The 72,089-nt window shown below is 43.2% G+C and overlaps 1 protein-coding gene across 1 annotated transcript; it reads right to left on the reverse strand.

Annotated features, from left to right (window-relative positions):
* Positions 1–25,587: 25,587 nt before the first annotated feature.
* On the reverse strand, positions 25,588–54,022 carry LOC134381087 (NUT family member 2D-like). The gene is made up of 7 exons (XM_063101150.1): positions 53,601–54,022; positions 52,761–53,003; positions 27,617–27,756; positions 27,166–27,232; positions 26,887–27,100; positions 26,506–26,622; positions 25,588–26,046 (listed from the first exon to the last, which is right to left on the reverse strand). Exons 1-7 carry the CDS (start codon positions 54,020–54,022, stop codon positions 25,588–25,590), a joined length of 1,662 nt encoding a protein of 553 aa, XP_062957220.1.
* Positions 54,023–72,089: the final 18,067 nt, after the last annotated feature.

The following is a 72,089-nucleotide window of genomic DNA, read 5'->3' on the forward strand; positions in this document are numbered from 1 at the left end:
CATAGGACATAAATTATTTTCTGACCATTTCTAGTCATCCACTTCCTTTTGAATATCTGGCATCTTATCTTTACTGCCATTTAGCCACCATCATTTTTATATTCTATACTGAAGAATCTCCAGTGAGTCAATGCCTAAGCTAAGAGATGGGGGCATGGTTTCCATCCTCAGCACAGCCTCTGGACAGACTATTTTCCTGGAGAGGCAAGGTGGATCAGAGGAGAGCCTCAGCCATATAAAGGTACTAATCCATTGGGGTTTCTCTCCTTTTATTTTCTGAATCTAAGCAATTTATCCTTTTTTTTTTTTAATGAAGGTTCAGATCTACTGGGATTTACCCATGTCTCTTCAACACTTTAAATTGTTTTATAATTATAAGTGGAGAAATCACACTTAAATTGAGTTGGAAAAACATGGATTACAATAGTCCTTAAATTTACATTAGCCTTTACAAACAGCAGTGCTCACGAAAACCCAGCCACCATGAAAGAGATTGTCACTCGCCTATGGTCATAGGCAGTTTCCTTCTTCTTAGCAGCCTCTCCCTATTGCACAAGCTTGTTATGGATGTAGATATAATGAAAATGATGGGGTATTTTCCAAGTCAAATTTTTCTCAGTTTTTGAACATAGCATAGCAATATTTTTCCCCCAGAATTTGAGAGAAGTGAAAGTCTTCCAGCAGATCTCCATCTCCAAGTGTGTATAACATAAAAAGTAAGTTAAATTGCCTGAAGTGAAAGTCTTCCAGCAGATCTCCATCTCCAAATGTGTATAACATAAAAAGAGTTAAATTGCCTGAATAGAAATCCAAACTTTTCCAGTTGTTAATTGTGTGAATTGGGTCAAGTTTCTTAACCTCACTGTTCTTCAGCATTATTCTTTGTAAAATGGGTATAATATGATACCTACTTCAGAGGCTCATTGTGAGAATTAAATGACAATATATGTAAAGAACTCTGAGTGTATTTACTGTAGCCAATGCTTGCAAATGCTGCCAATGTTTATTATTAATATTTTACATCCTTAAAAGGTAGAACATTCTCTTGAATGATCCGGAGTCCTTCCAGTTGTAGATAAATATAGGTATAAACAGGTATCAGGTATCAGGTATCCTCAACAAGAAGTGAGTTAAAGTGCACTGAGAGAAGCTTAGACAAGTTTGTGAATTCTAAGGTGAGAAGGCAGAGGGAATGCCTCTCATGCATCCTGACAGTGCATGTGTGTGACAACCGCCAGGAGCAGACCCATGTTTATTGTGGAGTATACTATAAAGCAAACATATTTCACAGGGCCTAGTTTCTTGTAGTTTCAGGTTTAGCCTAACTTCTTAAAAGTACATATAGAAATGTTAACCTTGCAAAAGACAGGAAACTTTCCCCAGGCTAGTCTCTGTTGTAAGATAAAGAGTTGTAACACGGCAAGGTTGCTGACTCAAGGACAGACAAGTTGCTGAATGATATGCAAAGAACAAGGGAAGCTGATATAGGGAGAGAGAATGTTTGCTAAGATCAAGCTTTTGTTGGTGGATCAACTCAACCCCTTGCAAACTGCATTATGGAATGTCACTTTGCTTGTTTTACTGAATGTTACCAGCCTCTATTGTTAAACTTGTTAAACTATACTTAGCAAAAAACCCACCTATGTTCTTTTCCTGTAACTTCCTGGTCTGGAGAATAAGTGTAGGGTGAGAATCCGAGCTCGTGGTTCATTTCCCAAAAGGAAAGAATGCCTCTCTCTTGAGGGTTCTGGGAGATTAACCCCTTTGGGGCTTCTCACTGCTCAGAAGAGATGGGCTTTGAGTAATCTTTTACGGCTCCATCACCCAGGGGAAGAGGGGTGACAAATCCGTGGGAGGCAAAGCAACAGTTTATGTGTAAGTTCCGGCTGCTTTTCAAGACCTGAGAAACATTCTACATTTACTGTGAGAAGTAGCTTTACCTTATTGAATGTACCTGTTACTCACCTCAGATTAAAATTCAAGGTCTGTATCAAGCTTCTTGTAATAGCTTTAGAGGTCAAAAGCCCCAGGGAAAACAATACAAGGAAAAACATTTTTGTGCTACCCACATACTACTTCAGTTCACATTGTCCTAGAATTCTAACACATCTAACAAGACAAGAAAATACAATTTTTAAAAACAATAAAAAATGGAAAATAAGAAGTAAAACTGGCATTATTCACAGGAGATATCATTGTTTACATGAAAAAATCCTAAAGTATTTACAATACTAGAAGTAAGAAATGAATATAGCAGAATTGCAGATTTCTGTGCAAAATCCAATTGTTTCTAAATACAAAGAATATAGGTAAAAAATCTCTACAATAAAAACCACAAAATACTGATGAAAGAAACTGAAGACAAAAAAATGGAAAGACATTCCATGGTCATGGATTGGAAGAATTAATATCGTCAAAATGACCATGCTACCCAAAGCGATCTACAGATTCAATGCAATCCATATCAAAATACCAATGACATTCTTCACAGAAACAGAAAAAACAACACCGACATTTATATGGAACCACAAAAGACCTCTAATAGCCAACGCAATTACAAGCAAAAAGAATAAAGCTAGAGGCATTATATCACCTTATGTGAAAATACACTAGAGGTATAGTAACCCAAACAGCATAGTACTGGCATAAAAACAGACACATGGACCAACGGAACAGAAGAGAGAACCCAGAAATAAATCAACATATTTACAGCCCACTGATCTTTGACAAAGGCACCAAGGAACACACATTGAGGAAAGGGCAGCCTCTTCAATAAATGGTGCTGGGAAAACTGAATAACCCATTTGTAGAAGAATGAAACTAGACCCTTATTTCTCATCATGATCAAAATCAACTAAAAGTGGGTTAAAAACTTAAATTTGAGAACCCAAACTATAAAACTTCTAGAAGAAAACACAAGGGAAACACTCGAAGATGTAGGGAAGAGCAAATATTTTATGTATGGACGTAGGCCTTGATTCAGGAAGCCCCCCTGGCTGCTGTCTGCCCTGCAGGTGTAGGTGAGCTAGAGTATCCCTGCAACTGTGTTTCTGCCCTGGGAGCTGCTTCCCTGAGATGGGTGCAGCCCACCCGAAGCACTTCCTCCCCCATCCCTGGCCAGGCCTCCCTCTCAGCATGGCTATGGCTCTCCGTCTCCCTGCCAGGTTCATGGAGTTTGAGGCTGAGGAGGAGACGCAGCTCCAGAAGCTGCAGTGCATGAAGGGGCCCCAGGGCCTGCCTCCTCCAGCCCCGCTGAAGCTTGGTCCTCCAGGGCCACCAGCCCCCAACACTGTGCCACAGCCAGGTACGGCAACCATATTCCCACAGGAGCCTATGGCAAAGGCATAGGGGGGTCGGGGGAGGCTTATTCCCTCACCCTGTCCTTTTCCGACAATGGAGGGAACTTGCTCTTTCAGAGAGTGCAGCCAGCGAGAGCCTGGGGCTCCACTGTCCTGAGTCAAGAACTAGGTATTGGGCTGGTCCAGCAGTTTCATAGCTGGTCTTTGCCTCAGATGTCTAGGACCCAACATACAGTCTTTCCAGGAAGTGGGGGTGGGTGGGGAGAGGACCCAGAATCTCAGTGGCTCCAAAGTCTTCCCAGGTAACTCGGTCTCAGATGACCCACCTCCTGTAGCGTATCCTCCCACGGGGCCTGAGGTCCAGCCTGGACCCATTTCATGTCCCCCAGTCCTGCCCTTCCCCAGTGTGGCTGGAAGTGGCCGCTGCGGCCCAGCCATGCACCTGGCCTCCCTCCTGTACTAGGGTGTGCTCCTAGGAAGGCTGACCACAGGGCACCATACACTCACCTGCCACCATTCAGACCCCAGCAGCCACCCCAGGCCAAGGCGCCCAAGGAGATCCTGCCGGAAGCTGACCAGGAGTATGTGGACATCATGGAGGCACTGCTGGGGCCCGATGCAAATCAGGAGGAGAGCGATCTGGGGCAGCAGCAGGAGGAGGACGGGCTTTACCCAGACCCAGGTCTCCTGAGCTACACTGACAAGCTGTGCTCCCAGGAAGACTTCACCACCAAGGTGGGCTGGCCTGGAGCCCTGGTGTGTGGAGGGTTCTGGGGAATGGCAGTCACAGCCCCTTGGAATTCAGCTCTATTCATTCCTCAGCTACTGAGCAGTGTGTGTGTGTATGTGTGTGTGTAGCCGCTGGTGGCCACGAGTTAAAACAACCCTGCTGTGTGGACAGGAAAGAGACAGCCATTGCCTTCTGCTTCTCCTTCAGGTCCCCCTGGCTGCAGTTCACTCCCTGCCAAAGACACTCATGCGCCTTTCCTCCTGCTCCAGGTGGAGGCCACCATCCACGCCCGATTCCTGGCAGATTTGCTTTCCCCAGACCCCAAATTGGATCCCTTGTCTCTAACAGAGGAGCTGGAGCAGGAAGAAGGACTAACCCTAGCACAGGTACTACAAGAGAGTCAAGGACACCCAGGAAAGGGAAGGACACCAGGTCACCTGGGGAGGGAAGGACACCAAATCACCCACGGGAGAAAGGGACACCAGATCACCCAGGATAGGGAAGGACACCAGGTAGACCAGAGAAAAACGTGACCCCTGCCCTTGAAGCCCATGTGATTTTGTCTACTGTCACCCTGCTGGGGGTGCGTGGCCTCCTGAGGGGAGCTGCCCTGGGTGGGAGGAGCAGGTGCAGAAGAGCAGGAAGGAGAGGACAGAGCCAGGGAGAGAGGGCAGGGGGCGAAGCTGGAAGGAGGCCCAGCAGGGCACGGCACAGCCACAGTCCCTGCCTCTGATACCAAGCCAAGTGTCCTCTCACCTTCCCACCTCCTGCCCAAATTCAGAGTCTCCACCACCCTGCCTGCCCCACCCCACACCTGGGGCAGAGCCAGTGAGTGTCTCTCCCAGTCGGTGGAGAAGCGCCTCCTGGCCCTGAATGATGCAGGAGGTGTGCGGCCGCCACAGGTCATGGCGCACCCCGACTGGACTCAAGTCCTAAGACTACGGCTTAGCAAACAGCAGAAAGAGATGACCATGGCCCAAGCAGGGGTCAGTGTAGAAAGCTGCCCAGCACAGCTGGCTTCCCATGACCCTCCATGGTGCAGCAGAGCCAATGCCAACCTGCCCAGGCCGAAGGAGCGTAACCGGACCCACCGCAGCCCGGCCCGCAGGGGGCGATGAGCGAGCGCCGCTCGCCGGACAGTGCGCCGCCGGGCCCGCGCCGCCGCGCTCATCTGAGCCCCTGGCCGCACCAGCGCCTCCGGCTGCCCGCCCCCCTCACAGCCCACGCCCGCCCCGCATGGGCCTCACCTGCCGGCCACCGAGGCCGCCGCCCGCAGATCCCCGAGCGCGCCGCGGTCGCTCCCTCGCGCTCCCGCCGGCCCGACCGGAGCCAGAAGGCGCCTACCTGAGTCCGCTCCGTCGTCGCAGTCGTCGTCGTGGCCGCCACCGCCTCCTGCCCCCAGGCCTTCACGCTACACTCACTGCTACCAACGAACTGCAACTGCTGAGCCGCCCAGGCGCGCACTGCCGCACTGCGTAGGCGCCACGGGGCGGGGCCTGGCGCAGCTCACCTGGAGGGCAGAAAACTGACAGCAGGTCTGGACAGCCACGCCCCCTGTCATGTTACAGCCAATGAACAGGCTCACACGCTTCTCATGGAGGAAGGAGAGAGAGAAGGAGCCAGGATGACTCTTGCCCTGTTCTTCCCAGTAAGGGCATTGGTTAATGAAAGAGATAAAAAGATGCCAAATATACACATAGAAGTAAATGTTTGCACAGATGAGATCAGAAAGCCAGCTTAAAAAGCATTCTAAATCAAATTGAAGTTCATGCACCCATGAATTTACAAATTCAATTTTTGTAACATACACATTTAGAGTTGAATAGCTTATGACTTTTACAGATATTAGGGAGAATTCAAGGATTTCACAACCAAGTCAATTACACATCACATCTACATGTTGTCAGGGGTTGGTTGAGGGGTTATATTTGGAAAAGTTTCTCAAGGAAAAACAAAACAAAACTTTTAAGGTATACCCCTCAGAAATGGGACTTTCTTTTTTTGGGGGGGGGGCGACTAGCTGGATGATATGGGGATCTGAATGCTTGACCTTGGTGTTATGACACCACACTCTAACCAACTGCCCTAACTGGCTAGCCACGAAATGGGACTTTCTAGCCCCAAATAGGGGTTTGCCATTTCAGCCTGACCCAGGTGGTGAAGGTGATGAAGCAGTTGGTGGAAAGGGCTTGTGAGAAGCTGGGCTCAGAAGAGCCCATGGCAGCCCCTCATTCTGAGGCATCCAGGAGGGGCCACCCCCAATGGATGTGCCATCACAGCTGTGTCACCTCCCCCCATCATGTGGAGACTAGGGCGGCAAGAAGAGAGGGTTTCAGAGGCAGAACACGTGGGATTTGAGGGTGAGCGGCAGGCAGACTCCTCACTGGGGTGGGCCCTCTAGTTGGTTCTTACCAAACTGCTTCACATGTGCATTAAAGCAACACACCTGGAACATGTGCTGGAAGAAAGAGTCTCATTTAGCATGGGAACACAGAGAAGAAAGACCTCAGGGTACACCTGGAAATGTACAGGAGTACCTGAAAAAAAGTTCAAATGAATAGAGGGACAGACAGGGACCTTGAGCAGATGGAGAGACATTTATTGTAGTGCCCAGAGACAGAAAAACTCAATATTACAAGAATGTTCCTCTCCCTAAATTAACCTACACATTTAAGGTCAGGCCAAGGAAAATAGGACATCGATACTGGGATATGAAAAAAAAATTTTTTTTAATGTTTGTCCCCAGTGCCTGGCAACAGCTCCTAAAATCCTTGGAATCTCTACCTCTAGGGAGAGGAGAGGGGCTGGAGATTGATGAATCGGGAATAGCCAGTGATTTAATCAATCATGTCTTTGTAATGAAGCCTTCATAAACCCCTTTAACGACAGGGTTGGGAGAGCTTTCAGGCTGATGAACACATGGAGGTGCCCGGAGAGAGCGTGGGAGGTTCACACCCCTCCGCACACCTGACCCTGTGTGTCTCTTCCCTCTGTCTGTTCCTGAATTGTATCCTTTGTAACAAACCAGTAGATATACATAACAAATGTTCTGTGAGTAGTTCTGGCAAATTACCAAACTTAAGGAGGGGTGGTGGGGGCTAACTGCAGGTCGACAGTGTCAGAATTGAATAGAGCGCTAGTGTGCACCGCTGGTGTCAGGGCTGGAGAACTGGTGTGGAAAAGACACCTCGCGTTTGGTGTCAGAAGTGCGAAGAAAGCCCCCGCTTGGGTCCCCACAGCTTTCTTCAGCCTGTGAGTGGACAGGTGGAGTGCTCCTGAGAGTATTCTGAGCACAGGTGGGACCTATACGACCTCTAGATGTTTCTGGGCTGCTGATACTCCTGTCACAACCTCCAGCCTCCCCTTCCTCCCTGGGTCTCCCACTCACTCCACCCCACCATGTCTGCCGTGCAGCCCAGTGCTCCTCAAACTAATGTGGACACAAATCACCTGGGGATCTTGTTGGAATGAAGGTCTTGATCTGATAGATTGGGATGGGGATTGAAACTCTGCATTTCTCACAAGCTCCCAGGAGATCCACTTAAGTGATGAGGTCTTGTCCCTCAGTCCCTAATTTATGCAGAGCATTTTTAGCTAATGCCCTTCTGTCATATTCCAGTGACAAAATTATGCCATGCGTGAAAACCATGCACTAGAACTTTTTATCAGTGAGAACACACGGCACTACTGCAGCTGAGTGGACTGTGCTCGTGTGCACAAAGTCATGCTAAGCAACAAACAGGACTTTGGTGGCATTGTTGAGTGGAGATGGAGGCACTGCAAAGGTGATGGACTGAGAGTGGGGCCAGGGTGTCTGAGGACTTCAGATGTGTCCCCCCAACATGTGCTAAATCACAGTTGCTCTTGGCTGAGCCAAAGATGAGGAGCTCTGCAGGGCCGGTTGCCCATGTGTGGCCTGAACTCTGCCACTCAAGCCTCTGCAGGCCTGGGGTTCTCATCGGTCAAAGGCAGCCACTGATACTGCCTGGCAGTTTTAGGAGGGCACCTGAGTGCAGCCAAGGTCATCATCGAGAATGCTGAAAACATCAATGCCAGGGTACAAGTCCAGAGGGAGTTGCAGCCCTGGGCTGCAGAGGGACTTGGGGAGAAGGTGGTGTCAGCAGTGACATGAGCACTTCCCAGAGCTACATGCTGGAGCAGTGATGACAGTAGACAGAGGGATGGCAAATTGCCTTTCCTGGTCCCCAAATGACTAACAATTGGAGAAGTTTTCCTAGAGATGGTCTCAAGGATTGGGACATCTTCAAGGAAAACCAAGATTCAGTCCTGGTAGGAGTTGGGAAGAGTTTTATTCATTGATAAATCAAAGGGGAGAATTGGGAAGAGTCCACCCCCAACAGTGAGAGTTATTTATTCATTAATTAATCAAAGGAGTGAATAAAAGGGGAGGAGAGATGGGAGATGAGGGCACAGGAAAGGGAATGGTAGACATGCAGTCATTTAGTGGGGTTGAGTTGTGCCGGGAACCAAACCCTCTTCACTTAGAAATTTGTCTCCACCATGATCAAAGTCCCTGTCTGAGGCCAAACCAAAGTTCAGTGGGTCTCTATAGAGAGGTATGAGGAAATCCGTACTTATAGATATTTGAATAAACTATCTTGGGAAATCAGAGCAGCTCAATTATACTGCATGAGCAAGTGCAAATTATTGCCAATTTAGTTTGTCTGTTGAAATTAGCAGCTCCCATCTGTATAGGGCAATTTGCAAAGTGAATCTTTGAGGGCCTCATCCCCAAAGTGACTCTGGGAAGTACAACGGGAAATACTATGGGAATTACTATGGGCGTTATTATTTTTATTGCCACCACCAGTTCCCAAATGAGAAGGGATGTGGGCATTAAAGGATATACTCAAGGTCACACTGCTAGTGAGGGGCCAGGCTGGGACTGCCACCAGCCCTTCCTGTTGGCTCCTGGCCATGGTCTTGCCTCTACACCAGGCATTCTCAGTGAGGGAGAAGAGTGTCTTCCTCAGGGGGATGAAATTTGTTGGTGGTGGAACAAAAACACCTTACTCTTTATAAACATAAAGCAGAGATACACATACATTACACAGACAGACATGTACTCTGTGGTTAAAACTTCAGGGGGAGGGTGATTACGGGAAAAAAAAGTGTAAAAAGCTCTGGGGGTGGTGGTGGTGATAATGAAAAAAAGATTCAGAAATGCTGTTTGCCACCACAGTGGGCCCTGACAGGGCTGGGTCCATGTCACCTGTTACTAAGACATTTCTTTTGTAAAGTTTTCTCACTGGGGTCCATTTAAACAAATGCCTGCTGGAAAAAACCAAGTTAGCAAAGTCACTCTAGGAGTGTCAGGGACACACCTTGATTGCTGTCCGACAAAAAGTGGCGCATTCCGTGAAAAAAGGGAACACTACCTTATATGAATAGCCTGAAAGCACACGCACATATGAAACCATTTGCTACCTATTCAACAAGAAACATGAAAGGGAAAAAGAAATCTATTCATACAACACATTGGCTTCTAGCAGAGGTTCGATTGCCTTCGTGACGAACCCGAAGACATTTGTGAAACATGAGAAGCCTTTAGAATAAATACTTGTTAATGGCCTGGACAGCAGGAAAAAGGGACAACCTCATCGCATGACATTAGGACTCTTTAAAAGACTTCTTCTCTACTTAAATATTCATTTTTCAATTAAAATGTGCACCTACATTGTTAGCCACAGCAGCCCTGGTTCAGATCAGTAACAGCAGCACTGGAGGGGATTCTAATGAGGATGCACAATGCCGCCGTGTCCTCCCCGCTTCCCTGGGCTCTGGCACACAAAGCTTCTTTCACAGCTTGCTCCAAGATATTTTAGTCACCTGCTTTATGCAAATGTGGAGATTCGTGTTCATATGTGGTGAGAGTTGCAGATCACCTTTCATTCCCTAGGCCAGCTCGGCTAACCAACAGAACGCTGTCTGCACTGCCATGAAGTGGGGCTGGCCTAGGAAGGGGACTCCTGAATATATAATTGTCCCTGGAAAAGCATGCATGGCAAGTCAGTAAGCTGTAAGCAGTTTGAATAGTGAACATGTTTCCCTTTTTTATTTATGTGTTTGCTGCCTTGAAAGCTTTTAAACACCACCCCTTTTCTATGCCACACCATAATCCACTGGATGTGACTAGCAGATGGTTATTTCCTATGGACAATCTTTCAGGGAATTTCTCAGGATGTCTCCTTCTGTCCCGCACTTCCCTTCTTTTTAATTGATGTTTTCTCCTATTGACTCAGATGAAGCTCATAGTCTGGCCAGGGCAGCTGTGACTTTGTTTAATGGGCCTGGGTTCTCCCGTGTGCAGTCTCTTCTGTTTTATTTCTCCTCTGCACCTGAGATTCTAACCTCTATCATGTGTGTTTGGCTTATTATGCTGCTGGATCAACTTTCAATATAGTACTTCTGCTCTGAAGTGACTACATTTTTCAAATCATTAGTTTCTTCCATTTTGGTAATTTGAAGCCATCTGATCTTGGTTTATAATGTTCATTTTGATAGTGTCTAATGTACCACCAATGCTATGAACAAATATTTTGATGGTATCTATAAAGGCACAGCCATCACTGGAGAGGTCTGGGCTACTAGGTAATTGCTGCAGAGGCCTTAATTCTCTCCAGCCACCAAGCACAGGAGAATCATGAGACATGCTGATTTCTAAGCTGCTGCCTGTGACATGTCACACGGGAAACTAGGGTACCCAACAGTGTTGTGTGGAGGAAGACACTGCCAAAATCCATGACATTTTCACCTTAAAGCCTGTTTTTGCCAAAGTTAAGTGGGTTTTTAATTCAGTTCAAAACTTAATGGGTTCATAGACAGCTTCATCTTTCCTTGTCGTTTTTTAATATAATGGCCAAGAAATGTCTTTTTTTGAAAAGGGCAATCTACTCATTTTTCATAGAATTTACTTTATTAAAAAGAACTGTTTACAACTGCATATGACATTTTATCTCCTAAAAGCAGTTTTACATTTATTACTTCAACTTAATATCCCACCACCAGAAGAGAAGACGATGGTATGTTTCCCCACCCCCCATCGAGGGCAGAAGAGGCCTCGCTCTGTGCTGCCTGAAGCACCCTGCAGCCAGTACCTAGCACACAGTGAGCACTCCATAAAGACTGGGTGAAAGACTCACTATATGTTGCCTGGTGATGGGGGGATACAGAGTCATGTGCCTTGTGCTGGGGGAATCTTGCTGTGCTGCCAGCCCCAGTTGTGAGTTTTGTTAAGAGTCCTGGTTAAGAGCTTTAGAGATGCAGATGTCTTTGGAAACCCTGTCACTGTTTCATTTTGTTTTATTTTTTCTCTCTCTCATTAGCAAAAGAGCAAAACAAAACCTGAGAGAGTGGCCTCCTGCCCATGGAAATCCGGGCAGTGGAGAGGGGAGCACACTGGACCAGGCCAAGAGACCTGGATCATAGCACGGATGTGCCACCACCAGCATGCGTGTTGTGGCTGAGGCTTCTATGCTCTTGGTGGTCCAGTCCTGACTTATCTGAAGCCTCATGGATCATCCCTGCCCCCTCTGCTCTGGAAGGTTGCTGGCAATGACCGGGTCACCACATAGGCATGATGAAAACGGTTTGGAGAGTTAACTATGTTTTGGCAATTGGGCTGTCACTGTTATTGCTACTGCTCATTAAACCACATGCACATTTGTGTTAACTGAGGTCACTGTCATGTTGGAAAGAATACACGATGGGATGTTGGAATCTCAGGTTTAAATTTCGATATGGCTACTAACTCGTTGTGTGACCCTGGACATCTCCTTGCCCCTGTGTCAACCCAGAGGTTGTGCTAGGTAATCCATCTCAGCCCTTGGGATCTAAAGATTGATGACTAGGAACAGAAATTAATGTCTGTGAGGAGACACTAATGGATTTGAAACTTGGCAGATTCGCTCCAGCTCTAGATACTTTGAAGAGTGACAATCTGTTGACAATGAATTAGTTGGCTCCTTTAGGCCAGACTCTCAGTGTTTCACCTTGGAGGTGCCTGGGTGGGTGGGTGTTGAGCCAGGGGCCACTTGGTCCATTGCTACAGCCCATGTGCACGACAACTTGTGGCGTTGCAAGCACCTAATTGAGAGGAAAATCATTTTCCTTCAACAAAAATCTGACAGCTTCAGGGAATGTGGAGCCCTAGCCTGGGGTTTTCCAGGCCCTGCAAGATTTCCGACTCTTACCCAGAGTCTTTCTGCACCACAGACGCAGCAGCGGAAACCTGATTCACCCACCCCTGTGCTCCACAGATCTTGATGGTGAGTCCCCTCCCCAGCCTCCAAGCTAAGCTGGAGCTCGACCCCTTCGCCCTCTTCACTGCTGTTTTGCCCCTCAGTAGTCCTAGGACACATCCAACCCCATAAGGAATCACAGACAATCAGGAGTCACAGACCTGCTGTGTAGAAGAATCTAGAGAAACTCGATTCAATTGCTCTTCCCGTCTTTTTAATAGTTTTGCTGAAAGAAAAAGATACCACGCAAAGTGGTATGTGTAATAAAGTCTTATTCACTCGAAAAACTAGCCCAGTGTGGCTGTCTTGAAAGACACGAACGCTGAAAATACAAAGTGGGTACGGCCAGCAGGGGGGCTGGGGGGGCGTGTCGGGGAAGAGCAGCTCAGCGGGGGCGGGGAATGAAACGTTACAGACACTTGCAGGGACCCGCCCACAGCTCACGCGCAGCCCCAGTCCAGCCGGCCGCGGGCAGAAGCCCAGGTGCCTGCGAGGGTCCAGGCAGGACAGGGGCGCAGAGCAGCGGACAGAGGAGGCCTGCGCGGGACGCGGCGCGGCGGGCCAGGTAAGGCCCGCGGGAGGGGCTGCGGCTCCCGAGCGAGGCAGGGAAAGCGAGGGTGTCGGCCGAGAGACGAGGGAGGCGCGGGGGGCCTCGGGAGGGTCCCCGGAGCCCCGAGTGGGGGAGGGGCGTGGCGTCGGAGGCGGGCGGGGCGTCATGCAGACGGCGGCGGGGTGCGGCGCTGGCAGAGCCGTGACATCGAGGCGCCGTCCTCCCCCGCTCAGGAGGAGCCCGGCGCTGCCCGCCATCGTCCCCGCTGCGGGCCGGGCTCGCCTCGTCCCCGGGCTGTTGCGGGAGCGGCCGGCCGGCGGTTCTGGGCCCAGGCCGGATGAGGGGGTGCGGCGGGACAGGCTGCAAGTGTGCAAGTGTGCGAGTGTGCAAAGTGCAAGTGCAGGGCGGGGGAGACGCGTCCGTGAGGGGCTGGGCCGGGAGGTTTTCTCACGACGGCTGCGGTCTTCCTGTGTTCTCTAGTTGTTTCTGCACTTCCTGGACCAGGGCGTTCTATCCCTTCAGCTGCGCTTTTGTTCCATGGTAGCAACCTCTTTCAGGTGGAAGAGCTCTCTTGAGACTCTCTCAAGAGTGGTCTGGTGTTGAGGAGTTCTCTCCGCTTTTTTGTTCGTCTGGGAAAGCATTTGATCTCCCCGTGCTTGAGGGCTACTTTTGCGGGCTACAGTCTCTTGGTTTGAACATCTGTCGTTTTCTTCACGTTCTGTACCTTGACTACAACAGCCCATTCTTTCCTGGACTGTGGGGGTTTCTGTGAAAATTTTGCTGAAAGCCCTATTTGGACCTTGTTGAGAGAGAGAGAGAGAGAGAGAGAGAGAAAGAGAGAGAGAGCGCTTCTCCCTGCTTTCAGTATTCTTTCTTGGTGATTTGTGTGGTTTTGACTCTGACCAGTGTAAGTGACGCTGATGTGAGCATTCACGTACAGACTTTTGTGGGGACATGTGTGTTCAGTTCTCATGGGTGTGTATCCAGCAGTAGAATTGCTGGGCCATGTAGTCACTGGACATTTCGCAGCTTGAATAACTGCCCAACGGGTTTCCTCAGAGTCTGTACCGTACTCCAGTGCGGCCAGCAACATGTGAGGGCTCCGATATCTCCATATCCTGGTCAGTGCTTTGTATGGACTGTCCTTTTGATTGCAGCCCTTCTGATGCCTGCAAAGTATCACGTCACTGTGGTCTGGATGCACATTTCCTCAATGGTGGTGATGAATATCTTTTGAAGTGCTTGTGGGCCTTTTGTATATGTCGCTTAGAGAAATGTTCATTGGAATATTTGAATTACATGGGCAGTATTTTGGTTTGGTTTAGTTTGGGGGGGCGGCTGGCCGCCTGTGCGGGGATCGTGACCCTTGACCTCAGTGTGCTGGCACCACGCTGTAACCACCTGAGCTAACCGGCCAGCTCTTCTTCTGACCAATGTTTTCATCGGGCTAATTGTCTTTCCGATTGTTCAGTTGGAAGAGCTCTTTCTGTCTTTTCATGCATTCTCTAGATGAAACTTGAAAGTATTGTTTTCCTTTACCCCATGTTGTCTTTGCATTTTCGTGGTGGTGTCCTTTAAAGCACAGCACTTTTTACTTTTGATGCCGTCCAATTTACTACTTCCGGCGTGGTTTCTTGTGTTTTTGGCGTCTTAACTAAGAGGCCATCATGAAATCCAGCATCCCAAGGATTTATTCCTGTGCCTTAAAGAGGGCTGTAGTTTTAATTGTAACATTGAGGTCTGTGATCCATTTGGAGTGAATTGTGTATGGTGTGAGAAAGGGGCTCACATTCATTGTATTGCATGTGGCCGTTCAGTTGTCCCAGCAGTCTTTGTGGAAGAAATAGGTTTTCCCCATTGAGTGGTCATAAAACACTTGTGAGAATCCATTTGTCCTAGATGAATGAGTTCTGTTTTGGACTCTCCATTCTATTCCGCTGACCTCTCTGTGCATACTTAGGCCAGTAACGGCACTGTCTTTTCTCAAATTTTATTTTCAATTTCGATTTTATTTTTTTATCAACAGCTTGCCACTGTATATGTTCATGGCATCAGACGTGATGATTCCATACAGGTATACATGGTGGCATGAGCACATCAGGCAAATGAACATTTTCATGCCACCACATACTTCTTTGTGGTAAGAACACTCAACGTCCACTCTTCTAGTCATTTTGAGATGCACAATGCTATGAACTACAGTCATCTTGCTGTGCAATAGATGGCCATCCCTTGTTTCTTCCCTCTAAGTGAAACTTTGTACACATTCGTCAGTGTTCCCTTTTTCTTCGTTCCATGCCCTCAGCCCTATTCCCTTTCTCTTCGTTCCCTCCACCCCCACCCCCAGACTTTGGTAACCAACACTGTCCTCTCTACTTCCACGAGTCTGATGTTTTTAGAATCCACGCGGAAGTGAGATCATGCAGCATTTGTCTTTCTGTGCCTGGCTCACGTCACTTACCGTAGTGACTTGTAGATGCATCCCCGTTGTCGTGAGTGACAGAATTTTGTCTTTTTCTAAGGCGGCGTGGTATTGTGGATGTTTACCGCATTTTTGACCACCACTCGTTGATGGGCATGGAAGGCAATGTCCCTATCTTGGCTATTGGTAATATTGGTGCGGTCAACATGGGAGTGAAGACATCTACTTGACGTGCTAATTTTAAATCCTTTGGCTCTGTGTCTAGAAGGAAGATCGCTGGAGCGTACGGTCATTGTAGTTTTAGTATTTCGAAGGATCTCCATACTATATTCCCTAATGGCTGTACTTTTCGTCCATAATTACTCTTCACAAGCTTTAAAATAACCGTCTACAATGTAAGGTTCACCTAAAATACATATAGCCTTTAAATAAGTACCTTATATTGTTAGTGGGATGATAGTTTGATAGAACATTTTTTGAAGGTGTCTTCACTATATTTAAACAGAATTTAAAATGTACATACTTTGCTTACCCAGCAGTTCCTAGGCTAGGAATTTATTGTATGGGTGAATTGCACAGGTGTGTGTGCGTAAGGTTTTATAGAAACAATTGTCCAGTAACAGGTTAAGGTAAAATAAATGATTGTCATAGCTATGGTCTGCAATGTTCCGCCAGTGTTAAAAATAAGTGGTTAACAGGGATAGTTTTATTATACTGCATGGAGTGCATAACATTTACTAAGAGAAACAAGTTGTAGAACTGTGTGTTCTTAGTGTGTGTTAAGGTGTTTTTATATCTGTATTATGCTTTAAGTGTTTGCATAAAAATATGTTTCTAGATTCATAGCAATTTTTTAACCTTGATGACCTCTTGGGGGTGGGACTGATGGAGCACGTGGAGAGGAGGGCATTGTGGAAAAAGGTAACAATGCGGTGTTTGCTTTGCTCCAAATAACATAAACTTTGCCTGAATAGTTGCAAATTCCCGTTTGGTTTGAGCACTGTTGACTTCTCAGTATTGCCTTTCCTTTAAAAATATTTTTCTTATTGTGAGTCCACTGTCAATACAGAGTAGTTGCAGATTTGTGGTTTTTCCAGACCCTAACTGTGTAACTACCATTCATTTCTTCATGAATTTTATCCATGGGGTTATGTGTAGTTCTAGTTTGTTACTTATTTATTATGACATGCTGTTCATTTTCCTGCTGATGAATAGAGTCATTTGCACATCCAGACTGTGTGAGTTCAAGTCCCCTAAGGACAAGAAGACCACAAGTTGAGATTAGATTTAATGTTTAGTTCCTATTTACATTTCCCGAATTGTCTTCAATGTCTTTTGTAGCAATTTTTACCCCCAAAACCATCTATTCGGGGTTTACTCATTGTGTTTAATTGTTGAGTCCCTTTAGTTTCTTTTAATCTACAGCAGTATGTCTGCCTTTTTTCTTTTCTTTTCTTTCTTTTTTTTTTTTTTTTCATGACATTGGCTCTTTGTAACATGATAGATGGGCCACAATCTTCAAGCTTCACCTTTCTGAATTTGTTTCCTCATGATGTCTGACTTGCTCCTGCATCACCTGTATTTCCTATAAACTGGAAATTAGCTGTAAAGGCTTGAGTGGATGCAGGTAAACATTTCTTGACAAGGACACTTTATAAGTGATGTGCTGTGATTTGTATCATGTCACATCCAGAAGTGGAGAAAGTGAGTTTGACTCACCTAGTGAGGTTAAGTTGTTTGATCCGCTGAGGTGGTAATAAAGTGCCAGATTTTGCCTTGTAAAGCGGCATTTCTCTCTTTGTAGTTAGCAGGTGTCTGTGGTACCATTCACATTTTGTTCTCCAACTACCTTTCACCTGATGGTTTTAGCATCTGTTGATGGGTCCCTGTGAATACAGAACTGTCTTTTTTGGGGGGCTTGTAATTAAGCCCCTTTGATATTTTCCACAGTCTTTGGAAAAAATCTTTATAACTTCTGCTATCCTAGAAATGAGATTAAGCTTTCTTATGTATTAAATTAACTTAAGGTAAAGATGGTGTGTCTTTCAAAAACTCAAGCAAGATTTCTTTTAGGAAAAGTTCTAATTCCTCTGAATTTTCAAAGCATTATATGGCAACCATTGAAACAAAAGCAGGGTTTGATTAGTTATCACTCTTTAGTGTTTTCTTTTTGACCTGGCCCTGTATTCCTTTCCAGTTTTAAGAGGAATTGGGAATTCCAACATTATGAGGGGGTGCGGGAGCTGCTTCCAGGGCGGCCTGGGTGCTGGGCCAGGAGCAGGCGGGAGAAAAAGCAGAGCAGTGCGGCGGGTTCTGGGTCACGTTGGGCCCCAGCACTGCAGATGCTGTGGAGACAGAGAGGGGCGAATGAGCAAGATACACGGCCACCAGGAGGGAGTCTCTCCCTTCCCCAAGAGTCACTGGGAATAAGAGCGAGGCATCCCAGCAGGGAAGGGCCGTAAGGACAGGGAATCGTGCAGCTTGTCCCCAAGTGAATTTAACGCTCTTCCTCAGGTTGAGAATTATTTTACTGGAGACCTTGCTCCCCTTTCACCGAGACCCTCTGACCCCTGTCAGCCAAGGAGCAACACCTAAGCTTCCCCTGCCTCTGAGAGCCTCCCCAGGGTGTCCCTGGCACATGACCCGCCAGCCTCCTGGGCTGTGTTCTTTATTTTCTGGATGTGTTCTCCATTTTCAGTCTTGTTTTTGTTTCCCTTTTGATGGTTTCCATTGCTATGTCTTCAAGTTCATGTCTTCTACGTGTGTAATATGCTGTTAATCCCATTCTGTGTATTTTATCATTCTAGACCTTGTAATCTTATCTCTAGAAATTCACTTTGGGACTTTTGTATATTTTAGAGATAAAATAAAATAAATAAATGAAATAAAATAAAATGTTTAATCTTTCCTCTACCTAGTTGAATACATGGAATAGTTATAATAACTATTTTAATGTCCTTGTCTACTAATTCTATCATATGTGTAATCCCTCAGTTGTTTTCAATTGATTTATATTTCTCTTCATTTTGGTTCCTATTTTCCTGATTATCTGAATGCCGATAATCCTTTATTAGATGCGAGACCTTTTGAATTTTAGCCTGTTTGATGGTGGATAGTTTTGTATTAGCATGAATGCTCTTTATCTTTTTTCTGGGATGTGATTGTAGACACTTTGATCTTTTCGAGGCTTGCTTTTAACTAGACCAGACATTAACGTAGTGTAAGTGTTGGCAGACTATAGCCTGTGAGCCAAGTGTAGCTAGCTACCTGTTTTTACTTTGCTTTGTTTTTGCAGCCTGCAAGTGAATGATAGTTTTTATATAGTACATTCTTAATGGTTCTGTAAATACCTGCATATTAATCTTGTGTGTTACTCATGATGCTTATTGATTTTTTTAGGTTGAAGCCATTCATCGGTTTTGAAAACCTCTTATCCATTACTTTTTTGAATGTCTCTTCCCCATTTTTTGTCTGTTTTCCTCTGAAAGCCGTTTGAGACTCTTCCACATTCCTCTGAAGGTCTCTCCTGTTCTTCCTCGCGTCTTCTCATTCTGTACTTCAGCGTGGGTATTTTGCCTTTTCTTATTTTGCAATTTATTAACCCTGTGGCCTATGTGTCCAAAGTGCTGTTACACCAACCCATTGATTTCTTAGTCTGAATATTTTTATAACTTGTTTTATAACTGGAATATCTATTTTGTTATTTCAGTACAATTCAATTCACTGTTCAAATTCTCTGTCCTTTCAAATATTTTGTCCACCTTTTTCTATCTTTTATTCAACATATGGATCATAGTTAAAGTGCTTAACTTGTGACTCCAGTATATTGATTGTTTGTGTGTCTGCTTGTCTCGCCTGTTTTTCTTGTATTACCTGTTTTTTGTCATGAGGAATATTGTCTTGCCTTATCATCTTCCTAGTACTGTTTTCTCTTATGTTGGATGGCATGTATCAAAACATGTCTAGATAGATATAGGTACAGGTAGATATTCTTGATGTTATCTTCCACCATGATATCTTCTATCATGGGAGATATCTCATTTCATTTGCTATATATTTTTGAGTGGAACTGGATTGCAGTAAATAAGACCTAATCCTTCTTTAGTTGATCCCCTTTTCTTGGGGATTATTCTCTTAGGCTTTGTTTGAGAACATGGCCTTCTTCCCATCATCAATCACCTTGAAAGACTGTGAGATCTAGCCCTTCTGAGAGTGAAGGCTGCTTTTCAGCTTCCTGCCCCATAGTTAAAAATGTCACATGGGAGAGACTCAACACTGTGTTTGAAGTAGGTCCCTTTTACCGTTGAGTCTTTATTTCCAAAGAACATAGAGACTAGAGATTTCACTCTGCTTTTTACAAGCTTTCGGCCTAGCTGTCCAGCCCAGAACTAGGATGTGGTACTGGAATGTGTCAGCTGTCATGTGAGATATCCAGCTGTTATGCAGTGAATTGTATCTCTCCCAGATTCATATGTTGAAGCCGTTACTCTAGTACTTTAGAACGTGATGTATTTTGAGATAGGGTCTTTAAAGGTGTGATTAATTTAAAATGAAGCTGTTAGGGTGGGCCTGGATCCAGTCTGACTGGTGTCCTTATATGAAGAAGAAATTTGGACATGCAGTGAAAGAGACACCAAGGATGTGCACACACAGAGGAGAGGCCATGTGAGGGCACAAGGAGAAGACGGCCATCTATAAGCAAAAGAGATAGGCCTTAGAAGAAACCAGACCTACTTCACCCTCATCTTGGACTTCTATCCTCCAAAACTGTGAGAAAATAAATTTCTAGTCTTTGAGCAACCCAGTCTGTGGTATTTTGTTGCAGTAGCCTGAGCTGTTTGATACCCCAGCCAAGCCTGTTATTTGGATAACAAATTATCAGCTTGTTATCAAGGCTCACCTGAGCACTAAGTGTTTTATTGGCTTTAGTGGAAGTGGCTTTTTGATGGTGTTTAGCTGATGTGCAGAGGTGTCAAACACTCCAGGAAGTTAAAATGGCCAGTGATGGACAGTCCACCTGAAAATTCTTTAGCCTCTCTGGAATTTTAGTTTACTGAGTCCTCATTGCTTTCATAGCTCCCTGATCCCATTAAAAACATGATCTTCGTTATATGCACACTTTTTCGTTTTTTCTTGGCGGCTGGCCAAAAATATGGGGATCTGAACCCACTCATCTTTTTCAAGTTGTCACAGCTAGAGTGTTGGCCTGGTTGAACATACTATATGAGTATGTTTTCTGAAGCAAAAGGTTCACACTTTACTATGTCTGAACAGTTTTTTTCCTCTTTTTTCTATGGCTCCATAGTCTTGTTTGAAGTTAATTCAACGGGGCTATACTAGCGTCAGCTGGAGAAACAGCTGCTTTCAACTGTCTTTTTCTTCCAGTAAATGCTTCAACAGAGAGACACACAGGCTTTGATAAATTACCCCTTCGTTTGGTTCTCTTGGGGCCATTTCCATAGCAGGGAGATGTCATATTCAAGATCTTATGATGTGGAAGACTCCACTCAAGACAGAACCGCAGGGTGGTCCTTCTCGCAGGAATGCAATTCCGGGGTCATATGCTAAGTATACTTAGTTTATTTAAAAAAAAAAAAAAAAAGCCAAGCTGTTTTCCAGAGTGGTGTATTATTTTACAATCCCACCAGCAATATATAAGAAATCTAGTGTCTTGGCATCCTCACCAGCATTTGGTAGTGTCACTAATTTTTAATTTAGCTGTTGTAATTGGCATGTGGTAATTTTCATAATGTTCTTAATGTGCATTTCATTAATGACTAGTGGTGTTGAACATCTTTTCATGGCTTATTTGCCAAACATGTTCTGTTTGGTAGAATATCTCTTAATTCTTTTTGCCCATTTTCTAATTGGATTGTTTCATGTGTACACACACACACACACACACACACACACATATACATAAAACAATCTGGTTATCTATACGTAGGTAAATCTACCTATTTATCTGTCTTTATCTATATGTCTGTGTGTGTGTGTGTCTGTATATTTGCTGGCTGGCACAGGGATAGAAACCTGGACCTTGGTCTTTCCAACACCACACTCTAGCCGACTGAGCTAACCAGCCAGTTTAAATTGTTTCTGTTTTGGCTGTTGAGTTTTGAGAGTTCTTTATATATTCTGGATAGAAGACAGAGTTCTTTATATATTCTAGATACAAAACGTTGTCAGTAGGTGGCTTGCAAATAGTTTCTCTAAGCCCGTAGGTTCTTTTTATTCTTTGCACAGAGTCTTTGAAAGTATTATTGAAATTGCCTAAACTTAGTTGAACCTGGTTTATTTTCCCTATTGCAAGTTGTTTTATGAGCTGTCATGCAGGTTGTAAGCCAAGCATAGATGAAGAGGACCTTGCTCTCCAGATGACCTTGAGCACATACGACCCCCAAATCTTCCCTCTGCCGAACTCAAATGCCGGAGGTTGAAATACCAGAGCCTTTTTGGAAGTGAGAGGTCCTTCAGCAAGGAAGATCCAGCATCTAGATGTTTCATCATCTTAGATGGCCTGACTCAGAGCTAGCCAATCCACTTGTACCGCATCCCATGGCCTGATTCAGAGCCAGCTAATCAGTTTTGCCTAATACCCCTTGAAGGCCTGGATGGTGAAAAAAATCGGAGGTGCCTTCCCCCTGTCTGCATGCCAGTCAAACTCATGAAATAAAGCCTTCTTCTTTTCTCAAAAACTGGTGCTGTCATATTGGCTTCTGTGCAGATTGGGCAGTGAGCCCTTGCTTGGTAACATAATTAACGTTTGTGTGTTGCTCTTGTATCCTTAGTCTTTGATAATGTAATATATTGTCATTTATCAGGAGTTTTTTTGTAGATTCCTTGGATTTTCTTTGTAGACAATCATGTCATCTGTGAAGACAGACAATAATATTTCTTCTTTTCTGATCTGTAAATCTTTCTTTCCTTTTCTACTGTCTGGGCCATCACCTGGGGAGTCACTGGATAGTACCGATAGCATTAAATTGAGAAGGAGTGACAGGAGAGGACATTCTGGTCTTGGTTTTGAACTTAGGAGAAAAGCATTCATTCTTCCATCATTATGTATAGTGTTAGCTGTAAAATTTTTTGTAGATGTTGTTTATTAAGTCAAGGTAGTGCCCTTCTATTCCTAGTTTACTGAGGATTTTGAACATGAATACATGTTGAATTTTGTCAGATGCTTTTTCTGCCTTAACTCTTGACCATTCATGTTTTCTTCTTTAGATTAATATGGTAGATTACATTAATGATTTTTGAATATTGAACCAGGCTTTTGTTTCTGGAATAAATTCCTCTTGGCCATAGTATATTAATATTTATTTCCTTCCTTCTGAAAGGTTTTTTTTTTTTCTTTTTGCACTTGTTTTTGGTTTCCTTAATGAAAGCATGGGTAATTGATTTCAGACCTATCTTTTTTTCAAACATAAACATTCAGCATGATTTGTTTTCCTCTTAGTAATGCTTTATCTGGATGTTAGCATATTTTATATGTTGTTTTTATTTTCATTCACTTTTATGTATTTTTAAATTTTCCTTGAGACTTCCTCTTTAATCATGAATTGTTCCGAAGTGTGCATTTTAATTTCCAAGTGTTTCCTCATTTTCACTTTTGTGTAAGTTAAAGCTTATGCTATTGACACATTAGAGTAAAATGCAATTATGTTTTCTTTGTTACTTTTTTTACCTCCTTAGTTCCTCTTTATAGGTTCTTCAGGTATAATTGAAGTAAACTTTTTGAATACCAATTTCATGTTTCAGTTCTCAGTCTTTTGCACTTGTAGAGTAAGCAGTAGGGACGCCCTGAAAATATGACCCTATGGCTGCGGGAGACATGATTATGAGGAGAAGCTCACAGAGACAGGAGCAGGGGGAAAGTTGTGGGTCCCGCTGCTCGCTGCTGTCTGGGCCAGCATGTCTTCTCTCCTGAGAGAAGGACCACCCTGCGGTTCTGTCTTGAGTGGAGTCCTCCACATCATAAGATCTTGAATATGACACCTCCCTGCTATGGAAATGGCCCTGAGAGAACCAAACGAAGGGGTAATTTATCAAAGCCTGTGTCTCTCTGTTGAAGCATTTACTGGAAGAAAAAGACAGTTGAAAGCAGCTGTTTCTCCAGCTGATGCTAGTATAGCCCCGTTGAAGTAACTTCAACCAAGACTATGGAGCCATAGAAAAAAGAGGAAAAAAACTGTTCAGACATAGTAAAGTGTGAACCTTTTGCTTCAGAAAACATACTCATATAGTATGTTCAACCAGGCCAACGCTCTAGCTGTGACAACTTGAAAAACATGAGTGGGTTCAGATCCCCATATTTTTGGCCAGCGGTCCAACAAAGCCAGGATCAGTGTCCAGGAAGGGCACAGGGATAGGAGGATAGGGAATGTCCTGGTATCACCCAGCCAGTTCTGATGACTCCCACAGGGTCCCAATTTTGTAAGTTGGCTTGTGCCATTGACATTTCTGAGGCTGTCCTTCTGCACTTTAATGAGGAGAAGAATCTGTGTTTGCACAGTTTTATATAAGCAGATGGCAAGAGGCAGGAGAAATTTACTATGACCAATCCCTCTATTTGTGTTTTTAGGAACATTAGGATCCTGTATTCACCTTGGGTATTTCTCTGTTGTTTGTGTTTGTTGCCAAGGAACATCTTTTAAATCACCATACACATTTACAAGTTCCCCCGATGCAACTCCCTGAAACTTTGGAATGAACTAAGATGTTTTAAAGGAAGGATTATGGTATGAGAGAGGGAACCGGCTCTTCAAAGAGCCAAGATGAGTGTGGGAAATGAACCATCAGCAGTACAGCCTTAATCACAATACACCTGACTAAAATGAACTCAAAGAGCGCAGATTTGCACATAAAGCATTCTCGATGACATCAGAACTCAGAATTTAGTAAACGGCTCATTAAGTACCTAACAGCAGATATGCTAAGGCAGTGGGGACTCTTGAGAGTCTGTGTAGGGTGAGGGTCCTGACAGGTCATGGGAGCTCCCAAGTGGGAACTTCCCAAGCTCTTTTGTTGACAGCCCAGAATCTCCACATGAGTACTTTGGGAGGTTTCAGAAAGCTTTAGTGTGCCGCAGTGTCTTGATGTCACCCCTCTCCCAGTGTCCCCTGTGCTATGAGCCTCCTGTGAGACCTGTGCCCAGGCTGGCCAGTGATTGACTGATGAGCAGATGCAGAAGGCTGGAGACAAAGGCTCCAGTCTTTGCTCCCCACGTTTTCCTCAGGGCCTGATGTGTGTGCTGAGCTGGACAGCAGGGACAATCGTGGGTGCACATGAGGATGGCACCAGTGAGGACCTGCATGGCATGATCTGGAAGGTTCTGGGCTTGCGGACCATGGTGTGCTGCTTCACACCACACCATCTTAATCTAGCAAAGCTCTGAGCCCTTCTCTAATGTGGAGACCCACCTGGGAATAGGAGGGGAAGAGCCAGGTGACCCACTGGCAAGAGTTAACTTCCTTCACCCTTCACAGAGGCCCAGGGGCAGGTGGGACGTGGATGTTGCCCACATGGTACAGGGGAGGAAAGGTGCAGAGGAGCATCTGGGGGCTGACCAGTGAGCTTGGATAGGCAGGAGACACCCAGACATGGCCCCTACCTTCCACAGCAGAGAGCCAGGCCACCGTGGTGCTGAACGGCTTTGCCCACCTGCCACTGTTGCTGGGCCATCCCACCCCATGACCACAGCTGTGCATGTGGGGGCTGACATCCTGTTAGTCAGGGACCTCACACGGGTCCTGGGGCAGGAGTCAGATCTTAGAACCTAGAGAAGAAGGGGTTGGTCAAGCACCGGTGGGTCCTTGGAGCTTGGCTCCTCCCGGATCCTTCTTTCCTCTCAGGCCTGTCTCCACTTAGCGGCACAGACGTGAGAACAGAGGCAGCAGTCCCAGGACACTTCCCAACAGTACCACCTTTATTCACACTTACATACAACTCCCTTTACATGCAATGCCCCCAACATGCTGCCTCCCCACCTAGGCCCCTCCAGTCCCCCACCCTACCCCCCATGCAGGCCCCACTCCTCCCCAACTGCCGCCACACTCTCCCCACCCTAACCTACCATCCTGCCTCCCCCCGCTACCCATGGCTGAGCACCAGCTGGGTCAGTACTGGGTAGGGGGGCTTGGGCTCCCTCAGGCTACAGGATGCAGTGAGGGTCAAATCCAGTCCAGACGGGCTGGCACTTGAGAGGCTGGCCTATGGCCCCTACTGGCTGCAGTGCTGCTGCTTCTTACTCCCAGAGACCAGTGGGTCCCCCCTCCTCTTTTGAGGATGTGAGGATTGAGCCAGCCCCAGAGCCGGGACAGGGCTCAGGGACAGCCCCCAGGGCAGCAGGCTGTGCTGCAGGTCAGGAGGAAGCCCAGGCTGGGGAGGTCCTCCTCCTCCTCTTCACTGGAGCCGACTGCTGGGCCCCACTCAGGCATGGCAGGGCAGGATCCTCTGAGACCAGGCGAGGAGAGTCTGTGGCTCTGGGGAGGGGAGCTGGGCCGGGCGGCCCTCAGCATGGGCGACGACTGAAAGCCCGGCCAGAGGTTACGCTCCTTGGGCCTGGGCAGGTTGGCATGGGCTCTGCTGTACCATGGAGGGTCATGGGAAGCCAGCTGTGCTGGGCAGCTTTCTACACTGACCCCTGCTTGGGCCATGGTCATCTCTTTCTGCTGTTTGCTAAGCCGTAGTCTTAGGACTTGAGTCCAGTCGGGGTGCGCCATGACCTGTGGCGGCCGCACACCTCCTGCATCATTCAGGGCCAGGAGGCGCTTCTCCACCGACTGGGAGAGACACTCACTGGCTCTGCCCCAGGTGTGGGGTGGGGCAGGCAGGGTGGTGGAGACTCTGAATTTGGGCAGGAGGTGGGAAGGTGAGAGGACACTTGGCTTGGTATCAGAGGCAGGGACTGTGGCTGTGCCGTGCCCTGCTGGGCCTCCTTCCAGCTTCGCCCCCTGCCCTCTCTCCCTGGCTCTGTCCTCTCCTTCCTGCTCTTCTGCACCTGCTCCTCCCACCCAGGGCAGCTCCCCTCAGGAGGCCACGCACCCCCAGCAGGGTGACAGTAGACAAAATCACATGGGCTTCAAGGGCAGGGGTCACGTTTTTCTCTGGTCTACCTGGTGTCCTTCCCTATCCTGGGTGATCTGGTGTCCCTTTCTCCCGTGGGTGATTTGGTGTCCTTCCCTCCCCAGGTGACCTGGTGTCCTTCCCTTTCCTGGGTGTCCTTGACTCTCTTGTAGTACCTGTGCTAGGGTTAGTCCTTCTTCCTGCTCCAGCTCCTCTGTTAGAGACAAGGGATCCAATTTGGGGTCTGGGGAAAGCAAATCTGCCAGGAATCGGGCGTGGATGGTGGCCTCCACCTGGAGCAGGAGGAAAGGCGCATGAGTGTCTTTGGCAGGGAGTGAACTGCAGCCAGGGGGACCTGAAGGAGAAGCAGAAGGCAATGGCTGTCTCTTTCCTGTCCACACAGCAGGGTTGTTTTAACTCGTGGCCACCAGCGGCTACACACACACATACACACACACACTGCTCAGTAGCTGAGGAATGAATAGAGCTGAATTCCAAGGGGCTGTGACTGCCATTCCCCAGAACCCTCCACACACCAGGGCTCCAGGCCAGCCCACCTTGGTGGTGAAGTCTTCCTGGGAGCACAGCTTGTCAGTGTAGCTCAGGAGACCTGGGTCTGGGTAAAGCCCGTCCTCCTCCTGCTGCTGCCCCAGATCGCTCTCCTCCTGATTTGCATCGGGCCCCAGCAGTGCCTCCATGATGTCCACATACTCCTGGTCAGCTTCCGGCAGGATCTCCTTGGGCGCCTTGGCCTGGGGTGGCTGCTGGGGTCTGAATGGTGGCAGGTGAGTGTATGGTGCCCTGTGGTCAGCCTTCCTAGGAGCACACCCTAGTACAGGAGGGAGGCCAGGTGCATGGCTGGGCCGCAGCGGCCACTTCCAGCCACACTGGGGAAGGGCAGGACTGGGGGACATGAAATGGGTCCAGGCTGGACCTCAGGCCCCGTGGGAGGATACGCTACAGGAGGTGGGTCATCTGAGACCGAGTTACCTGGGAAGACTTTGGAGCCACTGAGATTCTGGGTCCTCTCCCCACCCACCCCCACTTCCTGGAAAGACTGTATGTTGGGTCCTAGACATCTGAGGCAAAGACCAGCTATGAAACTGCTGGACCAGCCCAATACCTAGTTCTTGACTCAGGACAGTGGAGCCCCAGGCTCTCGCTGGCTGCACTCTCTGAAAGAGCAAGTTCCCTCCATTGTCGGAAAAGGACAGGGTGAGGGAATAAGCCTCCCCCGACCCCCCTATGCCTTTGCCATAGGCTCCTGTGGGAATATGGTTGCCGTACCTGGCTGTGGCACAGTGTTGGGGGCTGGTGGCCCTGGAGGACCAAGCTTCAGCGGGGCTGGAGGAGGCAGGCCCTGGGGCCCCTTCATGCACTGCAGCTTCTGGAGCTGCGTCTCCTCCTCAGCCTCAAACTCCATGAACCTGGCAGGGAGACGGAGAGCCATAGCCATGCTGAGAGGGAGGCCTGGCCAGGGATGGGGGAGGAAGTGCTTCGGGTGGGCTGCACCCATCTCAGGGAAGCAGCTCCCAGGGCAGAAACACAGTTGCAGGGATACTCTAGCTCACCTACACCTGCAGGGCAGACAGCAGCCAGGGGGGCTTCCTGAATCAAGGCCTACGTCCATACATAAAATATTTGCTCTTCCCTACATCTTCGAGTGTTTCCCTTGTGTTTTCTTCTAGAAGTTTTATAGTTTGGGTTCTCAAATTTAAGTTTTTAACCCACTTTTAGTTGATTTTGATCATGATGAGAAATAAGGGTCTAGTTTCATTCTTCTACAAATGGGTTATTCAGTTTTCCCAGCACCATTTATTGAAGAGGCTGCCCTTTCCTCAATGTGTGTTCCTTGGTGCCTTTGTCAAAGATCAGTGGGCTGTAAATATGTTGATTTATTTCTGGGTTCTCTCTTCTGTTCCGTTGGTCCATGTGTCTGTTTTTATGCCAGTACTATGCTGTTTGGGTTACTATACCTCTAGTGTATTTTCACATAAGGTGATATAATGCCTCTAGCTTTATTCTTTTTGCTTGTAATTGCGTTGGCTATTAGAGGTCTTTTGTGGTTCCATATAAATGTCGGTGTTGTTTTTTCTGTTTCTGTGAAGAATGTCATTGGTATTTTGATATGGATTGCATTGAATCTGTAGATCGCTTTGGGTAGCATGGTCATTTTGACGATATTAATTCTTCCAATCCATGACCATGGAATGTCTTTCCATTTTTTTGTCTTCAGTTTCTTTCATCAGTATTTTGTGGTTTTTATTGTAGAGATTTTTTACCTATATTCTTTGTATTTAGAAACAATTGGATTTTGCACAGAAATCTGCAATTCTGCTATATTCATTTCTTACTTCTAGTATTGTAAATACTTTAGGATTTTTTCATGTAAACAATGATATCTCCTGTGAATAATGCCAGTTTTACTTCTTATTTTCCATTTTTTATTGTTTTTAAAAATTGTATTTTCTTGTCTTGTTAGATGTGTTAGAATTCTAGGACAATGTGAACTGAAGTAGTATGTGGGTAGCACAAAAATGTTTTTCCTTGTATTGTTTTCCCTGGGGCTTTTGACCTCTAAAGCTATTACAAGAAGCTTGATACAGACCTTGAATTTTAATCTGAGGTGAGTAACAGGTACATTCAATAAGGTAAAGCTACTTCTCACAGTAAATGTAGAATGTTTCTCAGGTCTTGAAAAGCAGCCGGAACTTACACATAAACTGTTGCTTTGCCTCCCACGGATTTGTCACCCCTCTTCCCCTGGGTGATGGAGCCGTAAAAGATTACTCAAAGCCCATCTCTTCTGAGCAGTGAGAAGCCCCAAAGGGGTTAATCTCCCAGAACCCTCAAGAGAGAGGCATTCTTTCCTTTTGGGAAATGAACCACGAGCTCGGATTCTCACCCTACACTTATTCTCCAGACCAGGAAGTTACAGGAAAAGAACATAGGTGGGTTTTTTGCTAAGTATAGTTTAACAAGTTTAACAATAGAGGCTGGTAACATTCAGTAAAACAAGCAAAGTGACATTCCATAATGCAGTTTGCAAGGGGTTGAGTTGATCCACCAACAAAAGCTTGATCTTAGCAAACATTCTCTCTCCCTATATCAGCTTCCCTTGTTCTTTGCATATCATTCAGCAACTTGTCTGTCCTTGAGTCAGCAACCTTGCCATGTTACAACTCTTTATCTTACAACAGAGACTAGCCTGGGGAAAGTTTCCTGTCTTTTGCAAGGTTAACATTTCTATATGTACTTTTAAGAAGTTAGGCTAAACCTGAAACTACAAGAAACTAGGCCCTGTGAAATATGTTTGCTTTATAGTATACTCCACAATAAACATGGGTCTGCTCCTGGCGGTTGTCACACACATGCACTGTCAGGATGCATGAGAGGCATTCCCTCTGCCTTCTCACCTTAGAATTCACAAACTTGTCTAAGCTTCTCTCAGTGCACTTTAACTCACTTCTTGTTGAGGATACCTGATACCTGATACCTGTTTATACCTATATTTATCTACAACTGGAAGGACTCCGGATCATTCAAGAGAATGTTCTACCTTTTAAGGATGTAAAATATTAATAATAAACATTGGCAGCATTTGCAAGCATTGGCTACAGTAAATACACTCAGAGTTCTTTACATATATTGTCATTTAATTCTCACAATGAGCCTCTGAAGTAGGTATCATATTATACCCATTTTACAAAGAATAATGCTGAAGAACAGTGAGGTTAAGAAACTTGACCCAATTCACACAATTAACAACTGGAAAAGTTTGGATTTCTATTCAGGCAATTTAACTCTTTTTATGTTATACACATTTGGAGATGGAGATCTGCTGGAAGACTTTCACTTCAGGCAATTTAACTTACTTTTTATGTTATACACACTTGGAGATGGAGATCTGCTGGAAGACTTTCACTTCTCTCAAATTCTGGGGGAAAAATATTGCTATGCTATGTTCAAAAACTGAGAAAAATTTGACTTGGAAAATACCCCATCATTTTCATTATATCTACATCCATAACAAGCTTGTGCAATAGGGAGAGGCTGCTAAGAAGAAGGAAACTGCCTATGACCATAGGCGAGTGACAATCTCTTTCATGGTGGCTGGGTTTTCGTGAGCACTGCTGTTTGTAAAGGCTAATGTAAATTTAAGGACTATTGTAATCCATGTTTTTCCAACTCAATTTAAGTGTGATTTCTCCACTTATAATTATAAAACAATTTAAAGTGTTGAAGAGACATGGGTAAATCCCAGTAGATCTGAACCTTCATTAAAAAAAAAAAAGGATAAATTGCTTAGATTCAGAAAATAAAAGGAGAGAAACCCCAATGGATTAGTACCTTTATATGGCTGAGGCTCTCCTCTGATCCACCTTGCCTCTCCAGGAAAATAGTCTGTCCAGAGGCTGTGCTGAGGATGGAAACCATGCCCCCATCTCTTAGCTTAGGCATTGACTCACTGGAGATTCTTCAGTATAGAATATAAAAATGATGGTGGCTAAATGGCAGTAAAGATAAGATGCCAGATATTCAAAAGGAAGTGGATGACTAGAAATGGTCAGAAAATAATTTATGTCCTATGGCTCTAGGTTTCCAGTCAGTTTCAAGGCTCTGCCTTTTAATTTCTATCCATTCTTTCATTCAGCATTTCTCACCTTACAGGTACCTGTTACATATCTTCAGTAGCAATAACATCAATTCTTATCCACAAGACAGTGAATAGAGAAGTCATCTCAGATCTTACCTGGCATCATTTGCATTGATAGATGCCATCTCAGGAAACCCTTTCCTTAATAGGACATGCGGTTTGTGGGCTGTGGCTATTCTGGCTCCTCTCCTCTTTCAGCGTGTTGGTGAAGACACAGGCTTTATAGCAAACCGCAGTTCCTGGGCTGTTCAGATGATCTGAACATGTGTTCTGATGTATCTTTCCTGAACACCTGGTTAATCAGCCCACAGCGATATGATAAAACTATAAATGCTAATTTCATAGGCCTTGCCAATCCTCCCACAAAAAAATTCTTTGAATAATACCATGAAATACGAATATGATCAACCTTGGAGTAGTTGAATATGTAATTTTGGTATACATTTTGCTAAATAAGATGTTATATGAAAAAAAGATGCCAAAGTTTTAATAAAATTATATCTGTCAGAGAAAAATCTATTATTTTTCTTCTTTTTGGAAATTAGAAGAATGCTTTAGTGGAAGAACTCTTTACTCAGGGACATAATCTGTGGAGCAAAATTCCAGATTATGGGAGCATCTTATGAATAACATCAATTGGTCCAATCCTCAACCCTTACGGGTAGTGGCAGATGGTGAGATAAAAGACATCTAGGGGGCTGGCTGGTTAGCTCAGTTGGTAGAATACAGTGTCATAACACCAAGGTCAAGGGCTCAGATTCCCTTACTGGCCAGCCACCAAAAAGAAAAAAAAAAAAAAAAAAAAGGACCCCATCTACAAAAAATCTGGAAGGTATGAGGGATGGTGAGACATTATCAAGTGGAACATATCTCACCTAACCTTCTTATAGCTTTCACCTAGCAGGGCTCAGGACAGAGGAACAACAAAATGTTTATTACATGAGCACTAGGAGGAAAGTGGAAAGAGGAAGGGAAGGAAAAGAGAGGATGAGAAGAAATGCAGTCCTTACAAATTTTAACAGAAAAAAATTAATTCATTTAAGATTTATTATCATGAATTTACCATTTGACAATGATTATCCTCACTGTTGGAAACAAATTTTGCCCATTGAACTCACATTACGTGAGAAAGAAACATAAAACTAATGATACTATCAAGTTATACAAATTCTAGTTTTAGCAGGAATAAAATATTTGGGATACAAAAAAGGGCAAAAGACCTATTGCTACTTTAGGCTCCTACATGTTATTTGCAAATAGAAAAAAAAAAAAAGCTGTAGTTTAGAAACAAAGTATACATTAAAGCAGAAAAATAGAAGAAGAAAAAAAATCTATGCCTAAGGTTATGTGCCAGTGAGTGGAATCTGTGGTAACTACAGAGTAGAACACAGTCTGGTTTTAATTAAGTTCAAAGTAGCTTTACTTGAAAATAAATTGCTTTTGAATCTAGAAGATTAAAATGATAATATTAACATCTGAAAGAAATGCCACTTTTTAAATCTTTTCAATCAAGCCCAGAGGCCTAGATAAAATAATAACAGATATTGTAAATTACCATTTAATTTAAATTGTAGAGTTATTTGTGTTCATTTGATTTTTGGAATATGTTTAATAGGCAGTTTTAAAATACTAAAGGCTATCAGCTGGGTATACATAAGGAAAATTTTTATTACAATCAAGAGAGTCACTTGAAAGATATAAGTAAGCTATTTTCTATCTTGGAAACCTCAGTCTTCCTAAATCAATAGGAAAATTAATATATTATTGCTAATTTTAATAAAGCTATCCATTCTCTATGTGGGTTTTTTTGTTAATTTTTTTCTTATTCTAACAAAATTAGGTCAGGTTCCAACCCAAGTAAAGCACCCACCCACTACCCGTTTTCCTTGTCATTGCTCATCTTTCTCATGAGCAAAAATCAAAATCTATCACAGACACATTCAAATACCCACCTAATACACACTTGTAAATAATTTCCTCCCATTTCATCATTCTTGGTGACATATTAATGTTCCCAGGAATGGCAATGGGGCCAGACCTCTAAACACAAGTTCACCACCAGTTTGAAAAGAATCTCTTCTTTCTAGTCTCAAATAATTACATTTTAAAATATTTGAAATATAGAAGGATGATGGGACATTTTCTGTGTTAAGGGGATGAGGTGAATGTACAGTTGGGAGATAGCTTTTTAATGTATTGCTAGTGTGAATGGTGACCACTGTGGTTTCATTTTGTGACTCTTGCATGAGGCTTTGTGTGAGAATTAAATCTAGGGGCTCTGCTACTGTTTTAATGAAATCTTTCTGTTTTTTAAAAAAATTAATTTAGAAGTCATGACAGATGGCAAGCCTTCTTAATGATGTCTCCCCAGGACCTCTCCTCGATGTCTCCCTCCCATCTTCTCCCACCACTCACATCTTTAGAAAATGTGCACTGAAGCAAACATCCTCACATGGTTAGTCAAGCTTCAAACTTGAAAGGCCCTTAGAGCTAAACCCCACATTTCAAATGTGATGAAATGAAAGCCCGCAGACTGAGTGATGTGCCCGCAGTGGAGGCACCACAGAGCCTGCTTCCCGGGCTCACAGTGAGGGAAGCACGTGGGTGTAGGACCCCCACACTGGTGATGTGGCTGGGGCAGCATGTGACTCCCTTCTGACCCTCAAGGTCTTCCTAGGCAAGGCTGCTGTCAGGACTTAATAAGTGTGAATAAAATTCTACCACAGTACCTGGTACCAAAAAAAAGTAGTACTTGAGATGATAGGCATATTTATTCAAGTCAAAGAAATTTTCCATTTCTACTTCAGTTATGCTATTGTGAAGATTAAGTGAATTATGCAGTAGAGGAATATACCTGCTACACAGGTGTGATCATTGAATCCTGGTGGGAGCTATGGAGGTCGATTCAGTGAGCATCAATTGTGAACTTGTTGAAGTCAGAATCACTCCCAAACATCTCTTTTTGAGGTCAAAAATTGCCTAAGTGAGTTAATCTTAACTGAGTCAGTTAAGATAAAGAACTCCCTTCTTTATCCCTCTTGGTTTTCTCAAAACCTAAGCTTTCTGCCAGCTGTCCCACCCCCACTCCTGTCTGGATCCCGTCTCTTACTACGTCTTGTTGTTACCTTATTTCTGTGGCCCAATTTCTTTTCCTACCCCACCCCTCTCCTTCTTCACTGATACCATTTGCTGCTTTTTCTAATAATTACCTGTGGATAATATGACGTAGATTTTCTTAGAAATTAGAAGTCAAGATACTCCCTGAACGCCAATTTTTTTAAAAAGGGCAGTGAAAGAATGAGATTAGTAGTGATGCTAGTGGCAGCTGCTAGAAGAATAATCCATGCCATTTACTGAGTGCCAGCTACATATCTGATACTGATCTCAGAAAGATATGAACTCATGAGAATCTTGAATGATTTATATTATTATTCTCATTTTTAAAATGAGAAATTATAAGCGGCTAAGTAGGTTTACAAAATCTGCATGATGGTCACAGTGATGGCGGGAGATTGGCAGCCCAGTTTATGATCTGTTAATGTGCTATTGAAGTCATGTCATGCATGTCAAATCTAAATCCAGACACCTTTACCAAGGCAAAGTCCTATAAAAGTGAAGTTTTGAATAAAGAAGTTGTAGCCTAATTAATTACCTTTAACATATGTGAAACAAACATGTCTTGATAGAAGGAGGTTGGAGGACACCCTGTTAAATCAAACTATGGTATTGTCCAGGACTTTTCAGAGGAGAGAGAGAGAAAAATGCAAGCATGCATTCAGATGTGTTTTAATGTATGCCATGAATAATCCATAACATTTCAACACAGCTCTGATAACAATTCCACAGAATCGATTCTTTCACAGAACAAATACCTGTCTGATTAAAAACATGTTTGTTAGTTCACTTGGGAGCATAACAAGGGTCTTCCTGCCCAACATAGTGGTACCCATTTCCTCACAAATGGCCATTAGACTCAAGATGATGATGTGCAAACTCATTAACCATCAAGGAAATGCACACGAAGCCACAAGACATATCATTAGTCAATCACAGAAATGGTGAGATTCCCAAAAGAAACAAAAAAGAAACCACCAAACAAAAGGAACAAAGAAAGAAAAACACAACCAATAACGAGAGAGGCTGTGGAGCCCCCAAAATGTTCACACACTGCTGGAGGACATCCAAATTATTACAATGGCTTTGAGAACCATTTGACATTATCTGCTGAAGTTAAAAATACCAAATCCCACGAGCCAACAATTTCGGTTCTATGTACACACCCAAGAAAAATGGATGTAAATGTGTACCAAGGAGCATGTCCAAGAATGTTCAGAATACAATTATTCATAATAGCCAAAACCTGAAAACAATGCACATGTACATCAAAAGCAGAGTGAATAAATAAATAGTTGTATATTCATAAAATAGAATATTATGCAGCAATAAATTAGAACAAATGATAGTTTGTACCTGCAACAACATGGAAGAATCTCTGAAATATAATGCAAACAAAAGAAGCCAGACTGAAAAGTACATTCTGTATGATTTTATTTGTATAAAGTACAAAGGTGGCAAAGTTACTCTACTGTATTAGAACTTAAGTTATTGGATATCTTTGGTGAGAACAGCAGCATGATAATTTGTAGGAGGCATGAAGTTTCTGTGATCTGATCACATTTCTTCTCCTGACCTGAGAGATTAGTCCCTAAGAGAGCGTGTGCCAGGAGGAAGCACTGAGCTATTTTACTCACATCGTTCCATGTGCTGTTCATGAGGAAAAAGCAATGCAGCCAGTAAGTGGCCACGTTGTATAAATCAGGGGTGTATGTACTATAGGACCCATGTGAGCTGAATCCATTCGTCTTCTCTAAGATGAAAGTTTCACTGACAGCATCCTTAATAGCTTAAAGAGTGCTGTTTCCCAAGTCCTTAGAAGAAAACCCCAAGGATGAAAACCTTTGTTAGCCAACTCAAAAAGTGTGCAAGACACCGTGTTGCAGGTATATGCCCACATATACCCACAACAGGTATGAATAAAATTGTTTTCTGAATTTCCACAGTGGGAAAAGGAAGTATTTGTAATGTTAAGGAAATGGTATGCACATGCCCATACCTAAGCAAATGCATGAAGTTTGTTTCAGGCTACTTTTCCAACAAAACAAAACAAAACAAAACAAAACAAAACAAAACAAAAATGTTTCCTTTTAAGTCAAATGTCCCTTAAATCTCACCTACAGAAATTCTCTAAAGGCCCAGCTGGGTTAACTCTATAAAAATATCACCTAGTAAATTATGTACACACCACCCACTTACACACTTCAGACACGTCAAATGAGCTCTCTATGGGAATCTATATATGGAATTTCAGCAAATAAACTGATCTCCCAGTCCAATTTCCTTTTTTTTATATCAGAGAGCATAATTACTAAGTTTAAGCCAAAATGTTATTTTTCTTACATTTTCAATGGAAATAAAGCTATATACATATGATTTTGTCCTATCCTCCTGGTTCTGATAATTTAATAGAACACATTGTGATGGTTAATTTCATGTGTGAACTGGACCGGACCGTGGGGTGCCCAGACATTTGGTTAAGCATATTTTCTGGGTATGTCTGTGAGGGTGTTTCTGGATGAGATTAACATTTGAATTGGAGCACTGAATAAAGTAGATTGCCCTCCCCAATGTGGGTGGGCCTCATCCAATCCTTTGAAGGTATGAGTAGAATAAAAGGCTGAGTAAAAAATAACTCTCTCTCTCTCTCTGCTTGTGTGTGAGCTGGGAAATTGGGCTCGTCCTGCTTTTGTACTCAGATTTAGACTTAACTTACATCGTAGGCTCTCCTGTTTCTCCAGCTTTCTGACTGCAAATTGTGGGACCTCAGCCTCCATAATTGCATGAACCAATTTCTTATTTTATATATACACACGCACACACACACACACATATATACACATGCATACATATGTACTTATACATAGAGAAAGAGCTGCAGATCTCTTTATATCTATCTATGAGGGTACTTCAAAAACTTTGTGCAAAGTGGAATTAAAGGATATACAAATATTTACATGAACTTTTTGAAGATCCCTCATAAACATACATGCATGGAGATAGATGTATAGATAGATTCCATTTGTTCAATTTCTCTGGAGAACCCGTAAACTATCCACATGTAAAGTCTTTTCTCATTACCATATTTTGTTCTGAGCTTCACTTTTTTTTTCCCCTGGGTGGCTGGCTGGGGGTACAGGAATTTGAACTCATGACCTTGCTATTTTAAGGCCATGTTTTGACCACCTAAGCTAGTTGGCCAGCCCTATTTTCTTCTGGAGGTAGCTCTGAGTCCTCCTTGCTCCACCATTGAGATCTACTTTCCCTGTCGTCTTTGGTAGAAATCTAGGCCACGTTCTCATTTAAATATTCCCATTACTCATTCACTCAATAAGCACACACTCAATGTTTGATCTGTGCCCCACATTTTGGTAGGTGTTGGAGAGCAGAAATAAGAGGCACAATCCCGTTCATCCAGGAGCTCACGTCTGGAGGGGAAGCAGTGAGGGGACTGCAGTGGAGTCACACTGCAGTGCTGGGGGATGCAGAGCAAGGGCAGAAAGCGAATGCAACGTGACATGGGTTGGGGGGGGGCTCCTGGACTTTCCCCACCTTGTCTGCGTCTGCTCCTTCTGCATCTGGCTCCTGCAGTCACTGGTCCACATCTTGTAGCTTTGGCAGATCTGGAGGTACCGTATCAAGGGTGGGGGAATAAGGGAGATTTGCTGCTGCTTCTACATCCCCACTGCTTTGCTTTTGCTCGAAAATCATCCAGAGTCGATGCGGTAGTAACCCTAGTCACACGCTTTCAGTTTTTTGATTTTTTTTTTTTTTTCTTTAACGTGGGCTTGCATTTTTTGAATTTGCGATCTCCAAGTGAAGGGCAGCAAAGTGGTTTTGATCATCTCGTCCCTTCTGTCTTCCCACTCTGCCTCACTGACTTCTCTGTCATTAATAGGCGATGCCCCCCTCCCCATTTTTAGTGATATTGTTTCAGTGAGTAGGAGAGGATTCCTGTCACAGCTTCTAAAAATCATTTTTTATTATGTTGAATTTGAGGTGTGTGTTGCAATTCAGATGGTTTCTTTTGTTCCTTGAGAAAAATTGCTAATTCTAGTGAGATGGGAGTTGTTGCTGCTCAAAAGTACCCACATTTTATGACCACTGCTAGAGAAGAACAATACTCAGAGTAAAGAGCTTAGTAGGTGCACGACTTGTCCTATGTGGATCTCCAAGCATGAATAAGTACACTTCAGAAGATCCAGACTTACTTTCACAGTGTAGCTTCTGATTATCTTGCAATTCCCCATATCGCCTTTACAGTTTCCTACAGACTGATACTTAATGAAAACTATGATATCCAATTCTGTGAAGTCATTTTAATTATAGTTGTGTTTCCTAAACCTTCTAAAGCAAACGTTTTCCCAATCAAAAAATGATTCTTAATTTTTTTCAGAAAATAATACGCAGAGAGTGCGAAATAATTAGGAAAAGATAAAGACCTAAAAACATCTCAGTGAGACTCCAGTGACTGGGTCAACTGGTCATACAGAAAAACTATCGAGGGGCGGGGTGATGCAGAAAGATCAGGATGTCAGCAAATGCATTAACTTACCCATCACTTGAAGAAACTATGGACACACATGGCGTGTGTGTGTGTGTGTGTGTGTGTGTGTGTGTGTGTGTGTGTGTAGAATTTCTACAGCATTTTCCTTAGAGACTTTGAAGTTTATTCTAATAACATATGATCATCTAGGAGGAAGAATTACTGTTGAAAATATCATCATGTTGTCAGGAATTTTAGACTAGTGTGCTCAGTGTATAAGTCTGGAATATCATCTAACTGTTTCTGGATTCTGGTTAAGGTATTTGGGAGATGCAAGGCAACCTGGTGGGTGCATGATTTCAGACTAATCAGCCTAATTTTCTCTTTATGAAGTATGTTTTTTAAAGAACACAGATCGGGTCTGTCTTGGATAACTGTATGTAGTTTAAATTTATTTAAAACTTAAGTTAAAAAAAAAGCTTAGTGATATGGATCTGGAGATTTTCTCTGGCTGCCAATCAAACCAAGCATATAACGATCCCTTACATTTCAACTCTTTATGTTTGACCGGCGCAACAAACAGATTTCTGGTTTCTCTGTCTGGAGAAAGCTCATGGAAGAATTCTCTCCAGAAAATGAAAGGCACAAGTAATGACACCACTTATTCATGTGGCTGTACTATCATTCCAGATGATGAAACACTGGTGCTCGGTCAAGAGGTGGACTAAGGACTGGAATTCAGGGAAATGTACACCGACATTTTGTTTATTGGATCATCTCACCTGCAATGGTGATAGGCTCTGAGCCCTTCATCAGTTCAACCCCAAGAGAACTGGATGCTTCTATAAAACACCCCAGCTGAACTCAGGAAACTTGAATCAGAATAGGGAAATATATTAACTCTATAGCAAGAAAAATGTTTTTCAGCAAAATCCCAAGAAGGCATGAATACCTGCTGAGTATTGAAAATGGAGAGATAACCCAAAGATCTCAGTTTTAAAGGAAAATATACATTTGTTCTTTCTGGTTACAGAGCTGGTAACCCACACCATATTCTGAATCACGAAAAGCATTTTCTTTTCTTTTTTTTTTTTTGTCCTTTTTGGTGACTGGTAAGGGGATGGCAACCCTTGGCGTGGTGTCGCCCGCACCGCACTCAGCCTCAGCCAGTGAGCGCACCGGCCACTCCCATATAGGATCCGAACCTGGCGGGAGCGCCGCACTCTCCGGAGTGGAGTGGGACACAGGGCCCGCCCATTTTCTAAGATAAACAAATGATGCCCTCAAGGGATTTCTTTCCTCTGGGCAAATTCCAATGAAAAAATTCTCCTATCCTCTTACACTCTTGGTAGTCCAGTGGGAGGAGGCAAAACTGCCTTGTGCTCTGTGCTCTTTTCGAGAGCTGTACCTCCTTACGGGGTGAGGTGAGGTTGCAGTCATTTTGGTTTTACCAACTGTTCTCTTTACTAACCTGCAATAGTTTGACCTTATTTGTGTGGGTCTTAACTCATTACTTGGCTGGGGAACGTTTATTGGATTTAGTAACATGGTGATGGACCATTGGAGGCCTGGGCAAGAGCTGTTTTGCTGGAGTGCGGCGGCAGAAGCCTGATTTCTGTGGGTGTTGGGTGGACTCTCTGCTGGTGTCCTCAGAGGAAGTGGCGGCGGTGAGTGTGGGCAACACCAGCAAAGGTCGGCCTCAAGGGCTAGAAGAGGGGATGGACAGGAATGTGGGTCCAGGAAGGTAGGAGCCTTCGGTTTTCCTTGTCTTCTGTTCTTTCCTTTTCTTTAGTACTTTGTTGTTATATTTTAAATGGGGGAGTCTGAACATGTTTGAATAAAGTTGAATAAAAGGAGGGGGTGGGGGAGGGAGAGATTGAGACTGACGATACTGGGGACTGAGTTCGATTCCACCCGTGAGCTTTCTGAGCAGCACAGAGGAATGGCGTTCAGAGCACAGGTGGAAGAAATAGTCCTTCTTGGGTGGAGGAAGGAGGAGAAAACTGCCTGGTGCAGACTCAGGGGCTGCTGTCCATTTTGTAACTTCTGTGCCTGAGATGGCCAAATGCTGGGGTGCAGGGGGTGGTTGGAGCAGGATTACATGTTTGAAGAAATGATGTTCGCAATATTCACTTAAGAGGCTGGGAGAATAAGCTGATGAAAGAAACTGAAGATGAAGGCTTAGGGGCCCAGCAGAGTGTGATGACCTTGACTTTGTGGCTTTACTGATTAATTTGAAGTTGTGATGTTTTTCTGCACCATTCAGGTTCTCAGATGCTTTCATTTAGACATTTATCAGCTCAGATCCACCCTTTTTACATATCGGGTGTGATTACTAGCACCAAAGACACAGCACCTTACATTCCAGAGAGGAAGCAGTGGGTAAAGGGAGCAGGGAGAAGGGTTGTATTTTACAGAGTGGTTAGGGCGAGCGTTTCCAATAAGGTGACATTTGAGCACAGAACTGAGGAAGTGAGGGAGTGCAGGGACACACCTGTCACATTGACAGAAGGAAAGGGCCATGTGGCTGTAGCACAGGGAGCCAGTGACAGAAGAGGAGGAAGAAGAGGTAGCAGGACCCACACGGCCTGGGGATCTTGTTGGCCAAGGTCAGGGCTGGGGGATTTTAATTTGAGTGAGTGAATGTAGGTGGTAAAAGTACATAATGAAGCTCACATTTTGTTGGGGTTTTGCCAGAGGGGCTGAATAAGGGACTGAAAAGTTCGAGTGGAGGGTATTTGCAAGCAAGTGATGGATCAAAGCTGGTTAGGGAATGTATTGAAAAGGGGATTGGGAGAAGTGGCCCAGGGACAGTCAGGTTTCATTTTCTGTTTGATGTGGAAACAGACTTGGCAAGACTTAGGTCTTAAGGGCTTATATAGGCAAACTTTTCCAGGTTTTAGGTTTTGCTTTCTCAGCACTTATGTAGCTAGTATGGTAATATGTTTTGTTTCTTGGAATTCATGTGGTCTAGGCAGATAAGCAAGCTACAAAAGCCAAAAATGCAAGTAGTGATTAGAGGCCAGACTGGTGTAACAAGCAAATATTGTTTCAAAGGCAAAGTATTACTTCAAGGACAAAACAGGCTTATGAGAAAATTATTTTGGCATTATTTCCAACATTTGCCCCCTTTGATGCTCTCTCTAAACAATTGAGTGAGCATCATCTTTAGAGTTTTGGGTTTTCTTTCCTAAGGGCAATAGAAGTTATTTTTTTTGAGTGCACTTAGGTGCTACTAAAGGGTTATGCCAACCAGGTCTCTGAAAGGTATGGCAGGTGCACAGGGGCAAGGAAAGGGTTGTTTCTAGAAGGCACGCTGTCACCGTGAGATGCGTAAGAAACCCTGTTGCCAGGAAATAAAGGAGTGTTAATAAGAGCTTTTCTACCCTATTCTAATCTTTTGGGGCAAGTGCTGTCAGTCCTATGGCAAATAGCAAGGCAAGTAATATAACAAAACTTACAGACAAGGGGTGACATATGCTTAGCATTTCATAAAATAAATCAGTGTACTCGTTATGTCCCATGGTGACAAAATCCTCAAGCTTCAGCCACGTGTGGATCAGACAGCCCACGAGGTGGCTGAAGCAAGGCTCGTTGAATCCTCAGGCTTCAGCATTGCGTGGACTGGTCAGCTTCCGGTGTGACCAGAACAGATGATGAGTTTGTGGCCGTGGGTGCCAAAACACAAGCAGTGATTAATAGCCAGGCTTGTGGAGCGAGCAAATATAGTTTCAAGGACGAGATATTACTTCAAGAACAAAGCAGGCTTATGAGAAAATTATGTTGGCATTTTCCCCAACATTTGAGCTGCAACAGAGTTATATATGCCCCCCCTTACAGTAGAAAAACCCTAATTTTACAATACGAGTTTGATCCACACACATATTTTAATAGTGTTTGCATTTTAGAGCAGTAAGAGCAGATATAAATTAATGTCCATGTGAACCATCTTAAATTTATCATCAGAGTGAAGCCAACAAGCCATCTGAAGTTTTAATAGTTTAAAATTTAATAGTGGCCAAAAATGAATGATGTGAGTGTTAGTTAAACTTTTGCTTGCTGATAGCTGTTAAATTCCTGCCCAGTGCCTTGTGTTCCCGTAATATAATTATGAGTTGCTTATGTTTGGTTTTCCATCAAGGAGGAAGAGATGACCCAAAGATCCCAAGAAGAATGTTTTGCAGAGAGAATGAATTATCTCGAAGAAATTGTGACCACCAGAGGACCCAGCCCCAGGAGCCTGGTGGCCTAAGATCTTACCTGGAAAACACAGGCCTTCCCTTCACTTCCCTGAGACTCCCCCTGCCTTACCTCTCAGCCTATAAAACTCCTGCCTTCTCTTTCTACGGTAAGAGGGATGAGAGATTGGGCGAGCCCATCTCCTCACTTTGGTCAATTTGAATAAATCTCTCTCTATCCACAAGCACTGGTGTTTCAGTGTTTAGGCTTTAGGTGCACATTGGGTACCCACCCATACCTGGAATTTGGGGTTTTGGTAACAAGGGTAGTGGAAGCTGTTTTTCTTTACATGTATATTTGCTTCACCATAGACTTGACATTCATTTTTTGTTAATATGATCTTCGAATAAACACTTTCCTGCGGCATAGTTTGATGGCTCTCAATGCTTGGTGCAGATTAGAATCACCTAATTATGTAAAGATGTGACTATTGGGGCAAACTGGGTAAAGAGTACCGGGGCCTCTCTGTTACCGCCTTGCAACTTCCTGTGCCTCTACAATTATTTTAAAATAAAAAATTAAAATTAAAAAGGGAACTAAAAAATAAAGCTTTGGGTGCAGAAAGTTCTCACCCCAAAGTATGGTGCTTTGACATGCTGGAACAAAGGAGCAGCTTGAATGGGCGAGGGCCAGCACGCTGCCGTGGCCCATCCATGGGAAACCAGGGGCTAGGCCACCCAGGGCACTCAGCTCCTGGCTTGGCTCACCAAAATCTGTCACCCAACCTCAGTCCAGATTCCGGTATCTTTGTTCTCCATCTCCACCCATCCCCTTTCCCCACGGTCTCACTCCCCTCGCACTTTGCCTGAAATAAACCGCACTCCCCGCCATCAGGAAGACGGGGTTGAGATATCTAATTCTCCTGTTTTCTCACTTGCATCCTCATGAATAAACCTTTTTCTCTACTACAAAGACCCACGTTTTGGTTTTTGTTTTTCTCTTGCGCACTGGCAAAGGAGCTCCGTTCGGTTCAGCAGCAAAGCTTGTATTTCGTTCTGAAGGTATTAGCTAAATTTCAATCATAGCAGGTTTTCATCATCTTAAATTTATGATTTGAGCAATTAAAGCTTGTTTTTTTCTCTTTAAATATATATTTGTATCAGTATAGATAGGACATTCATTCTTTATGAGTATGATCCCTTGAACAGAGGGATGCTCTTAGGAAAAAGTCATAAAACTGCTGTAATTTGCTGTAATTTAATATTATGGGAACTCAGAAGTAAACAGTGTTGTCATATCACTTGGCTTCAAAATTTGTGAAGTTTTAACATTTCTGATTTTTAATACAGTAGATGTTTGCTTTATGTGGAAAATAACTTTGAGTTATTAAGCAATGATGTCAGTACAATTTCTATTTGAATCAAAACTGATCAATTGTATTCTGACTTTGTATTTTCTTTTCTCTTTGCTTCTTACTATGTATGATAGCCGTTGAAATATACATATATATTTTTTTTACCGGTAAGGGAATCGCAACCCTTGGCTCGGGGTCGTCCGTGCCATCCCTATGTAGGATTCGAACCCGCGGCCTCAGCACTACCAGCACCGCACTCTCCCAAGTGAGCCACGGGGCCTGCCCAGCAGTTGTAATATTTATCTTGCTCTATATCATTGTCATAGACATAAGCATTTATAACTTTATTTTTAAAAGTGTCAAAACTCCAAAAAAATGAAGACAGTTCTAATCCTGTTTTCAAAAGTGAGCTCAATGTGCAAAACAGTCAATGGAAGTCAGAGTTTTTCTTCTGGCTGGAGCTGTGGCTTATTGCTGTGACAATGTGACTTTCTAGATGAAGCCCCACACTTGTCCTCCTGGTCCAGATAGTGGGTGTGCAGCACCCCCATCCTGCCTGAATCCAGCCTCAGATTCAGTGCCAGGAGGCCCTGCTCAGTGCCCCTTTGAGACCTATCTGTGTAGCAGGGACTTAGGTGTGGTCATTAGTTCCTGCTTGGCAGGCACTTGCTGTTCTGACTTGATCTTCCAAAACTAAAGTCAAATCAGCATTGTGACAGTGAGTCTTCAATAAGACCAAGGCTTTGAGCTGTAACCCTGCTCTTAAAAATGAGACATATGTTTCAGTTGAGAGGACTCTAGGGCTTGCTTTATGTGGAAATTGTGTCATGGTCTCTGTACTGACTCTCTGGTGATATTTACAAAACAGGGCCAGGGCATTTTTATAAGCGGGGCAGCTATAGAGAAAAGAGAGGTGTGAGCTAAAGAAGGGACAAAGGGTAGTAATTTCCAACAGGGGGGAAAGCAAAATTGTTATTAACAGGTTGAGTATCTATGCTGAAAAAAAAAGGAAGCACGCAAACTTGTTCTGGACTTAAATGTGATTGTCTTGAATTGATAGGAAAGCGGGTGATGTCAATATGCACTGATTTAAGACACAGGGATCAATTGAAGTGTGTTTAAATAATGTAGCACTCCCCCAACTCAAGTTACCGTCAAAAGCAAACCTTGGAAAATGAACACCTTGATTAATTTACACAGTGACATCTTTTGGCTTTTTTTTTTCTTAATGGAATTGACTGGATTTGGTTTTTGGTTTTGATTTGAATAGGTTTTCTTATTTATAGACTCTAAGCATCCATGTTTGAAAGAAAGGACGTTTGTGGGACTTGGCTCACCACATTCTCACTCTTCAGCCACATTCTCCCCCGTGTCTCTAGTTACATTTCAATCAAGGTAAAAATTAAAGATCATGCAGCAATTAGCTTTCACTTTAAACTTCAATGAACGTTTTCAGAAATTTATACCTGTACCTTTAGTGAGAGAGTCATTTAGTATAAATTGAATAATTTCCAGGAAATTAAACATAGGAAATAGTAATATAAATCTGAAAAAAATTCTCACCATAAAATTGTATCACTATAGAATATAATTTTACTTTAAGCATTAAGTTAAAGCCCAAGTTCAAAGTATACGTTCCAATTAGATTTTCAAATTCCCCATATTATGAATTAAAATTGATATTGCTTCCAACTTTTATTCTAGTAGATCATGCGGAGCCAATCTACACATCATCTTTAAATGGTGAACGTTACCAGGTTTTATAGTTGAAGGGAGATAAAACATAATTACACATGCAGAGAATTTAAAGTACAGTTATAAAGATATAAGATGATACTTATTTTAAAAATATTGAGTTTTGACAGATGTGCCAAGATGATTCACTGGGGAAGAAATAGTTTTTTTCAGTAAATCATGCTGGTAAAATTAGATATCAACATGCGAAAAAACATTGCACTTAGAACCTCACCACACAAAATACATAAAAATTAACTCAAAATGCATGATAAACCTAAAAGAAGGGCTAAAACTATACAACTTCTGTAAGAAAACATAAAAGAAAATCATTTTGACCTTGGATCTGGCAAGGAGTAAATAGATAGTTAAGCTAAAAACATGATCCTTAAAAGAAAAAAATTATAAATGTGGCTTCATCAAAATTAAAAACTTTTGTGTGTCAAAAGGTACTATTAGAAAATGAAAAGATAAGCTACAGAATGGGAGAAAGTGTCTGCAAACCATATCGCTGATAAAAGACTCGTGTCTAGAATATATGAGGGCACTTCATAAAATTCATGGGAAGATTTGTGCTATCTTTTAATTCTTTTTCTCCATAAACTTTTTGAAGTACCCCCCATTTTGAAACCTCCTACAACTGGGTAATATGGATGCAAATAACCCAATTAAAATATAGGCAAGTTATTTTAACAGACATCTCACTAATGACGTTTTAGCACATGAAAAGGTGTTCAAGATAATTAGTTAGTCATTAGGAAAGTGCAAATTGACATCATAGTGAAATACCACTTTACACTCCTGATAATTGTAATAAAACAGAGAGAAAGCAAGTGCTGTTGGTGTCAGGAAACTGGAATCCTCATATATTGTTATTCTGAAAATGTAAAATGGTTCCACTTTGGAAGACCATTTGGCAATTTCTTAAAAACTTAAATATAAACATACTATATGATCCCACAAATGTTCAAGGCAGCATCATTTATAATAGCTTCAAACTCAAAACAATCCAAATATCACCAAGTGGTGAATGGAGAAGTAAAATGTCATGCATATTTGTATCCTTGACCAACCTCTCCCTCCCTACCTCCTGCCCAGCCTTTAGTAACCACTATTCTACTCTCTACTTCTACGAGATCAACTATTTTTTTAGCTTCCACATGAGTGAGAACATGCAGTAGTTCTCTTTCTGTGCCTGGCTTATTTCACTTAATGTCCTCCAGGCTCATCCATGTTGCTGTGAATGGCAGGATTTCATTCTTTTTTATGGCCGGATAGTACTTTGTTAGTGTCCTGTAGCACTGCAGGGTGAGTACAGTTAACTTATTAACAATTAACAATTTATTGTGTAATTTCAAACAGCTAGAAGTTGAATGCTCCTAACACAAAGAAATGACAGATGTTTAAGGTGATGAATATGCTAATTACCTTGATTTGTTCATTGCATATTGTATACATGTATCTAAATACCACATCGTATCCTATATATATGTACATCTATTTTGTGCCAATTGAAATAGAATGTTTTCAACAGTGTCATGTATAAATGCTATAAAATACTATTCAGCAATAAAAAGGAACAAGCTATGATACATGCAACTCCATGCACGAGCCTCCGAAATGTGTACTAAGGGAAAGAAACCAGACCTCAATGACTGCACATAGCATGATTTCATTTATTTGAAATCTCCAGAAAATTTATAGAGGCAGAAGCAGACCAACGACTGTCTAGACTCGGGTGTGGGAGCAGGGATTTTGGGGGGACAGAGGCATGACGAAAATGTTCTAAAACTGAGTTGTGATGATGGTTGCACAACTCTACAAACTTACAAAAGTAATTAAAATCTACAGTTATAGTGGGTGAGTTGAATTTTTTCTAAATTATACCTCAATAAAGCTGTTAATTCAACAGGAACACACACAAGGAACCCAGGGGGCCATAGATTTGAGCAGACACTTCCCCAACAAAGATACGTGGACGGAGAATAAGCCATGAGAAGATGTTCAGCATCTGTTCTGGTTTTGTATTGCTGATGTAACAAATTGCCACAAACTTAGTGGCTTAGAACAGCACAAATTTTATTATCCTACAGTTGTATAGGTTCTAAGTCCAACACAGATCTCACTGGGACAAAACGAAGATGTTAGCAGGAACATCCCTCTCTGGACACCCCAGGGGACAATCCTTTTCTTTGCCTTTTCTGGCTTCTCATGGCTGTTCACATTCCTTGACTCGTGCACCCTCCCATCCTCAAAGGCAGCAATCCAGGTTGAGTCCTTCTTAGGTCAATTGACTTCTGCCTCCCTCTTCCACTTTTAAGGACCCTTTTGATAACCCTAGTTCCACCCAGATAATGCATGACAGTCTTCCTATTTTGAGGTTAGCCTTTATTCTACTTACAACTTTAATCCCCCTATGCCGTGTAAGATAACATATTCTCAGTTTCCGGGGATTAGGACATGGACATCCTGGGGGCTGGGGGGATGAAAAAGAAGAAAAGAGTCTAGGAAAGGAGAACAAAATAAAGGAACCACAGTGACTCCACTTTAAAAAATGTAATTGACTTGTTTTCTTCTAGCCCAAGAAACTGACCTTTCATTAGGATTTATTGTAATAAATAGATTATAATGAACAATAAATTACAATAAATAAATAAATAAATAAATAAATAAATAATTCATTAGAATTTATTGTAATTATTGCAATTTATTGTTATTTTTTAGTAGGGTAAATGCTGGACATAGACCTAGTCCCTCTCCCCGTGCATACCAGAGTTCCCCCCTAACCCCTAGGAAACTATCCCTGTCCAAGGTAATTACCCAGGGGAAGGCACATCCTCTTTAAGACAAACAGAAGACTGGAGGAAGCAGAGACCTTAAGTAAATTAACAGGCTGGTGTTAAAGCGCTCTGGCAGCAGGAGAGTAGCAAGTGGATTAACTTATCTGCTCAGCCAGAGCTCCCGGGCTCTGAGTTATGTGAGCTGGGTGAGGGTCTGCACATAAGCATGCAAATGATTTACAACCCTACGTTGATCTGTTCACTATATAACTGTTTTAGGTACCCTGTGGTTGTGCAGATATCTAGCTAGCTGGCCCCCATCAGTGACTCCCATAAGTCTAATAAACTGATGTTTCTACCTATTGCAATACTGGGTGAGTTTTCTGGAATAGGCAAATGCTACATGAGAGCCCTCTCAGATTTGGGGCTCCCGCGATACACTTGACAAACTCTTTACTGAAATTTCGTATCCCCAAGAAACTCGCTGCTTGGATAAATGCACAAGACCTTGTTAGATAAACTTAGAGGACATTGTTTAGAGAAATCCTAGGAAAACAGAATGATTGTTAACCTGTTGTATTTTAAACAAATGGGAATTACTTAAGAGTTGAGTAGTCATAAATATTGGGAAAGGCCTGAGAAACCATTGTTAAGTATGTCACAGTCAGTTATCCGTTCTGTCTTTATACAGTGTTCAGAATTTGTTTACTGCTTAGACTTTCCTGAATTTACACTATAAAACCTCCTCACCTTTCCGCTTGTTGGGCAGATTTACACCTCACCGTGACAGGTAGTCTCCTGATTTGCAAATCTAATAACTGCCTCATTCAAATTTCCTAATAGAGTGTTTTGTTTCTACAGGGGCCTGCTATAATGTTAGATGTTTAGGCAAATACAAATTAAAACCACTTTGAAATACCTTGATTGCTACACAACTATTAGAATGGCTAAAATCAAAACAACTGAGGAGAAAGTGAAGAAACAAATTTTCATGCACTGCTGGTGAGAAGAAAAATAGTTTGGCACTTTCTTAAAAATTTAGAAGTACATTTACCACAAAACTCAGCTCTTCTGCTTTTAACTACTTGCCCAAAAGAAATGAAATTATACATCCATGCAAAAACTTGCACACAAATGTTTGTAGAAGGATTATTCATAATAGCCAAACACTGAAAACAACCCAACATCCATCGAACAGTGAAAAGATAAACAAAATGTGGTGTATACATAACGATGGTATCCTACTGAGCCATGCAAAGGAATGAGCTGCTTGTATCAGGGTTTCTCACCTTCGGCACTACTGGCCGAAGTTAGATAATACTGTGAGTTAGATAATTCTTTGTTGTGGGGGCTGTCCTGTTCAGTGTAGGATGTTTATCAGCATTCCCGGCACCCCCACTAGATTCCAGCAGCAGCTCTCTACCCTTCCTCTAATCCCACAGCTGTGGCAATCAAAAATGTCTCCAGAGATTGCCGCATGTCCCCCACTGCAGGACACAATTGCCCTTGTTTGGTCGCCACTCATATACCTCTTGAGCATTTGAAACCAAATCAAGTTGAACTCTTCAGTTCAACTGTCTTTTACAATATGCAGACATTGCCTAGGAGGAAAAACAGAATTCAACAAAAACAAAGTTCTATGATCAGTTGGATTTAAAACGCATCTATATGTATTCAGAATTAAGAAATACATTTTGTAATTTTTTGAGATTTAGAGAAAACATCTTCTTGAATTAAGTTGTGGAATGTCCTTGATAAGTTCCAAAAAGGTTAAATTTTATCACCTTATTTAAGGGAGGACATTCCTTCTATTTTATTAGAATCAATATACTTATCCACAGTAGATCTGTGAGTATGTGTGTGTAGTTAGAAATAACTTAATCTTTTCAGAATGTTGGCATACTTCTAGATATATTCATATGGTTTTTATTTTTGTGCATTTGTTAGTTACACAATGTTGCTTAGGCTTGCAATTCCATGTAATGTTATGTACCTCAAGTTATTACAAGCTGCCCAAAGAAATCAATATTATTGTTTCCCATGAAATTAATTAAATTAGAACAAGGCCTGTGGCAGAATGTGTTATAGGATTGTTTTATACACTTGATTTTAAAACTCCATTGAGTAGGCACAGTTCTTTTAATCGATCCTGTTGCCTTCCAGGGAGGATGTTACATACACATTTTCTCTAGGGCACTGGAAGCAGGGCTCACAGCCTGGGAAGGTCAATGTGAGGGTCACCCTGGGCATTGCAATGCCCAAATATAGAGAAAAACATCTTTTTAGAGTAAAGAAAAAAGCAATAAAACAAGGTAAGAGATGAGTAACTACTCCAGAATCGGCAATCGTTTCCATGAAAGATAAAATAAATAATTGTTAATGAATGTTTTTATAAGGTCTTTTAAATTCTCATTATATGAAGACTTCTTAATCTGGAAAAAAAAACTATTTTAAAACACTTAGCTGGAAAAAGATGTTAATTCTACCCTATGTCTCTTGGTTAAACATGATACAATATAAACCTGTTCTGTACATTACATTACAATAAATTTATAATGTATTATACAAACAATACATTTGTAGTGTACTGTACAAATATTGTATTTCTACAATATTTGTATTTTATTTTACTTATTTAACCTTCTGGTTGTTATTCTGTAACAATTTGTATAAATGGTAAGTTTTGAATGTGTTATTTTACCTAGATATGAAATTCCACATATATTAAAAGAAAATGTACAAAGGTTTTGTTAATAAATTTTAATAATGTTTTCAAGATTTTTACGTGGCTTAAACTGTGGCCTCTCCCACAATATCAAAAGAAACAAATCAAGCCAGTATAATGTTTGCAGAAAAACCTTCTGGGAGCCAGAGAGGAAGACATTCTGACTACGTTGCAGAGAGAAGAGAAAATGTGCATCTGAGAGAAAGGTGTCTCTCCTCTCCGATGTCTCAGAGGGATGAAGGCAGACTGCGGTGATCACCATCTCTCAGGCCATTTGTTAGGAAAGTTGAAAATATTAGCAGAGGACCACAGAAGAATATTTAATAATTGAATGGCTGGTTTCAAAATTCTTAAATCTTCTCCAACTCTATATCATTGTTACATCTGAACTATGTATCTATGTGAAGGGTGCATACCGGACCCGCTTGTCATGCTGTTGGAACTGTGTGAAATAAGAACAGTGTGGCAATCTTTAAGTTCTCCTAAAGATTCACAGAAGATCCAGATGTGGATTTCAGCAACCAGTTTGTACCTCAGATTAAAAGCCGGCCAAGATATCTGCCACATAAACATTACATTTTTGCTAAACATGTTTTTCCTCTATTGTCAATGTCGCCGTTATGCCTTTGTGAAAAATAAAGGTTTGAAATATACTAGAGGTATGTCTTCAAGAGCCACCTACATAGAAAAACATGTGACTAGGATAACGGGATACAGAGACCTGTTGTTAGCTGGAAAATAATCACACCTAACTTATCCTTTGAAGATCAGGAAATATAACTATGCAGAGTAATTTAGGGGCAGAATGATTGACGTATATAACTCCTATTGATTTCGGAGGCTCAGAGGCAGATTTGTACAGGTTTTATCCCACACAGTTCTGTGTAGCAAGCGCCCCTGTCCTCGCCTTACATTCATCTCAGCAAGGAGGACACAGATGCCACAGTGTGAGCAGGTGGGACAGGAATCAGTTTTCCTTTGAGGTCTCCGATTTTCTCAGTGAAGTGGGGAGTAAGGTCATGGATGGGAGAGGAAGTGCTGGGGTTCAGGAGGGAGCAGGATGTGGGATATCTGCGTAGGAACGTGGGAGACTGAGTGGACTGAGAGGCACAGTGTGGTTGTCTGTCTAGGCTGTGTCTGGCCGCCCGAGGCTCATGGTCATGGGCTAAAATGAGACCTGGCAGGATAGTAAATGTCTCTCCATCTGCTCAAGGTCCTTGTCTGTCCCTCTGTTCATTTGAACATTTTTTTTTCAGGTACTCCTGTACCTTTCCAGGTGTGCTGAGAGGTCTTTCTTCTCTGTGTGAGAAGAAATGAGACCCTTTCTTGCAGCACATGTTCCGGGAGTGTTGCTTTAATGCACTTGTGAAGCAGCTTGGCAGGAGTCAAGTAGAGGGCCCACCCCAGTGAGGAGTCTGCCTGCAGCTCACCCCCAAATCCCATGCGCTCATCCTCCTGTGACCCCCTCTTCTTGCCACCCTCATCCCCACGTGAGGGAGGGAGGTAACACAGCCACCCGGCCAATCCAGCAGGGTGGCCCCTCCTGGATGCCCCAGGACTCAGGGCTGCCATGGGCTCTTCTGAGCCCAGCTTCTCACAAGCCTTTTCCAGCAACTGCTTCATCACCTTCACCAGCCGGGTCAGGCTGAAAAGGCAAATGCGTATTTGAGGCTAGAAATTCCCATTCCCTGGCTGGCCAGATAGCACAGTTGGTTAGAACTCAGTGGTGTGACACTAAGGTCAAGGGTTCAGATCCCCATACCATCCAGCCGGTCTCCCCTCCCCCGAAAAGAAAGTCCCATTTCTGAGGGGTGTACCTTAAAAAATTTTTTTCCCTCGAGAAACTCTTCCAAATATAACCCCTCAACCAACCCCTGACGACATGTAGATGTGCAATTAATGGTGCCACTGAAATAAATTGTAACACTTGGTTGTGAAATCTTTAAGTTCTCCTAATATCTCATTACAGTTATAAGCTCTTCAGCTCTAAATGTATATGTTATAAAAATTGAGTTAGTAAATTCATGGGTGCGTGAACTTTAATTTGATTTAGGATGCTTTTTAAGCTGGCTGGCTGATCTCATCTGTGCAGACAGTCACTTCTCCGTGTATATTCGGCATCCTTTATGTCTCTTTCATTAACAGGTGCCCTTACTGGGAAGAACAGGGCGAGAATCCAGGCACTGGCCCCTTCCCTCTCTCTTTCGCTCCATGTGACCCTGTTCAATGGCTCTCGCATGACAGAGCCTGGCCGCCCAGACCAGGTGTCGGTCTCCGTTCCCCACCACCCCGCCGGGTGAGGGGCGCCAGGTCCCGTCGCGCCTGCGCACTGCGGCCGTCAGCGCCAGGCAAGCGTTGGGTGAGGCAGTTGGAGGCAGTTGGGAGTTCGCGGGAGCGGCGCCTGCAGTGTGCGGGCCTGGAAGCAGGAGGAGGAGGCTGAGGCGGCGGCGACGAGGACCAGGAGGAGAAAGCGGACGCGGGGAGGCGCCGTCCGGCTCTGGCCGGGCCGGCGGGAGCGCTCGGGGGTCTGCGGACGGCGGCCTCGGTGGCCGGCAGGTGAGGCCCGTGCAGGGCGGGCGTGGGCTCTGAGGGGCGCGGGCGGCCGGGGGCGCGGGTGCGGCCGGGGGCTGAGGTGAGCGCGGCGGCGTGGGCCCGGCGGCTCATTGTCCGGCGGGTGGCCGGGGGCTGAGGTGAGCTCGGCGGCGCGTTGTCCGGCGGGCGGCGCTCGCTTATCGCCCCCTGCGGGCCGGGCCGCGGCTTGTCCGGGGCGGGCACAAGCTCCTGTGTCCGCCGGCCCCACCCGTGCCTGCCCCGCCGCCCCCGGTCCTGGTTCCCCGGCCCTCAGCGCGTTTTGTTCCGACGCTGGTGGGCTCGCGTGCGGGGACGGGGGCAGGGGCTGCTGAGCCAGAGGCTGGCGGGGAGAGCGTCGCCAATCCTGGCCGGCGGCGGGGGCGGAGAGGGCCGGCTCGTCCCAGGGAGCCCGCCCGCCCTTAGGGCCGCGGTCCGCGCATTTGCGGGTTCAGCAGCGGGCCGTGCCGGTGTCCACCAGGCGGGGACAGCCTCTGCCGGTCCTCGCGCCGCGGGCGCTCTTCCCTGGGGGGCGCGGCGCTCTCGGGAGCCTCACACTTTTCGTCCCCCAGGAGGAGCCACGTTGGGTGTGCTTGGCCAGGAAGCAGTGGAGAGGGGTGTGCGGTGCGGGACTGCGCAGCGCCGCGGGCTTGACCGTCTCCGGCGGCTTCTAGCATGGATAGTGCCTTTGCGATTTTACAGAGGTTCTTTTTGGCTCCAGTAAAACATGTCATTCCATGCGCATCCCAAAGTTTGTTTACGCTGTTGTTTTTGGATTTGTTTGGTTTTTGCAATTTGTACATTGGACTCTGGGTTTGGGAGAGGATTTTGGGGTGGAGGGGATGGCCTAGAACCAATCCTCTGCGGACAGGGAGGAACAAACGTATATGACTCAGTCCTCTCTTTATGCTCAATTTAACATTTTTTAAAAAACATTTTTGTTGACTTCCAGAATTTCACTGGTGCTGTTTTTGATAGTGCCTGTAATGAACGATTCAGAAGAAAATAACAGTATAGGATATCAGTAAGTTAAGTTTGGAATATGTTGAAGCAGTGTTGCTTAAGGTGGCATTCTTTGTGATACTAGTAATGAGAGATGCTATGAGGAAAAAAATAGCTTCTTGGTGAAATAAGTTTGGTGAGCAATGCTATGTCCTTTCCTTCTCCTCTTAAGGTCACAACTCACATTACTATATTGAGGGATTTAGCCGCAGAACTCTTTATGTTTTGTTTTTGGTGTGATCTCTGTGAATACCGATGAAATCCAGGAAACAGTGGATGTTCTCTGGAATAGCCATTGTGAACTGCTGGTCATTTGTGTTCTTAAAGGGTGTCTTATCTTAGATAATGGTGCCTCTCCTTTGTGAACTGAGAGGTCCAGATGTTGATGTGGTTTTGTGTGCCTATGCCTTTTGTGGGTGGTATTCAAATTTGGCTCTCACCATATTGATAAGATATGAGAGTTATTAAGTTGAAGAAAAAAATTAATTACAGTGTTTTCACTTCCCAGTGACTTATCTGATTGCACAGATATTTACAACTTCACTGACTGCACTCCTTAGTTGTTAGCATTTTTTCTCTAGTATGTTAGAAATATGTGGAGAAAAAAAGTTTACTGCTGTTTCTGGAGAGCTAATCATGTGGATTATTTAGAAGTTGAAAATAATGCCTTTGGGGTCTTCTTTTGGTTTAGCAGAATCTTAATTTGCTGAGAAAGAGCATTTAAATGTAAATGCCTCTTTATATTTATTAGATGCTGAGTTAAATGTGTTTTCCTTTTCCTGGGATGAAAAGAATTTAGAAGAGAATCAACTGTTTTGCCCAAGCATTTTGTTCAATTTGGAAGACATGATATTGTGAAAAGAATGGGGACTGTGGAGTTATACATGGAGTCAGCCTGGCTTTTCAGGTCAGGACAATCTGGATGGAAATGGAGCTCCACTCCTTCTTGGTCCAAAGCCACACTGCTAATTTATAGCCACATGGCCTTTTAAACCTTCAGATCCTTAGTGGTAAACTGAGGTTAAACTCCCACACCACAGGGGTAGCCTCAGACTTTCTTGACTTCCTAGCCTCAGGGTGGCACCCTGGGACCTCCCTGTCTACCCACCCCAGAAGAGGAGCCTCAGACCTCCCTGCCCTCCCACCTTCAGTGGTAGCCTCAGACAGCCCCATCTTCCCACACTCTAAAGAGCAGCGTCTGACCTCCCTGTACCTTCAACAGGTCCCAGGTCCCACGGCTTAGTTTCTGGACCTGTCATGAATGACAGCAATGTTTGTCCTCAGATCCTCACCAATGTTCCTTTTGCCCCTTGCCTGGTAGCCCAGGGCCCCTATCTGGCAAAATCTGCCCCGAACCAGGGCCTGCATCTTATTCACACCCATGAGGAAGAGCTTATGGCAGGGGTGGCAAAATATGGCACTAGACCCCATCCTGCACCCACGCAGGCATCACTCATCGATCAAAAGTGATTGGGTTCCCCAATGTTCATCGCAGCACTCTTTACAATAGCCAAGAGTTGGAACCAGCCCAAATGTCCATCATCAGATGAGTGGATACGGAAAATGTGGTACATCTACACAATGGAATACTACTCAGCTATAAAAACGAATGAAATACTGCCATTTGCAACAACATGGATGGACCTTAAGAGAATTATATTAAGTGAAACAAGTCAGGCACAGAAAGAGAAATACCCCATGTTCTCACTTGTTGGTCGGAGCTAAAAATTAATATATAAATTCACACACACACACACACACACAAAACCGGGGCCGGGGGAGAAGATATAACAACCGCAATTACTTGAAGTTGATACGACAAGCAAACAGAAAGGACATTGTTGGGGGGGAGGGGGGAGGGAGAAGAGAGGGAGGTTTTGGTGATGGGGAGCAATAATCAGCCACAATGTATATCGACAAAAAAAAAAAAAAAAAAAAAAAAGTGATTGGGTGTGGCTCCCAGTGCTCGGGCTACAGGTGGCCACTGACAATTCAAATTGGTACTTGCAAAGAAACCCATTATCCCTCTACATTCTAGTCCATTTGTTCTCAACAGGGGTGATTCCACTCCAAAAAGGTAAAGTTGGTTCTTGAAGGGGAGGAAAAACTCTCTCTCAAGAAAAACTTAAACACAGATAGACACAGTACATAAGCAGACACATGGCATATTCATGATAATAAATTTTCATGGGGGTGCAGCTATTAGGAAGACATTGTCTGAAGAGGATTTTGATGAAATGCAATGAAAACAAGTTGAGAAATGCCGATCTAGAGCAGTGGTTCTCAAAGTAGTGTGCTTCAGAGTCATGTGGGGCCTTGTCAACACAGATTTCTGGGCTCCACTGCTGGAGTTTCTGATGCAGTGGGGCTGGGGCAGGGCCTGAGAATTGGCCTTTCCAGCAAGGTCCTGGGCATTGCCGGTGCAGGACCATGCTCAGATACCACCGCTCTAGAACCAAGCCCAGTGGTCCTTGGCCCTGGCTGAGCATCAGTCACCTGCAGAGCTTTCTAGGATCTCTGTGGCCAGGCCCCACCACACAAACCAAATCAGAATCACCAGGGACTGGGATAGCGGTATCTTTGGAAAGCTCCCAAGATGATTCCAGTGATGATACCAGGGCTGATACCCACTAGGCTAGACTATGAGCTCCAGGAGAGAGGAACCCCACACAGCCGCCATAGCCAGGTTTCTCTGCACTGTGTCCCCGGAACCTAAAACTGCCTGACACATACTACATGCTCATAATTATGGATGTATGGATGGTTGGGTTGGATGGGTGGGTGGGTGGGTGGATGAAAGGATGGGTGGGAGGTTGGGAGAAAGAAAAGAAGAAACTTAGTTAATTATAGTATAAGCCCTTAAAAATTCTAAGTCTTTACTCCAAAAAAGACAACTCTAGGGTGGAGTTTTAATAAGAATTGGGTACTGGTTGCAGTTCTCTTTTCAGAGCTGTTGGCGATAGCTAGGTTTTACACAAAATGAACCCCCCTTTCCCACATGTGCTCCAAGGTTCAGCTCTAGAGACACATGGTAGCAGTGTAAAGTGTGACAGTGCTGGGTCCCGGCTCAACCTGGGGCACCTGGCCTGGAGGCAGGAGGAGGACAGGGTAACCCCAGAGAAGTCCTCTCCTCCCCAGAAGGCAAACTGTCACAGTGGGGGAGGAAGGAGTCACTCTTTGGCCATGTGGTTCTCATCCAGCCACTTAACGGAGAAGGTGACATTGTCCAGTTCCAACAGGACCACCCACACGTCCTCTTGCATGGTCTCTTCCTCCTTCCGCAGGAAGAAGACTGGTAGAGGAGACTCAGCTGCCACTCCTGCCCTGGGGTTTCATTTTGAGATGCTGTGCTGCAACTCTAGTTGATACACCAGAGTGTTGGCCTCCTAGATACTAGGTCCTGAGTGTGCCTCTCCAGGTCTGTTCTGTGGTTTGTCCTGTACCTGCCAAGTGTTAGAGCCCTTCTCTGCCTTAATTTACTGAGTGGCCTTCATCAAGCCACTTCCTCTCTTATCTGGACCACCACACCATGTTTCTAACTTAACCATTTCAAACCTAACAAACCCAAATAAGAGTCCCCATTTCTTTCTCAACGGTCCCATTTCAGCAAATGGCACCAACATTCACCCAGTTTCCCAAGGTCCAGACCATCAAGGACTTCTCAGTTTCTCTCCCCCCTCACCCTGTACACAGTCTCTCACCAAGTTCGAATGGGCCTACCACCAAAACATATTCCAGATCCATCCACCTCCCTCCTACTTCCTGCCACAACCCAAACTCAAGGTACTATTGTCTCTCTCCAGGAGGACCACACCAGAGGTTTCTCTTCTGCCACCCTTTCCCCCCAGACAGTCCATCCTCCCCTGTGACTGCAAGTTATCTTTTTAAAACTCAGCCTAAATTATGTGACTTATACCTGCCTCCAAGCCTCTGTCTGCTTGTCTGCTCCCTGAATAAAGTCCCAGGCCCTGCAGATCTGGCCTCACCAACCTCATCTCCCAACACCCCTTTCCCACTGCCCTCTGGCCACACTGGGTTCTGCTCAGAGCCTTAGCACCTGCTGTTCCCTCTGCCAGGCACACTCTTTCTCAGGCCATTTACCTGGCTGGCTGAGCTCTCTGCTCAAACATCACCTCCTCAGAAAGGCTGTCTCTGACCTCATTTTTTTCTGCTCTTCTTTTCGTTCTCTTTTTAGGAGATATTTTATATTCTTATCACAGATTTATGTTTTATATCCTAGATTTTATGCCATTTCCATTTTTCTTAACAATCAGTACTCATTTTGCAGATAAAATATTTTCTCTTGTATGGATGTTGTCTCTGTGTTAACTATCTTGTTTTTTCCTCCAAGTCCATTTTTCTGTTTATCTCAGTCCTTACCTTTGCTAATTTTCTTTACATATTGGATAATCTCTAGTTAGTTGTCTGTTCATATTTAAGAATGGAGCATTAAGTTGGTTTCTATTAATAGGTCTTCCTTGTGGATAGGTCGGTCAGAATCAGAATGTTGGCTTTTAGCTGGTGTGGTGTGTAGCACTCACACAGCAGAAAGAGGAATTTGTTCCAGGTGGCAGCATTCACAGCAGATGTTCACTGGTGACCTGGAGGTGATCCCAATAAGGCTGGTCTTCAAGTGGCCCTGTGAGGGTTAGGGCCCATTGCAGGAGCAGAGCAGCTTGGACCAACTGCTGCGTGGATAGACTTTTATCATCCCTCCCACTGTCAGCCCACTTCTGGCTCATCCCCTCCATGCCTGGCGCCATTGCTCCTGGGCCCTCACCAGGGTTCTGCAGGAGGTATGGCCACTTTGTCCATTGTGACCTCTCATACTCCTTCACAGAGAGGGACACGAAGTAACGTCTCTGGTATTATCTGAATTTAATTATAAGGAAACATCAGACAAAGGACATTTTACAAATTAACTGGCCTGTATTTGTTACATCTGTCAAAGACAAAGAAAGATGAAGGGACTATTACAGATTAAAAAATAAAACAAAACATTAAGATACATGACAACAAAAAGGAAGGTGTGATCCTGGATCAGAAAAAGCTATAAAAGACATCATAAGGATAGATGAAATTTGAATGTGGACTGTGCATTAGTTAATAGCATTGTATCAATGGTAAATTACCCAATTTCCTGTTTTTTTGTAATTGTACAATTTTTGGAGGAAAGTATTCTCATTCTTAAGAGAGGCATAACGTTATTTATGGGTAAAAGAACATGACTTTTACAACTTACACTTGAAAATTTAGGAGAATAAAAAATTAAGTGGGAAAGTGAAAATAAAATGGTGAATCTGGTAAAGGGTACAAAAGATTTTTTTGTAAATTTGGAATTATGTCAAAATTTTAAAGTTTCAAAATTTTTATTTGAGTTCTCTTTGCCCACGGGGGTCTTTCACTCTCACTGTGACTGGAATCGGGATGCAATAGCAAATTCAAGCAGGAAGACACCCCTCTGTTGTTAAACAGAACACACCCACAACCACATAAAGCCTACATACCTCTGCAAGTGAAGGACACACTAAAAGGGTTTTAGAGCTTTTCTTCCTGCATCATTTTACAGTGATAATAACAAGCAAGTTTTATAAATTAAGGCAATCCCCCTAAGTGCTCTTAATCATTTTGGTTTACTTTTGTTAGGTCTGGCTGTAACCTGATGTGTCCCACTGTCTTGTACACCTGCTATGGTACACCTGTGGAAGGTATCCTATTTATTGTTTTATTTCCTTGGGTTTTGTGAGCTGTGTAGGTTTAATATCAAGTCAGGAGAGAAATGGATTGAAATAAGCCCAAAGCTATTTTGGCCTGAAAATGGCAACCTAATATTGTATTAGACATAAAATGATCCCTAATAATACATATGTCTGTTTTACAGATATTAATTGCCTCTCATGAACACAATGCACTTTTGAAAATCACTCCCTACTAGACCTTGCCAATTCTAGTTTTCTCATGCAAATTTGGAAAATTTCTTAGGCAAATTTGGCACCCTTCTCACACTTCAGCTTTTCAACTTCCAAAGCTTTGTACCAATGCCATGCTGCTGTAAACTGTTCTCACATTTCCTCCATCTCCTTTTGTCTTTGTAGGTATTTCAATGACCTAATATAAACAAATTTAAACAAATCAAGAGATCAGTTAACACAAACGCACATTTTAAATTCAATCTATACTACATAAAAGTGAATTAGATGATTTCCAGTGTCCAGTTCCCAAGAATTCCCATGCATTCTGCTCACACTGGTGCCTCTGATTAAACCAATTCCTTCTTTAACCAGCCTTGCACATTGAGAAAACATTCATTCTTTTCTTTTTCCTCCAAGTTTCCTATAAGGGTAAATTTAATTTAAGACCAGACATAATCTGACTGCTTCATTGAGATATAAATTATATATCATAAAATTCACCCATATGAATGTACAATTCAAAGGATTTTAGTATATTCAGAGAGTTGTGAAAATGTTCCGGCAATAATTTTAGAATATTTTTATAAGAAATCCAGTATCCATTAGGACTTTTTTTTTTTTTTTTTTTTTTTGTGGCTGGCCAATATGGGAATTTGAACACTTGACCTTGGTGTTAAAAGCTGTGCTCTAACCAACTGTGCTAAACGGCCAGCCCCCCAGTATCCATTAGAAGTCATTCCCCAATTGCTTCAAACATTCCGACCACAAATCTACATTCTGTATTTATAGATTGGACTATTCGAGGTATTTTATATACAGTGAATGAAATCATACAATGTGTGGTCTTTTGTTGCTGGTACATGCACAACATGGAAGAACCTTAAATGCCCGTACTAAATGAAAGAAGCCAGTCACAGAAGACTTTTTTTTCCCTTAGCACAGTGGTTTAAGGTTCATCCATGTTGCACATGTGTCAATACTTCATTCCATTTCATTCTCAAAGAATATTTGATTGTATGAGTAGAACACATTTTATCTAGACATGTATTGATTGATGAACATTTGGGTTTTGGGCTAGGATAAATAATACTGCTATAAATATTAGTGTACAAGTTTTCTATGTGGAAATATTTTTATTTCTGTTGGTTTTATAAGTAAAACTGGAGTTGATGGATCAAATGCTAGGTGTATGTTTAACATTTTGAGGAGCTGCCAGACTGTTTTTGAAAGCAGCTGCACCATTTCAGATCACCAGCAATGTGCAAAGGCTCCAGTTTCTCCACAAGCTCAGGTACGCTCGCTGGTCATTGTCCACCTGTGTGGAGCCACCCTCGCGGATGTGACATGGTGTCTCACTGAGACTTCGAGTTGCATTTCCCTGATGCCTAAAGATGTTAAGCATGTTTTCACTGGCTTATTTGCCATATGTTTTCTTTGAAAAAATATTTATTAAGATCCTTTGTGTCCTTTGTGGATTGTCTTTTTATTGGTTGGTTGTATAAAGTGTTTATATGTTCTGAATTTCTTATCAAATATACCACTTAGAGACATGTTCTCCTATTGGATGGCTTGTTTTTTCACTTTTTTAATGGTCTGATTTCTAGCACAAAAGGTTTGGATTTTGAGGCAGTCTAATTTATCTATTTTTTCTTTTTTTACTTGCTTTTTGTTTTGTATTTAAGAAATATTTGCCCAACTCGAGGCCTGAGAGAATGAATCCTACATTTTATTCTAAGGCCTTTATAGTTTACGCCCTTACGTTTAGGTCTATGATGCATTTTTTTTTTTTTTTTTAAATTTTCGTGTATGACACAAGGTGGGGTCTTTTGCATATGGATATCCAGTTGTCCTGGCACTGTTTGTTAAAAAGATTATTCTTGCCCCTTTACCATCAAATTGTCTTGGCACCCAGAAATTTAAGAGTTTATTTCTGGACTTCCACCTCTATTCCACAGATCTACTATATATGTGTAGCTTTATAACCAGGATGTCTTGATTACTTTAGCTTTATAGTAAGTTTTGAAATCAGGAAATGCGAGTCCTTCATATTTGTTCATTTTCAATATTGTATCGGCTATTCTGGATTCCTTGCATTTACACATAAATTTTAGGATAAGATGGTCAATTTCCGCAAAACATCAAGCTGGGATTTTAATTGGAATTGCATTGAATCTATATATCAACTTGAGCAGTATTGGTATGTTAACAATATAAAGTATTTTGATCCATGGATATTGCATGTCTTTCCATTTATTTAATAGTTATTTTATTTTTTCCAATGATGTTTTGTAGTTTCAGTGTATAAGTCTGGCACTTCTTTTGTTAAATGTGTCCTTAAGTATTTTCTTCTTTTTGGTGCTATTTTAAATAGATTTATAAGATATTATTTTTGGATTTTCATTGCTGGTGTAAAGAAATACAATCGATTTTCGTATATGGAACTTCTGTCCTGTAATCTTGCTGATTTCATTTGTGAATTCTAATAGTTTTTTAGTGGATTCCTTAGGATTTATATATGTAAGATTATATCATGTGCAAATAGAAATTGTTTTATTTCTTCTTTCCTAACATGAATGTTTTTAAAATTTATTTTTCTTGTTTCCCTGGCTGGAATTTCCAAAACACTGTTGAATACAGCTAGTAAAAGTGAACATTCTTGTCCTGTTGCTAGACTTAGGGGGAGAGCATTAAGTTGTAGAGGTTACTAACATTAATAAAGTGCATGTAGTATTTCACAGGGCCTTAACCTTTAGCTTAGTTGGGCCACAGCCCTTAGATTAGAAGGACCACAGTCCTTAGATCAGGCTGTAGCTTACTAGGATCTTTATCTTAGTAGGACAACAGTCCTTAGCTGTTAGAAGGGCCAAAGCCCTTTAGTTTAGGCTGTAGCATTGTGGGGCCACAGCCCCATAGTTTTAGCAAGGCCCAAAGCCTTGTAGTTTGAGGAGTAACCTAACCTTCTAGTATTGCACACAGAAATACGAAGCTTGGTAAAAAACAAAACTTTCACAGGACTGAAAAGTCTCTGGTGGGGATATGAGAATCGTAACACAGCGTAAGTGCTTGCTCTAAGGGCAGATGCCCTTGGTGCAGCTTAACCTAATTATGGGAAAGTATGTGTACTGAAAGCTTTAAGGCTACTCTGCCAATTAGCGGCTGGTTCCACATTTCACCAACTGCTTCTCTAAGTTACCTAGGGAACTAGGTGTTACCATAACGATTATCTCATTGGTTCTTTTGTATGTCACATAGCTTAGTTTTATGACTCCTTTGATGGTAAATTGCTTAAACTGTTTTTAAGTTGCACTTCCTTTAATGAAAATTGCTATGTAGCCATTTTGTTTATGTTTTCACTATGACTGATTAACCACCTGTGTTCTTGTCTATAACTTTTTGCCTGGACAATAAAAAACTAAGAAAAGCCCTGATTCAGGGTCATTTCCCAGGAATTCCTTCTCTCTTGGAAGAGTCATCTCCTGGGATTTAACCCCTTCAGGCCTCTCACTGCTCAGGAAAAATGGGCTTTGAGTAATCCTTTGCATCTCCGTCTCAGTCACCCTGAGGGAGAGGTGACATTAAGTCATTCACCATTTAGTATGATATTAGCTGTGAGGTTTTCTTTGATGCTATTGATCTGTTTAAGGAATTTCCCTTCTATTTTCAGTTGAGTGTTTGGGTCATGAAAGTGTTCTCTGAGTTTTGTCCAAAGCTTTTCTGCATCTACTGAGGTAATCATATTGTTTTTGTCTTTTAATATATCTTAATACATTCTGCTACATTCATTAATTTTTAGATGCTAAATTAAGCTTACATTCCTTAGTAAAGGAATTCAAATCTATGGATTCTTTACTTATTGGGGAATGTCTTTACCTTCTCTTTTGAAAGACAAGGTTTTCATTCTGGTTTTCTTTGGGGATTGGGGGGGAAGAGGATATGTTTTTCATGTTTGCTTGAGTTGTTTTTCTCTTGCTGCTTTCAAGATTTTCTCATTGACTTTCACTTCATCATCTGCATTGTGATGGGTCTAATTCTGGATCTCTTTGCTTTTATCCCTTGCTGAGCTTCTTGTTTGTGTAGATTAATTTTTCTAATCAAATTTGGAATATTTGGCCATTAATTTTGTGTTCTTTTCACTTGCTTTTTCTCTCGTTCCCCCCCCCCCCCCCGCCCTTTGGGACTCTGTTATGTGTATGATGGTCCAATTGATGATTTTCCCCAAATTCCTGAGTTTTCTGTTCATTTCTGCTTATCTTTTATTTATTTATATTTATGTATTTTAATTAATTAATTAATTAATTTTCCTACAGAGGCGGCAGCGACGGCAAAGCAGCCTCAGTGCCTCAGAAACGCCGCCGCCACCTGCCGCGAATGCCAAACGCAACCGCCCGCCGCCCGCCGGCGACAACTCCAACTGCCACCGCGGGCGCCAGGCAGGAGCCGGGAGGAAGCCGGAGCGGCGGGCAGTGAGTGCCGAGAGGGCGGCTGGCAGAGCCCGCTGTGCGCCGGGGACTCCGACAGCTGCCGGCACCGCCTCCACGGAGCTTCTGCGTCCACCCGGGCGGCCACCGCCGCCCTTGGAACCGCGTGCTCGGCTTCCCGGCGGCGCTGGCCGGGGCTGCTTCCGCAGCGACGGGGCTCTTCGTTCTGGTCAGCGGCGGCACGAGTGGGTCCCACCGCAGCCCGCGAGCGCCAGAGCCGCCGCAGCTCGTCAGCCTCCTCTGCGAGGGCCCCCGTCCCAGTTCTGCTCCTGCCCCCTCTTCGTTTCCCGCTGCACCTGCAGAAGCGCATCCGCTGGCACGTCCAGGTGAGGCCACCCCGTCAGCCAGCGCCCAGGGCTGCAGTGCACCCTGAGTCCCTCTCCCAAGGTGCAGAACGTCTCCTCCAAGCCACGATTCCACTGATAGTTCTAATTCCTTTTAATTCCTGCATAGTGTTCCATGACTTACCCAAGCCCTACAGATGGTATGCAGACACAGAGTAGTTCTAACTAAGCATGTGCACATTTTAAAAGCCATGCAGGAGTGTAGAGTCTGCCAGACCTTCAGGTTTTTCAAGAAACACAGATTTTATTTGAAATGATCCCATTTAAAAAAAATACCAAGCCAAGCAAAACAGATTTAGCTCTTCAGCCACCCATCTGTGATTTGAGCAATGATCTTTTTTCTTTTTTTTCCCCCCAGTACTAATAAATTTAATTTTTGTATAATATATTTTTTCTCTGGATTTAAAAAATGCCTTGTTTAGCACAGAAACACAAACACTGCATAATCTCACTTCTACTTCGGATCCAGAAAAGTCAAACTCATGGAAGTGAGTCGGGAGTGGGGGTGGAGAGATGTTGGTCAAAGAGTACAAAGTTTCAGTGAGGATGTGTAACTTCTGGAGATCTATTTGAGCACTGATCTTTGTCAACAATTATCATACTTGTCTAAATCTCCCCAGTCCTCCTTTTTTTTATTTTAAAGTTAGACCTTATCAAAGCCCCCTGTCTCTTCCTATCTGTCTCCTCAAACCCTTTTCTTTGATCAAAGTGTTTCCACTTCTTATGTGCTCTTCTTTCTCATAGTCCACAGTATTTCATCTTTTGATGTTAATACTAACCACATTTTATTCTGTTGGATAGAGGGTAGGGAAGCTGCCAAACATTCTACAATGCACAGAACAGCAGTCCCCCCTGCCCCTCACCCCCAGCAAAAAATTATCTGGCCCAAAATATAAGTAGTGCCAAGGCAAGCAAATTCTGATGTGAGCAAATCAAAGAATTTTAAGCTTTGGGCCTTTGTAAAGCCATTTAAATGTTCGAACTGGAGATTTCTGAGCACGCCATGAAGAGCAGTAATTAAAAATACAACTTGGTTTTCTGAATTAAAGTATGCACATATACACACCCTATCTCTAACAAATTTTGAGGCCCACATTGCTTTTCATTTTAGTTTTCTGCAATTTATACTAATGGAAAGGCACCGATTAACACATTCTAACCTTAATTAGCAATAGGCCATTGGAATAATGTCAAATACCAGGTAACATGAAGAAGAGGTATTTTAGAATTTCCAACTTTAGATTATTTTTCCAGTGGATATATAGAAAGAAGTTTCTAAGTAAAACAGTTGGACATATAAACAAATCAGAGTTTAGAGAAAAATATTCTTAAATTCTATGAATGTCTCTGTGTAGCTTGTCATTTATTCCATTTTTACTTGTTTTTCTGTTGTCTCTAGAAAGTAATTCTCATGAAGACCTTGCCCAGTATCCATGTCTTAGAACAATACCTGGCGTGTGGTAGGTGTTTAAAAAATACTTGGGAAAGGGATTTGACACCGGTTCCTGCCGTCCCCTCATGCAAGGCAGTGTGATGGCAGAAAGATGGTAGGAAGTTGAAGTTTTCAAGTCCACGAAGTCAGAGTTGATTCCAAACATCACTGGTCTCAGCTTGGCCACCTGCTACAGAGGTTTTATCCTTGAATATGCCTCTTATGCTTCTTAACTTAGGAGATGTGTGGAAACCATAAAAGAGGTAATTGACTGCTTAGAGAAACTGGCTGAATTTAGCCATCTTCTCTCTCTGGTTATGCCTGGTTCCATCGCACATCGTTTCTAGTAGCGTTGAACTTGATGTACTGCATTATCTGCAAGTGATGGTAAACCTACACCATAGTGGTTAAGGGTCTGCGATTTAGAAACAGAATACGCTTGTGCCCCAGTCATTTGGCATTCCTCAGTTTCTCTGGAATAAATTAAGTTGTTTGGAGTGAATGAATTGACCGTGTTGTTAGCATTTTACCGGTTAGTGTAGGGAAGCATACTGGAGGGTTGACTTTTCCTGGGTCTGAAATGCATGGTTCATTTTCTGAGCTAGAATGCATTCCTGAACACTAGTAACAACCCAGCCCAGACTACTGGGGGAGTTGTAAACCACCTGGGTGAGATTTTCAATCTCCTTGACTTAAAAAGAGTTTGCAAGTGTCATTATCTTGAAATAAGTTGTGTGAATCTGAGGTTCATTTTCCTAAGTTCTTTTCTTTTCTTTCTTTCTTTTTGAGGCCCCAGCTTCATTTATTAAGGGCTTCAGGGGTCGGGGGGTGGGGCGGCCCTGTGGTCAGAGGGGCTGAAAGAACATTTTCCTAATTTTCAAAAATTAATTGTTGATGTTTTGTATTTGGAATGAAATTTTAACAAGAATAATATCACTAGGATTTAGCTGAATCATTAGGAAATTAATAGAGTAGTGTAAATAGATTCTCAATACAAATCATGTGGGAGTTTCCTTCTTTCCTCTCATCATTTTACTTTTTCATTTTTAAAGTTTATAAAGTTTAGTGGGCATTTCTTTTATGACCTCTACTCCTTTATTATTGTTATTATTTTAGAAGGGAAAGTAAGCAGTTTTATTATCAAATAAGCAAACTGTGATGACATCACAGGCAATGTGCTTGAGATTGCAAAGAAAAAAATCTCACCCTTTGATATAGACTGGCATGTACAGTGTTTTACATATGTGCCAATTGTTGTTATCCAGAGGAAAAATAAAACTTCTGTCTCTTGACAAGTAAGAAGTTCCATCTTGGAGCCAAGTGCCTAGGCCTTCTGAGAAGGTGGGGAGACAGAGTGATACTCTTCTTTTTATTATTATTATTTTTACATTTTGGTGAAATACACATAACTTAAAATTCACCACTGTAACCATTTTTAAGTTCAGTGACATTAAGGACATTCACATTGTTGTGCATTTGTCACCACCATCCATCTACAGAACTTTTTCATCTTCCCAAATGGAAACTCTGTCCCCATTAAACAACTCCTCAGCCCCACCGCTGGCACCTCTGGTTATCTAGCCCCTGGTAACCTCCACTCTACTTTCTGTCTCTATGAGTTGGACAACTCTAGGTACCTCATGTGATGGGATTGTATAGTATTCATCCTTTTGTGACAGGCTCCTTCCACTCGGCATGATGTCCTCAAGGTTGGTCCATGTTGTAGCATGTGTCAGAATTTCCTTTCTTTCTGAGGCTGAAGAATATTCTGTTGTATGGACAGACCACGTTCTGTTCATCCATATGTCTGTGGATGGATGCTTTGGGTGCTTCCACTTTTGAGTTATTGCAGATGCTGCTGCTATGAACGTGGATCTACAAATACCTCTTTGAGACAGTGCGTTCAACTCAGAAGTGGAATTTGCTGATCTTAGGGTACTTCTGTGTTTACTATTTTGAGGGGCCACCATAGTGTTTTCCACAGCGGCTGCACCATTTGACATTCCCGCAAGCAGGGCACAAGGGTTCCGTTTTCTCCACGCGTCCTGGCCAATACTTGTCATTTTCTGTTTGTTTGGGTTTTTTTCAATATTAGCCATCCTAATGGGTGTGAGCCATCCTAACCTCATGGTGGTTCTTCTATTTCTCTAATGACTAGTAAAGTTGAGCATCTTTCTCTGTGCCACTCCCTTATTTTGAGAGAAACGTTTTTCCTTGTTTTTAGAACAGACTACCGCAACTAGTTCTTATAGAATAAATGCGATATTTAAGATTCCAGGTTTCCTGAGGGGGAGAGATTTCTTTTTAGAGAGATTGCTAGTGCATGCCATAACATTTAAATTGCCCTTTTAAAGTAAACAATCTCCCACCAGATTGGAGTTGAGTTTTATTTTTCTCATTCTTTAGTTGGACTAGAGTAGGGGGTAAGGTTTATTCACCTGATACCTACTGACTGGAGTTCCGTTGGGTAAAGTTCAAATCCTGTTGTTGTTGTTGTTTGTTTTGTTTTAACAAAAAAATTTATTTAGGTTGACTTACATCCCCTAATGACCAGGTTGACTTATGTCTTCTAAATCAGGAAGCTGCCTGCGGGATGTGTCACATTATTCCCTGAGCTGGTGTAAAATTATTCTGACCACTTACAGTCTATTTCCTTTGTGTCAGAAAATGTTTATGACAAACCATAGTGTCTCAGGTCCTGTGTGAAAAGTATAAAGAAAACTTTTTCACAAGGCTTCTTTAAAAATCAGCAATAAATGACATTTATGGAGTGCTTATCATTTGTGAGTGGTTCTGAGCTGTTCCCATGGAGTGTGTTGAGTCATCACAGCTACCTGTGAGGTAGAGGACTGCTGTTATTTTTACAGATGAAGAGAAGGAAACACAGAAAGTAGTAAAGGAGTCAGTGGAGTTCATGCACCTGGTTCCAGAGACACAGGACGTCTCTGCAGTGGTGCTTCTTCCGTGGAGACAGCAGGAGTAAGTGACAGCATTAAGTTCTCATTCTTACAGGGTTGTCCCCACAGCCGCTTTTCAGAATGAATAATTATACTTGCCAAGTAAGCCTGGGAATTTTTTAGTCATTATCCCTTGTAAAAATACTGAGTCTTGATGTATCTGCATTTTTAGAGATGAAACTTAAAACTGTTGAGATAGAAAAATTTACCCAGGAATCTGTGGTAAATTTATAATAGCATAAAATTATCATCTTAACCTAAGTATAAAGTATTTCCTTGGCACCAAAAATGGGGTAGTTAGCTGCTGCCTAAACTTGTCAGCACTAACTAACTGCACCTACCCTATGTCTTGGAGAGGAAGAGGCTAAGGGATGACACGATGCCCATGCTGGCTGTCCCCGGCTGGAGTGTGGTGTTGGATACCAGCTCCCTCGTCACTCAGTGACAGCTTAACTAGGATGTCCCTCTGGGTTGTGGACAGGAGTTGGAGCATTTTGCTTCCTTGATCCTAAGCTAGCATTTTGATATGGTAGTGATGGCAGCCATGACAAAAATTAACCATGTCCTGGGGCCTTTAAAGTGACAGAGTCTCAGTGGGTACTAGCCTGGGGTTTTCAGTAAGGAGGCAGCTCGTATGCCAGAGTCTGATTTTGATTTACCTCTGTTGGTGGGGGTTTTACTCCCTTTTAGGGGCCACCTGTAAGTAAGTAGTTTTGGGGGCTTACTTTTTCAAGTTGTTTTATACTTTTGGGCATTGAAAATGAAATAATCTTCTCAACATTGGATCTAATAGTGTTTATTCATGTCTAAAATTAAAATTAAGAACAAGAACTACAAATTTCATTGTATTATGTCCAGACTGAGCCAGTAGTTGGAAGGCCAGGGAAGAGGAGAAACAGATAAACAAGGAGGAGAAAGTCGCTTAGCACAGGAGAGGGAAGAGTGGAGTGAAAATCTCCAAAAGACCCGAATACAGGACAAGGCAGCTCAAATCTATCAGACCCCGAGTCCCCAGAGCTTAAGCCCTAGTATTTAATTTTTATTTTGAATTAAATAACTTCCTACCAAGCCCTATTTTGACACAACCCAGAACCTTTTTCATGTGTCCATCCAAACCTCTCATCGTGTCATCTTTTCATCCCTGATCAAATCCTCTACCAGATTTTTCACCAGGTTTTCCTTGACTTCAATCTTAAGGTCTCTCATAAATGTTCTTAGTGGCTTGACTCTGTTCCTTCATTCATAAATTTATAGTTAACCAAATTCCATGCTTTGGGCTTTCCTGCTTCCCTCAGCTGGACTGTGTGCGGAGGATTTCTGTTTTTATGTAATAGCCTTTTTGAGACGTTGCTGTTAGGCTGTGAGGTTCACTTTTCAGGTGCCTGTTACTACTTTGTTCACCTAACAAAGTGGTTTTAAATAGTCTTTCAGCTGATGTCTGTGTCTTGTATAATATTAACTTTTTTAAAAAGTAAACTTTATCTTGGAATAATTTTAATTGTATAGAGAAGTTGCAAAGCTAGTCCAGAGAGTTTCGGCATATGCTTCACTCTGCTTCCAGGAATGCTAACTTCCTGCTAGCTCGTACAGTGATCGACACTAAGAAAATTCTGCTAACTACATTGTGGACTTCATTCAGATTTCCCCCATTTTCCCACCAGCATCCTTTTCTTTTCGGGACCCATCCAGGACCCCGCGTTGCATTAGGCCTCGGTCTCCTCGGTCTCCTGTGGTCTGGAATGGTGCCTCTGTTTGTCTCTTGTGGTCTTAACAGTTCTGAGGTCAGGTGTTTTGTGGAATGTCCCCAATTTTGGTTTGTGTAAAGTTTTCTCAGTGTTAAGTTACGCTGTGCATTTGTGGGGATGGTCTGCTCAGCCCCCACACAACATGCGGCATCGGCGAGTTTCAGCAGGTCCCAGGGTGAGGTGCTGTCTGCAGGTACTTGCTGTACAGCAGCCACTCTTCCCTATACTGTTGTAACATCCTGGTCCTCTGGGAGCAGTCACTGAGCCCAGCCCACATTCCAGGGGGAGGGGAC

The sequence above is a fragment of the Cynocephalus volans genome, chromosome 6 (genome assembly GCF_027409185.1).
Source record: "Cynocephalus volans isolate mCynVol1 chromosome 6, mCynVol1.pri, whole genome shotgun sequence".
Taxonomy (NCBI): domain Eukaryota; kingdom Metazoa; phylum Chordata; class Mammalia; order Dermoptera; family Cynocephalidae; genus Cynocephalus; species Cynocephalus volans.

Coding starts and splice junctions, on each gene's coding strand:
- LOC134381087 (XM_063101150.1), bottom strand. CDS start 54,022: ATGAGCCGCCGGGCCCACGCCGCCGCGCTCACCTCAGCCCCCGGCCGC. Junction 53,004..53,600: donor GGTCTGGGCGGCCAGGCTCT/GTCATGCGAGAG, acceptor TTGCCTTTTCAG/CCTGACCCGGCTGGTGAAGG. Junction 27,757..52,760: donor CAGGCAGACTCCTCACTGGG/GTGGGCCCTCTA, acceptor TCTCCCTGCCAG/GTTCATGGAGTTTGAGGCTG.